Source organism: Sus scrofa, chromosome 5, assembly GCF_000003025.6.
Source record: "Sus scrofa isolate TJ Tabasco breed Duroc chromosome 5, Sscrofa11.1, whole genome shotgun sequence".
In the NCBI taxonomy this organism is placed as follows: Eukaryota; Metazoa; Chordata; class Mammalia; order Artiodactyla; family Suidae; genus Sus; species Sus scrofa.
This window is the reverse complement of record NC_010447.5, coordinates 25,561,404-25,633,492: the sequence shown is the minus strand read 5'-3', so window position 1 is coordinate 25,633,492 and position 72,089 is coordinate 25,561,404.

The following is a 72,089-nucleotide window of genomic DNA, read 5'->3' as shown; positions in this document are numbered from 1 at the left end:
GTCTGGGTTTACTGGAATCACTCCTTTGAAATGCTTTCCTGAGTTCCTTCAGGGCTCACTGGCCCACCCTTGGGAGCGGCTGTTCTCACAGATGACACCTTTTGTTTTTCCACTGACTGCAGCTCGGGGAGTAGTATTTCAGGTAGTTTCCTCCAAAGAGGAAAGGGGAAATATATATCATAAATATATATCATAAAGGTGAAAAGGAAGATGCATGCAGCCATGCACACATTTTCCAGGTTTGCTGCTGGTCTGGTGAAAGTTACTACTAGTCACAGACATCAGTCATCATTGAAGGATTTTAGAGTTTTTCTAGCTATGAGGACATGCAAGAATTGGGCTCATAAAATCTTCTCCTAAACATATCTCACTATCTGAAGACCTGCTTCCAGTCTGCCCAGAGCAAAGAGTGCCTCACTCCTGGTCTCCACCCTGAGCTCCACTGAAGGGGTATTTCAGGTCAGCAACTACAGTGGCTCACGGTTTACTCCATGTAGAGGCTGATGGCAAGAGCCAAACTTCTGTTCACAAGTATATTACATTGGTGTTTGTTTCTTACTATCCCTACTAATGTAGACATTTTTGTAAATACTGGCCTTTAGGCTTGCAGTCTGTGGCAGTAGGTAATGTGACAGTGCTTGAAATATTATATCAAAGATCTTAAAATAGAAATAATATAATTTTCTGTGTATATTCACCAAAAGTACATATATTGAATTTAGCTATAGTAGTACACACTTTGATATATCAAGTAGATATGACATTTACCTTTTTTAACATATTTGATTATTTTATAACAATATACTTTATATTGAAAGCATTTACATACATCTCTCTCAATCTATGTTTATAACACTTGAAATTAGATTTATTATTGGACTTTTTCACGTGAGACATGAAATCCTATTTGAAAATGTAATATTGAATCTCCAGCCAGCAAATTCTATAGGGAAATTGTTGTGATTAGTACTGGGCTTTTGAAGTCAACTGATTTCTTCCAGATTGGGCACTGTAAAGAAAGAAGAACATGCAGGAAAAAGTAGAGTCGTGATAGTCTGAAGGAGGAACAACACAAGTTATTAATGGTGCCAATCACATGAGTCATTACTTTAGTTCCTCCTAGCCTGCAGCCTCAAAGTACCCATATTTCATATAAGTTTAACATGCTTCAAAACAACATTATTGAGGAAATGTTTACCCCCGAAGAGAAAATATTTCCCTTTTTCTACAAAATTTTATTTATCAAATGTTACAATGGAAACAAAAATAGGTAGAATTAGCTGGTTAAAAGTCAAATTGTTAAAACATACTAAACAACATAAAAGAGCTATTTTTAAAAACTAGAGCTACATCAAGTAAATTAGGATAGTCAAACTCTGCTTATATTATTTACATGTATATACTTGTATTAAATTATTTACATTTTTTTTCATGCCTGTACTTGTAGCATATGGAAGTTCCTGGGCCAGGGATTGAATCCAAGCCAAAGGTGTGACCTATGCAGGATCCTTTAACCCACTGCGCTGGGCTGGGAGTCAAACCCACATCTCTGCAGCAACCTAAGCCACTGCAGCTGGATTCTTAACCCACTGTGCCACAGCAGAAACTCTATTTATTTACAATATTGAAATAAAATATTAGTTCTAGGCATGTTAAATCTTGGTTACATGGGCTGGGCATCATAGATGTCTAAAAACACCCTGGTGAGAGTAGGTGTAACAGTAAACTTATAGAATTATTGCAAGGATTAGGTGACAAACAGAGCTAATATTGAGACAATATTTTTATTTTAAATATCAGTTACTTTATATTATAGTCTCATGTTCTGAGACTCCTATTCTTAGTGCACAGAGCATTATAATTGTTGTCCTCTTTCTTACTTTATTTTATGCCTTTCTTTTATTTCACTTCTTTCCATGCTCTTTTATGTATGGGCCTACTTAGAGTATATGCCCTTAAAAAAGTAAATATATTTGTAATATATACATGCTGCTTATCTCTGTATTTCCCATGTAATTATTATCAAGCAATAGAGTATCTTTGACTTCAGTTTGATTCACTCAGTGCTGGCTTTATGATAACTGCCTACTTTGGTGTGCATATTAGTTTATTCTCCTCCAATTGCTTCTTAGGTACGTGCCCTCAATATCCTACCTACCTTTTCTCATGGTAGATGACTCATTTTCAACTTCCCACTACCCTCCTCTTATGTTCCATCACTCTTATAGATCCTCTTACATAAACATTACTCTGGGTTATTTACTCTGGGTTACTTACATAAAAATTACTCTGGGTTACATACTGAAGAATAGACTGCTAAATCATAGGTTATAAAAATATTAACATCGGTGAGAAAAACTGGCTTATTCTACAGGCAGATTACAGTTGTTTAAACCATCATCGGTATGAGGGTTTAATCTCTCTATATCCTCACTAGTATATGGTATTGGGTTAACTACCTCATTTTTAAGTGGTCTATTCCTCTGGTTTTTGTTTCTACCAAACCTCTTGATATCTGTTGACAAGGCAAGAAACTTGCGCATTGATTCTAGTATATTTAGTACTTGATCTAGCCATGCTAAATACTGACAATTTATTCCTTCTCTTGCAATATTTGAATCTTATTTTCATAATTATCATTTGTGTGTACCCTGAACTACACTCTATAATAGGAACACACTCACTTTATTTCCTTAAAGAAAATATATCTCAGATAAATATGACTTTGATATGGTGGCTTGTTTTTAATGGTAGAGAAACAGTCTGTCAAGTTAAGAAAGTTCTCATAGATTCTAATTAATTTGAGGTTTTATCATGAAAAGATATTCAACATTTTAACAATTCTTATTCATTTGGTTAAGCAAATTTTACCTTTTTTATTCTTTTATTTTTTTCTATGTTATGGTAAGTTATTCTGATAGACTTTTTGAAGTTAAACCATTCTTTTATTCCTGAGATGAAGTCTGCCTAAATTCACCATTGAACATGTTGTAGTGCTGCCTTATTTAAGATATTTAAAACTATCATTACGAGAAAAAGAGTTCCATAACTTTTCCTTTTTGTCCTATTCTCATTAAGTTTTGGAATCAAAACTATGTTACCCATATTAAATTGATTGGGAACCATTCTTCAGTTTCTCATTATACACACACACACACACACACATACATATACATACACACACACAGAATTGGATGATTTAGTAAAATTTACCAGAAATTCATCTAGATCTAAGATTTTTTGAATTAACATATTATCAAGTTTCTTTTTATTTTTTGTCTTTTTTTAGGATCACACCTGTGGCATATGGAAATTCCCTGACTAGAGGTCTAATTGGAGCTACAGCGTCTGACCTATGCCACAGCCACAGCAGTGCTGCAGCAATGCCAAATCTGAGTTGTGTCTATAACCTACACCATGGCTTATGACATCAGTTCCTTAACCCACTGAGGGGGCCAGGGATCAAACCTCTGTCCTCATGGATACCAGTTGGGTTCATTACTGCTGAATCACGATGGGAACTCCCTATTTGTTTTTTTATAGTGAAGGAAAGTACAGTATTTATTGCAAGGCCAAGAAAGGAGAGTGGGTACCTGCTGCTCAAAAGTCTCAATGGTGTCAGGTAAGCATTTTTTTTTTTTATTTTTTTTTATTTTCCCATTGTACAGCAAGGGGGTCAGGTTATCCTTACATGTATACATTACAATTACATTTTTTCCCCCACCCTTTCTTCTGTTGCAACATGAGTATTTAGACAAAGTTCTCAATGCTATTCAGCAGGATCTCCTTGTAAATCTATTCTAAGTTGTGTCTGATAAGCCCAAGCTCCCCATCCCTCCCACTCCCTCCCCCTCCCATCAGGCAGCCACAAGTCTCTTCTCCAAGTCCATGATTTTCTTTTCTAAGGAGATGTTCATTTGTGCTGGATATTAGATTCCAGTTATAAGTGATATCATATGGTATTTGTCTTTGTCTTTCTGGCTCATGTCACTCACTATGAGATTCTCTAGTTCCATCCATGTTGCTGCAAATGGCATTATGTCGTTCTTTTTTATGGCTGAGTAGTATTCCATTGTGTATATATACCACCTCTTCCGAATCCAATCATCTGTCGATGGACATTTGGGTTGTTTCCATGTCCTGGCTATTGTGAATAGTGCTGCAATGAACATGTGGGTGCACGTGTCTCTTTTAAGGAGAGTTTTGTCTGGATAGATGCTCAAGAGTGGGATTGCGGGGTCATATGGAAGTTCTATGTATAGATTTCTAAGGTATCTCCAAACTGTTCTCCATAGTGGCTGTACCAGTTCAGGTAAACATTTTTAAAGGCAAGATGAAAGACAGGGTTACAGGATGCCTGATCTGCTCAAGGATATCCCTGTTGTTCTTTTTTGTTTCTGTTATTGAAGTAGTTGATTTATAATGTTGCACTATTTTCTGGTATACTGCAAAGTGATTGAGTTACATCTCTATAGATATAACATATAATGTAAGTTATATATGTATATATACACACACACATGTTACTATAAGACACTGAATATACTTCCCTATGTTTATACAGTAAATCTTATTTATCTATTTTGTATATAGTAGTTTCTATCTGGTAATCCCAAAAGCCTAATTTATCCCCCCACCCATTTGCCCTTTGATAACCATAACCTAGGTCTGTGAGTCTGTTTCTGTTTTGTAGATAAGTTCATTTGTATCATATTTGAGATTCCATATATGTGATATCATATGGTGTTTGTTTTTATCTGACTTATGTCACTTAGTATGATAAACTCTAGGTCCAAAGGGCATTATTTCATTCTTTTTTAGGGGTGCATAATATACTATCGTGTATTTTATATACCACACTCTTCTTAAGCTAAGAGTCTATTGATGGACATTTTATTTTCTTCCATGACTTGGCTATTGTCAGTAGTGCTGCTGTGAACATTGGGATGCCTGTATCTTTTTGAATTAGCATTTTCTCCAGATATATGCCCATAAATGAGATTGCTGGATCATAAGGTAACTCTATTTTTAGTTTTTTAAGGAAGCTCCATACTGTTTTCCCTAATGGCTGCACCAATTTATATTCCCACCAACAGTGCAGGAGGCATCCCTTTTTTCTACACCTTCTCCAAAATTTATTGTTTGTGGTCTTTTTGATGATGGCCATTCTGACCAGTGTGAGATGATATGTGATTGTAATTTGATTTGCATTTGTCTAATAGTGATATTGAGCATATTTTCATGTTCCTATTGACCATCTGTATGTCTTCATTGGAGAAATGTCTGTTTACATGGAAACAACCCAAATGTCCATCGACAGATGATTGGATTCGGAAGAGGTGGTATATATACACAATGGAATACTACTCAGCCATAAAAAAGAACGACATAATGCCATTTGCAGCAACATGGATGGAACTAGAGAATCTCATAGTGAGTGACATGAGCCAGAAAGACAAAGACAAATACCATATGATATCACTTATAACTGGAATCTAATATCCAGCACAAATGAACATCTCCTTAGAAAAGAAAATCATGGACTTGGAGAAGAGACTTGTGGCTGCCTGATGGGAGGGGGAGGGAGTGGGAGGGATGGGGAGCTTGGGCTTATCAGACACAACTTAGAATAGATTTACAAGGAGATCCTGCTGAATAGCATTGAGAACTTTGTCTAAATACTCATGTTGCAACAGAAGAAAGGGTGGGGGAAAAAATGTAATTGTAATGTATACATGTAAGGATAACCTGACCCCCTTGCTGTACAATGGGAAAATAAAAAAAAATAAAAAAAAGAGAGAAATTCTGTTTAGCAATTCTGCCCATTTTTTATTGTTTATGTTTGATATTGAGTTGTATAAGCTGTTTACATATTTTGGAAATTAAGCCCTTTTCAGTTGCACAATTTGCAAGTATTTTCTCCCAGCCTCTAGGTTATCTTCTAGTTTTATTTATGGTTTTCTTTGCTGTACAAAAGTTTTATTAGACCCTGTTTGTTTATTTTTTCTTTTATTTCTTTTGCCTTGGGAGACTGACCTAAGAACCCATTGCTATGATTTATGTTAGAGAATGTTTTGCCTATATTTTCTCCTAGGAGTTTTATGGTACCCTGCCTTATATTTAAGTCTTTAAGCCATTTTGAGTTTATTTTTGTGTATGGTGTGAGGGAGTTTTCTAACTTCATTGATTTATATTGGGCTGTTTAGTTTTCCCAGTATCATTTGCTGAAGAGACTGTCTTCTCTCTATTGTTGAAGAGTAATTGAGCACAGGTGTTCAAGTTTTCTATTTGACTGCTTTTCTATAAGCAAGTTACATTTTCTCATCTCAACTATGATGCTTTTGATGCCTTAGATTTTTCCAGAATGTTTCATAAAGATTTCAGTGTACTTTTCCATTCTGTATTTTGTTCATTTTTGTCTTCATGTTTTATTCTTCACTCTCACAAAAATATTGCCTAGCTTCTTCGTCTTTGTAAAGTCCTAATCCCCTCCAATTTTTTCTTTATAATTATTGATTACTGATCATAATTATTCATATCTTGTTATTGACTCTATTATGGCACTGAATACTAATTCATTTGTGTCCATATAAGTTCAAACTTGGTGTTCAAATAAAATTTAAAGCTACAATGTTCTTCTAAATTCTGCTTTAGCTATGCTCCACAAATTTTAACATGTATTGACTTAATCGTTATGATTTGTCTTATGAATTTCTCTTTAAATCACTATTTTTTATCTAGACTAATAGGATTTCTTAAGATATATTTTCATTAGTGGTTTTCTAACTTTATTTTTGTGATTAGAAAATGTATTGTGTTAACACTGCAGAACTCAAAGTCATTTGAGAAATTTAATTTTGGAAAATGTATTTTACAATATACTGCTATAGGAAAATTTAAATATATACTGTCAAAAATATGCAAACTCATATATGCTCATAAAATTAATACTAAAATGTATTGCAATATATTAATGGAGAAACTACATTTCTAAATAACTTAAGGTCTTAATACCTTAAATAGTATAGCATATTTTATTAGTTGTAGAAAATTTCAATAATCCATCATAAATCTAGAAATTGTTCAGTCTGTGTATTTACTATACTAAAAAGACCATAATGCTCTTTAGTAGGCCATTTTTTTGTTTTGTTTGGCTTAAGATGATGTTGTATCTAATATGGAAAATATGAAGTAATTTATGTACAATTTTGAGACCAATTATGAGATGAAACAATTGTGTTGCTCACAAATAAGTCACCCTCTTCTCTTTCCCTAGAGAAAAGTTTCTTGATTGGATAAGTTAGTATTAATGCTATTTTTTGTTTTCCTTCTTTTCTTTTTTTGAAACATCAAAACTTTGGGTAGCCTCAGAGAGTGTTTCAATATCTGAAAATTTCAAAGACATTGTGTTCATTAAATATTTAGTTCTTCATCATTTTACTTATTATATTAATATCTATGAGTTGCCAAATAGTACTCAGAAATAAACATACAAGTGGATACTTTTAAAATTATATATAGCTTGCATTCTAGGTTCCATGTCTTTAATCATTTCACTAACAGTCCATCTTTTTAAATGCATATTTACCTAATTGTATTGTTGACAACATAGCACTGACTCACCTTTTGATTTAGATTTTTCTAAGACTATTATGATACAATAATGTTTATTTTGCATTAATATTTGAGTTCCTGTATGCCTGATAATGCATTTTATAGTGGCCATGGATCATAAAATATTGTATTGTAATACAGCAATGTATTATACTTCTATCAATCATCTGTTTTTAGTAGCCTTACTAAAGCTCTGCATCTCTTAGAATCTCACAGAAGCAATATTTCTATAATTTTTTTCAAAGTTATTTCAGAAGCATTTTGTTGGACATTTGTGTAACTGCTGCTTTCTGCAGCTATAGCACCGATACAGAGTCACCGAGTTTTTTCAACCCTGCCCTTTGTAATAATAATGCAAATGATTCAACTAGTTGTACAAATAATTGAACTATTTCACAAAAATTAATGATAATTCTTTTTTTAAACCACTTTACTGAGATATGATTAACTTATAAAAATATCTTCATATTTAATGCATACAAATTGAAGAGTTCAGAGACAAAATGATTCTTTAGGATTTTTACTTTATTCAGGTTATCTAATTTCTCCTGTAAGTAGTAAGAATTCAAATTCATTACAGTCCACAGTAGAATTTTTTTCTAGTTAATTTGCTTAAACCACTAATAAGGTTAGGACATGGGCTTTTACTTGTGTTTTCAGTGGCATTGTTCTATTTCCATTAACAACATTTCTAAGCAAACTTCTCACAAATATATGCCTGATTTACAGCACAATTTGGTGATAAAATAGATTATTCATTTTTTTCTTCAAACAATATTATACCTCTTCTATATATCTGGAAGCAATTAAGACACATGGTATATGCAAATATGAATGAGACTGAATCTGTGAGCAGCCTTCAAAAATTTCTTCAATAATAAATGGACTTTATTATACCTAACTATATTTCCATTCCATGTTCTCTATAATTAGTATAAATGTATCCCAGGGTTTAACTGAGTGACATTTTGTTATCCTGGATTTTTCATTTTTAAATAAGTATTTTTAATAAATGTTGACGTTAAGATAGCTAGGCTGACCTTGATAGACTTTTTAGTTTTTTTAAGGAACCCCCATACTATTTACTATAGCGGCTGCACCAATTTACATTCCCACCACCAGTGTAGGAGGGGTCTTTTCTCCATACCTTCTGCAGCATTTATCATTTGTAGACTTTTTGATAATGGCCATTCTGACCAGTGTGAACTGATACTTCATTGTAGTTTTTATTTTCATTTGTCTAATAGTTAGCAGTGTTGAACATCTTTTCATGTGCCTATTGGCCATCTGTATGTCTTCTCTGGAGAAATGTCTCTTTAGCTCGTCTGCCCATTTTTTATTGACTTGTTTTTGATATTGAGTTGTATAAGCTATTTGTATATTTGGAAATTAAGCCCTGTCATTCACATAATTTGCAAATATTTTCTCCCAGTCCATAGGTTATCTTCTTTGGTTTATGGTTTCCTTTGCTGTACACAATTTTTATTAGGCACCATTTATTTATTTTTGCTTTTATTTTTATTGCCTTGGGAGACTGACATAAAAAACCATTGCTATAATCTATGTTAGAGTATGTTTTGCCTACATTCTCTTCTAGGAATTTCAAGGTATCTTGTCTTATATTTAAGTCTTTAAGCCATTCTGAGTTTATTTTTGTGTTTGGTGTGAGGAAGTATTCAAACTTCATTGATTTACATGTCGTCGTGCATAATTGCTGAAGAGACTCTCTTTTCCCCATCGAATATTCTTGCTTCTTGTCCATGGTTAATAGACTAGGTCTGAGGGCTTATTTCTGGGCTGGCTATTATGTTCCATTGATCTATATACCTTTGTGTTGATACCATGATGTTTTGACTATTACAGCTTTGTAGTGTTGTCTGAAGTCTAAAAGGCTTATACCTCTGCTTTGTTCTATTTCCTTAGGATTGCTTGGCAATCTGGGTCTTTTGTGGTTATATATAACTTTTAGGATTATTTGTTCTAGTTCTATGAAAATGTCATAGGTAAATTAATAGCATTATATTTTTAATTATTTTAAAAATTTCTTTATTTATTCTTTCTTGGCTATACCCTAGGCATGTGGAAGTTCCTGGGCCAGGGATCAAACTCATGCCGCAGCAGTGATGCAAGCAGTTGCAGTGACAACACTGGATCTTTAACCTACTGCACCCCAAGAAAACTCCAAGATTGCATTAAATGTATAGATTGCTTTGTATAGTATGGTCATTTTAACTAAAAATTCATCCAATCCAAGAGCATGGGATATCTTTCCATGTCCTGAATCACCTTCAGTTTTCTTTATTAATGTTTTATAGTTCTCAATGTATAAGTCTTTCACTTTCTTGGTTAGGTTTATTCCTAGATATTTTATCTTTTGATGTGGTTTTATTTTTTTATATTTTATAATGATTTTTATTTTTTACATCATAACTGGTTTAATTTTCTGTCAATTTTCTACTGTACAGCAAGGTGACCCAGTTACACATCCATGTATACATTCTTTTTTCTCACACTATCATGCTCCCTCATAAGTGACTAGACATAGTTCCTAGTGCTATACAGCAGGCTCTTATTGCTTCACCATTCCAAAGGCAATAGTTTGCATCTGTTAACCCCAAGTTCCCAATCTATCCCACTCCCTCCCCCTCCCCCTGGGCAACCACGAGTCTGTTCTCCATGTCCATGATTTTCTTTTCTGTGGCAAGGTTCATTTGTGCCATGTATTAGATTCCAGATATAAGTGATGTGATATGGTATTTGTCTTTCTCTTTCTGACATACTTCACCTGGTATGAGAGTCTCTAGCTCCGTCCATGTTGCTGCAAATGGCATTATTTTGTTTTTTATGGCTGAGTAGTATTCCATCATGTATATATATACCACATCTTCTTAATCCACTCATCTGTCAGTGGGTGTTTCCATGTCTTAAAAATATGGAATGCTTTACGAATTTGCATGTCATCCTTGATCAGGGGCCATGCTGATCTTCTCTATATCATTCCAATTTTAGTATATGTGCTGCCAAAGTGAGCACTTGATGTGGTTTTAAACAGGATTACTTTTGGAATTCCCATCGTAGTGCAGTGGTTAACAAATCCAACTAGGAACCATGAGGTTGTGGGTTCGATCCCTGGCCTTGCTCAGTGGATTAAGGATCCGGTGTTGCCATAAGCTGTGGTGTAGGTTGCAGACGCAGCTTGGATCCCACATTGCTGTGGCTTTGGTGTAGGCCAATGGCTACAGCTCCAATTAGACCCCTAGCCTGGGAACCTCCATATGCCATGGAGCGGCCCTATAAAAGGCAAAAAAACAAAACAAGAAAACAAAACCCCCCAAAACAGGATAACTTTTTACTTTCTTTTCTGATATGTCATTGTTAGTATAAAGAAGTACAAGTTTTCTGTATATTAATCTTATATCTTGCCATCTTGCCGAATTCATCAGTTCTAATAGGTTTTGTATGGATTCATTAGAGTTTTCTGTATAGAGTATCACGTCATCTGAAGATAATGATGATATTACTTCTTCCATTCTGATTTGGATTCCTTTTATTTCTTTCTCTTGTCTGACTGCTGTGGCTAGAACTTCTACCCCTAGGTTGAATGGAAGTGGTGAGAGTGGGCATCTTGCTTGCCTCCAGATTTTAGCAAGAAAGCTTTCAGCTTTTCAATATGGAGTATTATGTTGACTGTGGTCATAATACACAGTCTTATTCTTTTATTATGATATGTTCTCTCTATATCCACTTTTACAAGAGATCTTTAGCATGAATATATATTGAATTTTATCAAATGGTTTTTCTACATCTATTGAGATGATTATGTAGTTTTTGTCTTTTCTTGGTTGGGTGTATTTCATTGATTGATTTGCATATATTGAACTGTCCTTGTGACTCTGGGATGACTCTGCCTCGATTGTGGTGTATGACACTTTTTATGTGTTGCACTGATTTGCTAATGCTTTGTTTAGGATTTTTATATCTATATTCATCAAACATATTGGCCTGCAAATTTCATTTTGGGTAGTGTCTTTACTTTTTGTTATCAGGGTGATAGTGGCTTAATAGAATGATTTTTGGAGTGATCTTTCCTTTTCAATCTTTTGGAAGAGTTTGAGACTTATCAGTATAAATTCTTCTATGTATATTTGGTAGAATTCCCCAGCGAAGTCATGTGGTCCTAGGTCTTTGTAGGGAGTTTTTGTAAGTTTCAGGTTCTATTTCACTTCTGGTGATTGGTCTTCAAGTTTTATGTTTTTCCTTGATTCAGTCTTGAATCAAGGCTCTATTTTTCTAGAAACTTGTCCATTATTTTAGACTGTCCATTTTCATGGCATATATCTTCATAATATTTTATTATTTTTGTATCTATGTGGTATTGCTTGTTACTTCTCCTCTTTATTATTTTGTCTATTTGGGTCCTCTCTTTTTTCTTGGTGATCCTAGCCAGAGGTTGGTCAATTTTGTTTATCCTTTCAAAGAACCAGCTCTTGGGTTTCTTGATTTTTTTTTTCTGATTTTTAAATCTCTTCTTTCCTTATTGATCTTTATTATTTACCTCCTTCTACTGACTGCAGGTTTTGTTTGTTCTTATTATGATTCTTTTAGGTGGTAGGTTAATTTGTTTACCTGGCATTTTTTTAGTATTTTTTTTAAGAGGCCCATATTGCTATGATCTTTGCTCTAAGGATGTTTTTCCTGCATCATATAGATTTTTATAGGATGGGTTTATAGAATGGTTGGGTTTTCATCATTGTTTGTCTCAATTTGTAAAAAATTTCTTCTTTGATTTCATTGTTAACCCCTTGGATTTTTAGTAGCATGCTATTTAATTTCCATGTAATCATTTATTTTCTCATTTCTCTATGGTTGATTTTTAGTTTCATGCCATTGTCAGAAAAGATATTTAATACTTTCTTTCCTATTAAATTTGTTAAGCCTTGTTTTGTGTCCTAGTATGTAGTCTGCTCTAGAGAAAGTTCCATGTGCATTTCAAAAGAATGTGTATTCCATTTTTTGGGCAGGATGTAGTGTCCTGTAGGTATCAGTTAATTCTACCTGTCCTATGGTGTCATGTAGAGTCTCTGCTGCCTTCTTGATTTTCTGAGAGAACTGTCCTTTGATGTCAGTGGAGTGTTTAAGTTCTCTTACTATTATAGTATTTCTGTCAGTTTCTCCCTTTATGTCTGTTAGTATTTTATTTATTTAGGTGCTCCTATATTGAGTGCTTATTTGGTAACAATTTTAATGTCCTCTTCTTGTATTGATTCTTTTATCATTATAAAGTGTCCTCTTTGTTTTTCTTTTTAGACTTTGTTTTAAAGTCTATTTTGTCTGATATGAATATTGATACCCCTACTTTGTCATTTCCATTTCCACCAAATATCATTTTCTATCCCCTCAGTTTCAATCAATATGTGTCTTCTGCCCTAAAGTGGGTCTGTTATAGGTAGAATTTTTTAGGATCTTAGTTTACTATCCAATATGTCACTCTATATCTTTTGATCTGTAAATTTAGTCCATTGATATGTAAAGTAATTCTTGATAAGTATTATTTATTGCCATTTAAACCTCATTTTGCAATTGACTTTGTATTTTTTTCTTGTTCTTTTTTGATTTTCCTTTGGTGGTTTGATGGTTTTCTTTTGTATTATGCTTGCAATTTGCTGGGGTTTTTAAAAAAATATTGTATGCTTTCAATTTGTGGTTACTCTGATTTTTAAGTATGTTAACCAATAATTATGTATACTTGCTTTAGACTGGTAGTCACATAAGCTCAAACACATTCTAAAAGATCTAAGTTTTCTTACTCCCCTCCTCCATTTTGTTAGTTTTGATGTCCTGTTATACAAGTTCATGTTCATTATTTTGTTCTTCATTGTAACTATAATTGCTTTCCTAGAGTTCCCATCGTTGCTCAGCAGTAACAAACCTGACTAGTATCCATAAGGATATGGGTTCAATCTCTGGCCTCACTCAGTGGGTTAAGGATCTGGCATTGCCATGAGCTGTGGTGTGCATCACAGGCACAGCTCAGATCCAGCATTGCTGTGGCTTTGGCATAGGCCAGCAGCTGCAGTTCTGATTTGATCTCTAGCCTGGAAACTTCCATGTGCCATGGGTGTAGCCCTGAAAAGACTAAATACATAAATAAATATATAAAGTAATTGTTTTCCCAGACTTTTTATTGTTTTTTCATCTATTTAAGTGATCTTCAATTTTTTTTTTTTTTCTTTTTGAGGCTGCAACTATGGCACATGGAAGTTCCTGGGTCAAATCGGAGCTGTAGCTACTGGCCTATGCCACAGTGACAGCAATGCCCAATCCAAGGCATATCTGCAACCAGTATTGCAGGTTGCAGCATCGCTGGATCCTTAACCCATTGATCAAGACCAAGGATCAAATCTGCATCCTCACAGAGACAACACCATGTCCTAACCCACTGAGCCACAATGGGAATGCCCAATCTTCAATACTTTTATATATTTGCCTTTGCTATTATGACTTTTCCCTTTTTTATAGATTCTTGCTTCTTTTATACTTAGAGAGGACCTTTTAGGATTCTTTTTTCTTTGTCTTTTTAGGGCCACACCCATGGCATATGGAACTTCCCAGCTAAGAGTTTAATCAGAGTTGTAGCTACCAGCCTACACCACAGCCATAGCAACACAGGATCTGAGCCATGTCTGTGACCTATACCACAGCTCATGGCAACCCTGGATCCTTTAACCCACTGAGTGAGGCCAGGGATCAATCCCCATCCTCACAGATACTAGTTGTGTTCATTAACACTGAGTCACAAAAGGAATTCCCCAGTATTTCTTTTAATATAGGTTTGCTTTATTCTTTGTTTTTACTTCTCTGAGAAACTCTTTATATCTCCTTCTATTCTAAATGATAACCTTGCTAAGTAGTGTCTTTGGTACACATCTTCCCCTTTCAGAACATTGAATATATCTTGCTACTCACTTCTGGCTTGAAAAGTTTCTGTAAATTAAAAAAAAAAACAACAAACTGCTAGCCCTAGGGCAATTCTCTTTCTGTCATTCAAATCTTTATTTTTTACTTTTACCATTTTAATATGATATGTCTTAGAGTAAGTTTTGTTTGAGTTCATCTTGTTTGGGATCTTTTGTGCTTCTTATACCTGTATATCTGTTTTCTTCTTTAGGTTTGGGAATTTTTCAACTATAATTTCTTCAAATATATTTTTTGATTCCCCCCTTTTTTCTTTCTTCTCCTTCTGGAATTTCCTATTATGTGTAGATTTATATGCTTTATATTATGCCACGTATCTTGTATGTTGCTTTAATTTTTTTTTTTTTTGGTCTTTTTGTTTGCTGTTGTCATTGGGTGGTTTCTGTTATTTTTATCTTCCAGATAACTTACTCATTCTTCTGCATTATTTATTTACTATTTATTGCCTTTAGCTCATTTTTATCTCAGCAATTGTCTAATTTTGATCTGTTCCTTTTTGTAGTTTTTTGTTCCTTGTTACAGTGATATGCATTTCCCACAGTAGACTTTTTTAATTCCTTCAGCATTTTTATTACCTCCTTTTTGAACTCGGAGTCTAGTAAACTAGATAGGTTGATGCTGTTGTTCATTCAGGAGATTTCTCTTGTTCTTTTAACTGAAAGTGGTTGTTCTTCTTTTTCATTTTATTAACACTCTTCTGACTATAAATTTAGGAGAAATAGCCACTGTAGTCTTGAAGACTGTTTTTATGTGGAAGTGACCCTGTGTAGACTGTGTGAGTCCAATATTTTTGGTGTGAGGGTTCTTTCTGCTAAGGATTCTTGCAACATCTTTCCTCAGGATGTACTGGCCCTTGTCCCATTGATAAAGGGTGTATCTGGTGTGATGACTAGAGGCTGCACTGGATGTTAGGCACAGCCTCCTCTTTGTGTTCTAGTTGTCACATCTTTGTTGAGGACAGGGTCAACAACCCAGTGGTTGGACTAGAAGCTCCTGGATCCAGTTATAAGCTACAGTGTGAGGTAAGCAGGACTGGAGTGCTCCCTCTGGAACAGAAGCCATTGCATATTCTTCCCTCAGAGGTATCCACAGGGGTATGCAAGTCTGTGATGCCAGTGGCCACCTGGTATGTGTGCTCACAAAGATCACTGTTTCTGGTGATTCCCTCAGGGGCCACATTCCTCACAAAGCCACCTGTTTGAAAGCCCACTGAAGCTTGTCCCTGTGTCTGTTGTGGGAGGGCTGGCAATTATCTCAGATTTAAGCCCCACCTCCATGTGTGCACACTCACAAAGTTGGAAAAAACCCAGGTGACCAGAGACACACCCCACTGTGAGCATACTGCCAGTGAGGCTGCTGTGGAAAACATATGCCCCTCCCTTCCCACGTTGACAATGAGGCTCCTCTGGCAAACCTGTGCTATATCTTGTGTACACCCCGAGTCACAGCCCTAGCTATACTCCAAGATTTTGGGGCTGTCTTCCAAGCAGCCAGACTGTGTCATCTCTCTGTATCTGACTGCCAAAGCCCAGTTTCAGCACCTAGTCACTAAGCACACCAGCACATGCACATCTTGGGCTGGAAAGTGCAGTGATGTGGAGAGAACTATATGTGCTGGTCATTCTCACTACCCTGAAGGTGCAGGCCAGCTCCCACATTTTCCTCTTGTGCCTCTGAAGCTCCCTATCTGTCCTGGCAGACACCCCCCCCGTCCCCCTCAGCCAATGAAGGTGGTTCTCAGGATGAGAGAACCTTTCACCCCTCACAGCTTCATCTCAAGGGCACAGGTTCCATCCTGATTCCTACTCTTCTTCCTTTTCCTTTGGTCCTACGTGGTTAAGTGGGGATCTTACAGCTTTGTTTGTATGAGCTCTTCTGCAAGCTTTCAATAGGAATTCTGTGAAAACTGTTCCACATGTAGATATGTTTTTGATGTATTTGTGGAAGGAGGTGAGCTCCATGTCCCTCTATTCTGCCATCTTGATCTCCTCTCATCATCTAACTCTGTTAGTTTCAGGTGGTGGTGAGAGAAGTTGTCAAAAAAATTAAACTGAAACCTCAGTTTAAGAGAGTTGGGAGCCCAGAAGGAGGAACTCTCATGTCCTGTGACAATAGCAGAGCTCAATAAAAAGAAAGATTACTCTTCTTTTCTGTCAAGGATTCAGTCATTGAAAACCCAGGACCCTTTGCTATAGCTGCCCAACTTCCTTTCTCCACTGTAATTGTGTTCTCTCTCCTTTGCTATGTGGGAGCTTGCTTGTGACTTGCCATAGTTGCAAACCCTAAATACAGTTCTCTGCTGGTCCCAAATAAACCCCTCTTTGTGGAGCAATGTTTGGCACTCTGCTTGCTTTAGGTCAATCACGTATTTCATAATGCTGCTGTCCTTCTGATCACATGGAGTACAGCTTATGCTATGATCTGTGAGATACATGTAGCATATTAAGCCATGTGTCAGTGGAAAAATGAGAACGTATAGGTAAGGTAAAATGTGCAACATATTTTGTATTCTGCAAAAATAAACTCAAAAAGAATCAAGCAACCAAAGCTAAAATAACAGAAAATGTAAAATAAATTAAGAAGATATAACCCACCTCCACTTAGCCAACTCAGAATTCATAAATTCACTCTGCTACTGAAAATGACCAGAAAATTTATAGCTTGTAGGCTACTTCCTTTACACCCACAAATTGAGGAGTATGCTTAACAAGAGTTGGTTTTGACTCAAATTTATGTTGGTAGTACTTATTTATGAAAATTTATTACATAAAATTACTATTAAGCAATTTGGATTTAATACTAAAGGTTTTTCAAGTCAATACTGAGTAAAATATTTACAAAGGTTAATGACATGTTATCTTAAAAAGTTAATAAATATAGCACAATGGCAAATTTTAAAACCAGAGAAAATGATTATAAAAATATAAAGTCTGCAGTGAGTCTAAATTTTCACTCCATTAAAAAATAAGAAGAACCAATATCATATGTAAGTAATTTATGTAAGAAAGAATAGAAAATTCCAGGCATCTAAAACATTTTTAAGGAAAGGCCTTAAGTCAGAAGTTTTCAAATGCAGGTACAGTGCTTACATCATTCATTCTTCCATCACTTTAAAGACAATGTTCCATAGACTACATCAAACTAAAAAGCTTCTGCACAGCAGAATAAGAAATCAACAAAAACAAAAGACAACCTGTGATCCTTAAAAAGCAACACATAAATTGATCACACATATTTGAGATGTACTTACATTTCAAAAATTATGCTATAAAACATTGGTAATTTGTATTTTTTGTTTCCATCCCCTCCTATAGTCAACCATCCTCACTGCATGCTATTTTCCATATTACTACATCAAATAAACCTAATCATCAGTCAATAGGATTTTGACTCAGTAGTTTCTTATGATGTTTTACTCAAAGAAAATAATCATTTTTAAAAGTTTGTAATAGAAGAAAAATAGAGTGTGTTGATTTACTCTAATCTATGTCTGTAGTTCCTCCGTAAGATTTCTATTACAATTTTAGAATAGTGCTTTTTATACTTCACTCTGTATATAATAGAGATCTTGCTCACATGCAGATTCTAATATACTAAATCTGAGGTGACTCTGAGAATTCTACATTTTTCACAAGTTCCCAAAGAAAGGGCTGATGCTATTGATCTGAGAACCATACCTCAAGCAGCAGGGTTCACTTCTAAAATGGCTATGTATTTTTCATTTTAATATTATGATGTTTTAAGTTATGTTTACAATTGTAAATGTCATATAGAAGCTATTAGAAGAGTAATATGCCAACATATACAATCAATAATGGGGGAACATGAGAACAATGCATAGTTAGAATATAAAAGGCCATTTCTTTATGGTCTAATAAACATATAGAGGAAATTTATATAGATCACATTATTGTCAGGTATTTTACTTTCCTAAAGTTCCTTGGCTTATGGAGTGCATCAGAGAAAAAGCACAGATGAAGCTTGAAAGACATACTTACTAACTAGGCAGTTTTCCTGGATTTTTCAGGCCACATTGGCAGAGTCTGAAAATCATAGCTATTTGAGTTATTTCATTCTTTGTTGTTACAAATCTCTTTGGACAATTACAATAAGTTGGAAATTATAATAAAGACTCTAAAAAGGCATGAGGCCAAGGGAATTATTTGTATGGTGAGAACTCATTCTAGCTGTGACATTCACCTTGTTGGTCTTGGTAGTCTGAATAATACTTCTCAAATACTGGTCACATGGTACCCTCCAAGTAGGTGATATATTATAGGAGATGATGTAAGTTCCAAAGAGCAGTGTCTTCCATAGGAATGAAAATAAAACTATCAAGGATGATAGACTGTTACATAGCACATTCAATACATAAAGTTCAATTGTCCTTTTATGTAAAGTATTTATGATTCATTGAAAGTGAAGAGTATGCTACCATTTCTTTTCATCCATATGCTCTTTCACTACACAGAGGATAAGTAGAGGACCACAGAAACTGATATTGAACTGTAATTTCCAGGGACATATTGCTGTCAACAAATTGTAACTGGTGTTTCAACTGTTTCAATTAGTCTTAAAACCAAGGATTCACTTTATACAGGTACCTTGGATATGTTAACCCTACTTATTACATTTAATGTTATGTTTCTTTTTAGTATAAGAACATAATATGCAGTAAATATATGAGAGTATTTTAAGAGAACCATAACAAGACCAGGGTTAGACAAAAGTAAATAAAATAGGAATATGTCAGGAATAATTCTACAAAGAGAATAGGGCTCCTTTATATGTATTAAGTTGCATTCAGAAAAGCGCAGTGTTGACAGTGGGTTGGAGGAGTTCCCAACATAGCAGCTATATCTTTGCAAAATCTGGGTATTACTGCTATTGTAAACAACCAGGGCTTAGGACAGTAATCGTAAAACAATTCAATTTTTGCTTCCACCGTCCCTTTAAGTTACTCATCTAATTTTCTTTGCCTCCAATGATAAGAAAAGTAGTCCTTAAGACTTTTCTAATCTTTTATTTTAAAAAAGCAAATAGGCAAACAAAACAAAAAAACTAAGTCCAGAAGTACAATCTATGTTCAGTATTTACTAAGTCCAGATCAATACTAATAATAAAAACTGCAAAATTAATTTAAGAGTAAGTTTCTCCCTTCCTTCAGCTCTAGCCATCTGTGAGCTGGTACCTACAGTAATCAGAGAAGCATTCTTCACTCTTTCCTGAGAGAAAAGTACCTTCCTGAAGGGTAAATAGCTAAAGATGTGAATCCAAGCAGTCTATGTCTAAAATCCATCAACTTAAGTGCTCTACTATACTATCTACTAAAAAGACTAAAAAGGATTTTCTTAAAGTTTTCAGTAACTGAATCAGGATTTAAACCTAAGTATCCCAAGTACTCCAACCTCATTATATCATTCTATAATATGTAGTTTTTAGTGTAGCCATAACAGGAATTCTTAATTATTTAGCTATGGTCTCACAAGAGATCAGAGACACACAAAAAAGTTCCCCAAGTTTTACAGTAAAAATGGATTTGACAAAGAATTCACAGTCCACTTGGAAAATGGCAAGTAACTGAGGTTTAGAGCTTGCCTAATTTTTATGTGGCTTAATGCATAAGAAACATTTGTTTGTACTAGAGAAGTAAAAATAACAGATTTCAAAACAATCATACAGAATGAATAAGAATTGGTATAAGAATTGCAAAAGGGACAGAGTTACTAGTTCCCCTCATCTTTCAAAATTTTCTTCTTTCTTTACTTTGATGTTTGGATGACACCAGGCTAGACTGTCACTCAATTTGAACCTTAGCATTGATCAAATTCCAATCTTGATATAATGCTTAAATATCTCTTTCAACTTCTACTCAACTTATAACCAATAACAGAAATGTCAGTTTGGCCTGGCAATCCCACAGTGCAACATTCTGAATGCATTGCTGCTTTCCATTTATTGCTGTTTACCCATTTTGGGTGGCCCAGTGCCCTAGGTGATAATTATAAGAACTGCCAATCAAAACACTTTTATCCATGGTGCAACCAATGAATACAATTTTTTTAGTGAATTCATGCTGCTTTATCACAAATTTCCTTGTATTCCTATTTGCATAATTTAGGACTGGTCCATTATGGTTTTTGTTTTCTTATTTACTTCTCAAATGAGATTCCAAAAGCTAGGGAGATCACAATAGCCTTACTAATCCAACTGGAATATGGAATACAAAATATGGGACACATTTCATACCAAAATGTTTTATACCTGGAAATGATGGAGTAGAGAAACACAGTTCTAAGTGACATGAAAATTACTAGTTATTTTGTAGCCCATTATCTTAAGAACAGATTCATAGTAAGAATTATAATTTACTTTTAATTTGATAGTTTTGTAAAAACAATATAAGGAAGATCTATAAAACAAAAAGACTTAGATTTATGGGGACAACAGTGAACAAAAGTTGAATAAATGCCAATAAGACAGAAAGGAATTTATTTACATGATAAACAAAACTTAGTTTCAAGTAAATAACAAAATGAAAACATGCTTACATTTTCTTTAAATATATTCTGAAATAGATTTTACTTAATAAACTGCATTTGTTTCTGCTAATAATGATTATATAACAGAGAAATGTAAAGTAACTCAACAATAAAAAAATAGATTTGATTAACAGAATCAAAAGAAGAGTTATACAAGGTAAGTGAATTAGAAAGAGATCACATAGCAAATAAAATTCTTAAATAATGGTATGCTTTGAAAATAAAGACCCATACATCTTTATTAAGTCATTGTTCATATTTTTGATTTGCAGCACTATCAAACTAAGACTACAAATAATAACTTGTAAAAGAATCTACAGCATTCCATTTACCTTGCTTCAGTTGCTTGAAAACACAAATATGTAAGAAATGAAAATTTAAAGATAATACAAAAGTTTGCTCTTTAAACACTAATCAAAGAGTCAAAGAGAAAAGCTATAAAGTTATCAGATTAAAAATTAAAATTAATGAAAGCAATCGCCAAGTTTTTTAAAAAGCAACACAAAATCCAAAAGGGATATAATTCAAATCAAGTCATCATAAGAAATATTTTAAAAGTTTTACGTATATATAAAAAGTAAAGTTTAGGTAGAAATAAAAATCAGATATATTTTACTGAACTTTGTCAATATATACATGTATATAACCATAGAGAATGAAATAGTGAAATTGTTCTTATTTATTTCACCTTTTTAATACCCCAAAAGATGAAACTGACCTTGCCAGAAGCCAAACATAAAAAATACTAAAAGTACTACTATTTTTTGAATAGGGAAGAAACACTACTAGAGCAATGCCATTTTTAATACTGTTTTATTATGTTTCATCACATTGTGTTTAAAAGAGAGAGTTTATACCTCAAGTAAAGACAGTTTATGGATTACTTTTAATTCTATTAGGATTTAATTTAGCATTTGTTTAGTCAATTGGTTTTGACAAGCAACTTCCTAAATTTAAAATTTGTTATTTGTTGACAAAATTTGCATATTTGAAATTTTTCCTCTTTTGCAATTTTGCTATATTTTATTGTTAATTTTCATCTCTGTGTTGGATTTATTATACAATAAAAAGTTTAGGAGATAATAAAAAAATCATCAATGTCTAAAAGGAAAAATAAAGTGCACATGTTATCACCTTGAAGAGATAATGAACTATATTCTCATAAAATAAAGAGACATACGAGGCAAAAAGATGGATTCTATACATAAGCATCTCCTATGCATCATGCATGTCAGAGTGTCTTTGTCCATTCATCTTAGTCACTAGATATAACTGCTTTAAATACAAGTTTTTTGATAACAGTATTTCAAGATATTCTATCAGAAAGAATTGCAAACCAAAGACCATAGCTTTTTTTAACTAATGTTGCCAATTCCAAATAAAATCTTCATTAGTTTATTTTCCAATGTAGTGTAACACAGAATAAATTGAAGATACAGTAAGAATCTTAAAGAGATTTAGTTTTAGGTTTTTAAAATCCATTTAAGATGCTATTTGGGGTTGGAATTGGCCATTGTAAGAATGAGGCCAAATTACTGCTGTGGTAATTCAGACTTGAAAAATTGAAAGATAACTAGAGATATGCCAAATGGAATAACTGGCTGTGGTATTTTAGGAACTTTACTCTTCCTCAAACTCCTCCCCCATTATCTGCTAAAACCTAAATAGTTTATTTCACCAGCTCCTGAAAGCTAATGCTGTTTTGCCAATCATAACTGATGCATTTTTGCTCTCATCACACCCTACACATTTTTCCATCATAACAATTATTATAATGCCATGTACTTTAGTCCATTTGGGCTGCTAAAACAAAATACCACAGACTGGTTAGATTATAAATAACAAAAAATTAATTCTCACAGTTCTGGAGATTGCAAGTCCAAGATCAGAGCACCAGCATGGTCAGGTGAGACTCTCTTCCAGATTTTAGGCTGCTGACCTCTTGCTGTGTCCTTCCATGGTGGAAGGGGTAAGGGAGCTCTGTGGGGTCTCTTTATAAATCCAATCATGAGAGTTCCACTCTCATGAACTATGCATCTGCTAAAGACCCTTAGTCCTAACTCCATCATGTTATGAAGATTTTTTAACATATGAATTTGAGCAGGACACAAACATCTGGACAACAGTACCATGTCAAGGCATGTAACTATGCCTATATGCAAATGCTTTTAATTTACCAAATAGCAACTTCATATAGTTCACCCTGATATATTTTATGGTCATGGTCAATTAACTTTTCTATATATCCACTAGACTAAATCCTACTTGAAGCCATGATCATTGTCTCATTTGTCTTTCTATATCTGCATCACAAAATATGCACAGAGATAAACTATATAATTGAAAATTTAATAAAGGAATATCTTCTACCAAAATGTTTAACTGTAATTTAGAAATTGAATACGTTTTTTTCCCTAAAAACAAACACCCTAATACTTGAACATACATATTTGTGCACAAGGATGTTGATTCAAACATTACTGTGTAATAATAGTGAAAATGAAAAGCTCTAAAGATACTGTATTATACAGTATAGTGGCTAGGTGAATCTTTACATTTTAAGAAGTTAAATATGTTATCTTGCAAATGCTATGAAGTTTCTATTGAGGGACAGAGATGCTTATGATATTAAATGAAAAAGCAGGGTAAGCGGAGTTCCCATTATGGCGCAGTGGTTAACGAATCCGACTAGGAACCATGAGGTTGCGGGTTCGGTCCCTGCCCTTGCTTAATGGGTAAACAATCCGGCGTTGCGGTGAGCTGTGGTGTAGGTTGCAGACGCGGCTCGGATCCCGCGTTGCTGTGGCTCTGGCGTAGGCTGGTGGCTACAGCTCCGATTCGACCCCTAGTCTGGGAACCTCCATATGCCATGGGAGCGGCCCAAGATATAGCTAAAAAAGACAAAAAAAAAAAAAAAAAAAAAAGAAAAAGCAGGGTGAAATTTTCTGTATATAATATCATATTCTCTTATATTATTAGCTGATGTATAATATTGTGTTAGTTTCAGGTATACAGAAAAGTGATTCATTATATATTTCAGGTTATAGTCCATTATAGGTTATTATAAGATATTGAATATAATTCTCTGTGTTATCTATTAAATCCTTGTTGCTCATCGGTTTTATGTGTAGTAGTTTGTATCTGTTAATCTCATCCTTCTAATCTGTCCCTCCTTCCTTCCCTCTCCCCTTTGGTAACTATAAATTTGTTTTCTATGTCTGTAAGTCTGTTTCTATTTTATATATAAATTCATTTGTATTTTTTTTGATTCCACATATGTGACATCATATAGTAGTTGACTTTCTCTTTTTTCATTAAGTATTCTCTTGATCCATCCATATTGCTGCAAATGGTATTTCATTCGTTATGTGTGAGTAATATATATATATATTATATATACACACACACGCATACATGCATATAGTAGAATATTAGTCAGACATAAAAAAGAATGAAATAATACCACTTATATGTCACATCTTCTTAAAACAATCATCTATTGATGGGCACTTGGGTTGTTTCCATGTCTTGGCTATTGTAAGTAGTGCTGTGACACTGGGGTGCATCTATCTTTTCATATTAGAGTTTTCTTTTTTTTTCCATATATTTACCCAGGAATGAGATTGCTGGATCATATGGTTACTCTATTTTTAGTTTTTAAAGGAAGTTTCATACTTTTTTCCATAGTGACTGCACCAGGTTACTTTCCCACCAACAGTGTAGAAGTGTTCCCTTTTCTACATGCCCTCACCAGCATTTACTATTTTTAGTTTTATTTTTCATGACAGCCATTTTGAATAATGTGAGGTGACCTCATTGTGATTTGGATTTGCGTTTCATGTACCTTTTGGCTATCTGTATGTCTATTTCTGTCTCCTACTCATTTTTTGATTGGCTTTTTTTGGTGTTATTATAAGCTTTATATATTTTGGATATTAACCCCTTGTGAGTCACATCATTTGCAGATATTTTCTCCTGTTTTGTAGCTTGTCTTTTTGTTTTGTTTATAGCTTCCTTTACTGTGTAAAATCTTTTAAGTTTTATTAGGTTCCTTTGTTTATTTTTGCTTTTATTTCTACTGCCTTGGAAGACTGACCTAAGAAAATATTGGCACAACTTATGTCAGAGAATGTTTTGCGTATGTTCTCTTCTAGAAATTTTATGGTGTCATGTCTTATCTTTAGGTCTTTAAAACATTTTGAGTTTATTTTTGTATATGGTATGAGGGAGTATTTTAATTTCATTGGTTAACATGCAGCTGCCCAGCTTTCCGAACATCTCTTGCTAAAAAGACTGTCTTTTCTCCATTGTGTATTCTTCCCTTCTTTGTCATACATTTGTCTGTAGATGTATGCGGTTTATTTCTGGACTGTCTATGCTAGTCCACTGATGCACATATCTGTTTTTAATGACCAATACCACACTATTCTGATTACTGCAGTTTTGTAGTATTGTCTGAAGTCAGAAAGGGTTATGCCTCCATCTTTTTGTCCTCAGGATTGCTTAAGCAATTCTGGGTCATTTGTGGTTACATATAAATTTTAGGATTATTTGTTCTAGTTCTGTGAAAAATGTCATAGGTATTTTTACAGATATTTCATTAAATCTACAGATTGTTTTGGGCACTATAGCCATTTTAGCTACATTAATTCTTCCAATACAAGAGCATGACATATTTCTATTTCTTTAAATTATTTTTAATTTCCCTTATCAATGTTTCACCTCCTTGATTAAGTTTATTTCTAGGTATTATTTATTTATTTTTGACATTACATGATTTTATTTTTTTAGTCTTTTTAGGGTCACACCTGTGGCATATGGAGGTTCCCAGGCTAGGGGTCCAATTGGAGCTGTAGCCACTGGCCTAGACCACAGCTACAGCAACTCCAGATCCAAGCCATGTCCGTGACCTACACCACAGCTCACGGCAATGCCAGATCCTTGACCCTCTGAGCAAGGTCAGGGATCGAACTCACAACCTCATGGTCCCCAGTTGGACTTGTTTCCGCTGTGCCACCACAGGAACTCCAACATTACATAATTTTAAATGGGATTTTTTTAAACTTTCTTTTCTGTTGTTTTGTTTTTAAAGAAATGCAACAGATTTTTAATACTAATCTTGTGCCCTTGTATCCTACTACCTTGCTGACTTCATTTATTCTAATAGTTTTTGACTGAATACTTTAAGGTTCTCTATATAGAATATAATGTCATTTGCAAATAGTGTCAGTTTTACCTATTCTCTTCCAATTTTGGTATGTTTTATTTCTTTTCCTTGTCTGATTGCTGTGGTTAGGACTTTAAACACTGTTGAATACAAGTCATGAAATAGATGAAAATAGGCATCCTTATGTTTTTCTTGGATTTAGCAGGGAGACTTTGTCAGTTTTTCACCATTGAGTATTATGCTGGCTGTGGGGTTTCTACTTCTTTTGTTTTTGGTGTGTGTATATGTGTGTACTAAAACATTTAACATGATAGCTACCTTAACAAATTTTCAAGTGCAAATACTATATGTATTTTAACTATAGGCACTATATTGAATAAAAGATTTCTAGAACTTGTTCATATAGTGTAAGTGGAACTTTACACATGTTGAAAACAGTTCCTCATTTCTCCCCTCCCCCAACTTGCAGCAGTGAAGATTACTTTCTAATTTTGAATGATATTTCATATAAATGAAATCATGCAGTAACTGTTCTTCTGTGATTAACTTTTATCAGCATAATGTCCTCCAGGTTCATCCATGTTGTTGTAAATGGCAGGGCTTCCTTCTTTTATAAGGCTGAAAAATACTTCGCTGTATATATATTATACATTCTCTTTATCCATTCATCCATTGATGAACATTTAGGTTGTTGATGTCTTAGCAATTATAAATAATGCTTCCATTAACATGAGAGTACAAATATCTCTTCACAATCCTGACTTCAGTTACTTTGGATATATACCCAGAAGTGGGATTATTGGATCATATAGTAGTACTGTTTTTAATTTTTTTCCATACTGTTTTCCATACTGGCTATACCCTTTTTACATTCCCACCAACAGTGCATAATTTCTCCATATCCTTGCCAATACTTACTACCTTAAAAAAATCACTCTAATAGGTCATATGATACATGATGTCATAATTCATTGTAATTTTGATTTTGCATTTTCCTTATAATTAATGATGTTGAGCATCTTTTCATAGACTTGTTAGAAAATTTTGTGTCTTCTTTGGAGAAATGTATTGCTCAAGTCCTTTGTTTTTCAATTAAGTTATTTGTGGGTTTTTTGTTTTGGTTTTGCTATTAAGCCGAAGGGTCAATTATATATTTTAGATGTTAACCCCTTATCATATATATAGTTTACAAATATTTTTCTCATTCTGTAGGTTGCCTATACATTTTTGCTGATTGTTTTCGTTGTTGTGCAGAAGTTTTCTAGTTTGAAGACGTCCCATTTGTCTCTTTTAGCTTCTGCTCTCTCTGATGATGGTGTCATATCCAAGAAGTCATTGCCAACACCAATCTCAAGAACCTTCCCCCCGATATTTTCTTCTAGGAGTTTTACACTTTCATTTCTTATATTTAAGTCTTTAATCCATTTTGACTTTATTTTTTTATTTTTATTTTTTTATTATTTATTTATTTATTTATTATTACTCAAATGAATTTATCACATCCGTAGTTGTATAATGATCATAACAATCTGATTTCACAGAATTTCCATCCCACAGCTCAGGCACATCCCCCCACCCCCCAAACAGTCTCCTCCAGAGACCATAAGTTTTTCAATGTCTGTGAGTCAGCATCTGTTCTGCAAAGAAGTTCAGTCTGTCCTTTTTTCAGATTCCACATGTCAGTGAAAGCATTGGATGTTGGTGTCTCATTGTACGGCTGACCTCACTTAGCATGATAGTTTCTAGGTCCATCCATGTTGCTAAAAATGCTGGTATTTCATTCCTTTTAGTGGCTGAGTAATATTCCATTGTGTATATGTACCACCTCTTCTTGATCCACTCTGTCGATGGACAATTAGGTTGTTTCCATGTCTTGGCTATTGTAAATAGTGCTGCAATGAACATTGGAGTACACATGTCTTTGTGAGTCATGGTTTTCTCTGGGTAGATGCCCAGGAGTGGGATTGCTGGATCAAATGTTAGTTCTATGTTTAGTTTTCTGAGGAATCTCCATACTGCTTTCCACAGGGTTGCACCAATTTACAATCCCACCAACAGTGTACTAGGGTTCCTTTTTCTCCACACCCTCTCTAGCACTTATTGTTTGTAGACTTTTGGATGATGGCCATTAAGGCTGGTGTAAGGTGGTACCTCAGAGTGGTTTTGATTTGCCTTTCTCTAATAATGAGTGATGTTGAACATCTTTTCATGTGTTTCTTGGCCATCTGTATGTCTTCTTTGGAGAACTGTCTGTTTAGATCTTCTGCCCATTTTTTGATAGGCTTGTTTGTTTTTTTGGTATGGAGCTGCAGAAGGTGTTTATAAATTTTGGAGATTAATCCCTTGTCAGTTGATTCATTTGCAAAGATTTTCTCGCATTGTGTGGGTTGTCTTTTTGTGTTGTTTAGGGTTTCCTTTGCTGTGCAGAAACTTTGAAGTTTGGGTAGGTCCCATTTGTTTATTTTTGTTTTTGTTGTCAATACTCTGATAAGTGGATCTGAAAAGATGTTGCTGTTGTTTATGTCAGAGAATGTTTGGCCTATGTTTTCCTCTGCGAGTTTGATAGTGTCTGGTCTTATATCTAGGTCTTTAATCCATTTTGAGTTTATTTTTGTGTCTGGTGTTAGGGAGTGTTCTAATTTCATTCTTTTCCATGTGGCTGTCCAGTTTTCCCAGCACCACTTATTGAACATACTGTCTTTTCTCCATTGTATATTCTTGCCTCCTTTGTCACAGATTAGTTGGCTGTAGGTGCGTGGGTTTAATTCTGGGCTTTCTATCCTGTTCCACTGATCTCTATTTCTGTCTTTGTGCCAGTACCATGCCATTTTGATGACTGTTGCTTTGTAGTATAGTCTGAAGTCAGGGAGCCTGATTCCTCCAGCTCCATTTTTCTTTTTCAGGATGTCTTTGGCTATTCTGGGTCTTGTGTGCTTCCAAACAAACTTTAAAATATTTTTTTCGAGTTCTGTGAAAAATGGCCTTGGTAATTTGATAGGGATTGCATGGAATCTGTTTATTTTGAATATGGTGTAAGGAGTTCAGTTTCACTTTTTGTATGTTGATATCCAATTTTCCAAGAAAGAAAAATATAAAAAGAAAGTATAGAAAGTATTTTAACATAATAAAAGCTACTTATAACAAACTTACAGCTCACATTATACTCAAAAGTGAAAAGCTATAATAAGCTTCTTCTCTAAGATCAGGAATACAGGGATAAGTACTCCTAACACTTCCATTCAACATAATACTTGATGACTCTGCCAGAACATTAAGGTAAAAAATACATAAATAAAAGGAGTTCAAATCAGAAAGGAAAAAAATAAGATTATATCTCTTTTCAAATGACATGATCTTATATTTGAAAGCCCTAAAGAATGCACATACAAACCTGTAATGCACAATGCACAACAGAAGCTAATAAACAAATTCACTAAAGTTGCAGGATAAAAAAATCAACACACAAAAATAAGGTGTGTTTCTCTATATGAAAAACAAACCACACTGAAAGAAAAATTAAGAAAACAATCCTATATACAATAGTATCAAAAAGAATGGAATACTTAAGAACAACCTTAACCAATGACATGGGACTATGTTAAACAGAAAAATTATCTACAAAACCCCACAAAAATTTGAAAAAAAAAAATGGCACTATCAGAATGACAAAGACATAGTCACAATATGAGAGCTAAAACAAAAAGGTGGAACACTGCCATGTTCAACGATAGCAGAAAGTGTGTATATAAGCGAATTCAGATTTTGTGCTGCTATGTGCATATCTGCAAATGATCATAAAAGACTTGGTAGTATTAACTTTATGATTACAGATACATTTTAGCTAGTAGGCAAATTATCAAATATAGAACCTGCAAATAATGAGTATCACACCTGTATATTCTTGGGGCTTATGCTGTAGCATAATTTGTACTTAATAAGTTTTAAAGAGATTGTCAAATACTATTTAATCTATATAGAATTTGGAGCCAAAGTCAGTTGAATGCAAAATGTTCAAAGAGCGACCTACCTCTTCTTTCCTGGGACTTCCAGTACAATCTTTCTTGGTCTCCACACATCATGATGCCATTCTATACTCTTCCCCAAAAGAAACTCTTTAAAAACTAAAATGCTTGAGAATCCTAAAAAGAGGCTTTATAGATAAGAGTATCAGGCAAATTGATCATTGGTGGAGAAACATTCAGAGGAAAGGAGAGGAGAGCAGTTGTGGCTCTGCAGGTTAAGAGCCTGGCATAGTGTCGGAGAGGATGAGGGTCTAATTCCTGACCTGGCTCAGTTGGTTAAGGATCTGGTGTTGCTGCAAGCTGTGGTGTAGTTTGCAAATGCAGTTCAGATCTGGTGTTGCCATGGCTGTAGTGGAGACCTCAGCTGCAGTTCCAACTTGACCTCTAGTCTGGGAACTTCCATATGTCACAAGTGTGGCCCTAAAACACAGGAAAGAAAGAAAGAGAGAGAGAGAGAGAGGAAGAAGAGGGCCTGATATCTCTGAAATCAGAAACATTCTAATGACTTGGAAAATCACATTTGGGAACTATAGTTCTGGAGCAATTATTTTGTTTAATTCTCTACATTTAGGCAGCAATAGATTTAGAATGCCCTTGTTTCTTTAGTTGATTCCTCTATTTTCTTTTTTTCATTCCTGACATGGCAGGCATAAAATGTATTCTCTATTGAATACATACTGAATATAATACCTCATATTTTTTTCTGTTAACAAGAATGCTAAAAATTCAGAATGAGATTTAATTACGGTTTGAGAATCTTCCTTCCTAGATTTCACATGTAAACATTGTCAGTATATTCTGTTCCTCTAGTGCTTTTGAAAGAAAATAATGAATATGTATAGTTACCTTAAAAAATAGTCCTTCAGGAATAGTAGATGGGACAGTTGTAGACTAATGTAACATGTGGAATAAAATGTCAATATTTGGTGAATATGACCCTTAATGGTTAGAGATTGTGTAATATTTTCATTGAACATGCATAGTCAGACACACAATACAAAATGCATTTCCTTGGATCTAAATAATAATACATTTTATATACATAACTAATGCAGGTAGATATTTCCCTAAGAGTGTCATTTGCAAAAATATTTTTAAAGTGAACAGTGATTACTGGCTGACAGTGTTGCAGTTTATATTTTTAACTAAAATTTTAAGTATTCCAATCCCAGCTGTGTAAAATGCAAATTCACATTCAGTCTGATGATTTGGAAGCATTTTTTTTAAACATGATGCAATTTGAAGCAAATTTAATAAAGAATTTTCTTCCAAGTGTAGAACTTTGGAAAATTGCTCACATTGCCTGTGAAACAGCTGGCAAGCCTGTCAAATGAACTTTTATTTATTTATTTTTTCAGGTAGTTCAATGTATTTTCTAAAGACAAAACAAAGGGAAGCAACAGCCACACCATAATACAAGTCACTGAATGGATTATATCAAAATATTTATTTCTACACCAAAAACATAACAATGATTCTAAGCCATGAATATTTAATATGGATTCCAAACTATGAACTGAGTTTTTACATTCATTTTGTGTGATAATTTTTACTCTTTTTTTGTGTAATTCTGATATTTTAATTAGACTGTCGTTCTGTATAACTTAATATGGACTGAATGGGCCTAGCAATCAAAAATCATGGTTTTACAATCAAAACTTTTTCTTGAAACATACTTCATGGGTAAATTCTGAAAGTTTGCTACATAAGCCTTTTTCTCATTCTTTCATTTTTGTATTAAAAAAACTATGACTTAATAGATACTCTGAATAAGTCATAAATAATTGATTTATTTAATATTAAACGTGAAAACTCCAGTACAAATTGATGTTCCATTTGACATCTCTTCTAACAAAGGTAGGCTTATGTATTCCATCTGTAAAATGTTCAGTGATTTGCTGAACCATTACATTTGTATGTTCTTTTAACTACCTAAATAGGTATTTTCTGAGCATAGTATTACCATACCAACAAATTTGAAAAAAAACTTTTTCATTCAGTAGTTATCCTTCTGAATAATTTAAAATATTTCAAAATAATTAATTTCAGAAATGCTTTTATAAAATATTTTTCTTAAATATATGTGCATATAGTAGGCAAGAATCTTTAAATGGTGCTAAGGAATGTATAGGTAACTTGCATAGCATGTCTTGGTCACTGATGTATGTGTGTACAGCAAATGCAGTATAAGTAGATGTGACATTCCATTAGTGAATAAAAGAAAGTAGAAGCATGCTGATCGCTTGTATGGGGAATAGTTTCTACTACCTAAGCAGTCTTACTAAAGTTTCTGATTGTAGAAACCTGGGGAAAATTGTATGATGCTATGATATCTGATGCACAACATGATTACTGAAATTTGAGATACAGCAAGAATATTCATTGGTTGAATAAAGTTCATTGAAAGGTATATTCTTTGGGAAGCAAAACATCTCTAAAAAGTGTAAGAATATTTCAAAATTAGTTTATTTTGGAAAGATGACCAAATTTTTCACCAGCAAAGAATATCTAAATCAATAGTTTACTAATTTTAAAGTAAGTCTCATCAACATTTAAATTCTAGAAAAAGACTTGAGGATGATAAATAAGGTATGTAAACAACAATACATTTTAAAGTATAGAAGGCCATAGGTAGGTTTTTCTTCGTATATTCAAAGGCAAACATTAATTTTAACCAACAAGGAAATATTGCAGTGCATTACTAACTTGCAGTTCTAAATTTTCCTGCAGAAAAAAATGGATGAGTTTTTTACGGCTATTGAAGAAATAGAACGTTTATTCTTTAAATTCCAAATTTAGATTAGTATTTTTAGTCAATTTATTTTGAGTTTAGTTTCGAAAATCTATTTTGGTTTTTGCAAATCAAAACCAAAATGAGATACCACCTCACACCTGTTTAAAAAAAAAAAAAGATAACAAATGTTGGAGAGGATGCAGAGAAACTGAACATGTGTACCCTGTTAGTGGGAATGTAAAATGGTGCAACGGCTATGAAAATAATATGAAAATTCCTCAAAAAATTAAAAATAGAACTATCATATGATTTAGCAATTCTAATTCTGGATATATCTGAAAGTATTAAAATCAGGATATTCGTATTTGCATTCCCACATTCATTGTGATATTATTTATAATTGAAGACATGGCAGCAATTTAAAAACAGATGAAGGGATAAAGAAGGAAAGGCATTTGCAGCAAGAGAGATAAACTTGGAGGACATCATGCTCAGTTAAAAACCAGTCACAGAAGGACAAATATTACATGATTTCACTTGTATGAAATATGTAAAATAATACACACATAGAAGCCAAGAGTAGAATGCTGGTTGTGAAGGCCTGAGGAAGGGGAATATGGGAATTTATTGATAATAAGTATAAAGTTCTCTTTATGTAAGATAGGGTCTAGTGATCTGCTGTACAGCATAGTGCATACATTTAAAATGCTGAATTTTAAACTTAAAAATCTAACAGAATATATCTCATGATTAATATTCTTACAACCACAAGAAAACACTGTATCTGGAAAACAAATTTACCATAACCAAAATTTTTCTAGATATATTTTGATTACTAAATATAATATTGTAATTTTCAAAGTTGTCACTCTTTTCAATTTCTTGATGAATTTGAAGAGGTATGAGAAGACTGTTATAAGTTATAAGAGCTAGGACATCATCAAAAACTTAACTGAACCTCGTAAATTTTATTAGGGGATCACTTTTGGAGTAAAAGCTGCCTTGGCACTTTGATTTTCACTACCATTTTCAACATCTATAAAAATTAAGAACTCTAATTTGCCATTTGAAGTGTTAAGCATGAAACAAATTTTGTCATATCTTGCACCTCTGGTTTTATATTACCTACAGTTGGAAGAAAAAATGACCTTTAAATATGCCTTTGATTTTTTATATAAAATCACTTTACATCTGCATTAAATCATGAAATACAGCATGCAGCTAATCAATGCTTTTTTTCCCTAATAACCCTTGAAAATGTTTATTTTCTGTGCAGTTGAGGAATTCACATTTTTGAAAAGTTGACTGTCATGTATGTACAATATAGACTGCCAGAGTATGTTCTAAAAACCTAATTGTTTTTTAGACAATTGTTCCATCTTTCACCTCTACATACATACAGTGTAGTTTGGAAAAGTCTGAGGAATTGGATTCTTTACTGATAGAGTATATACACACAGGTACAGTTTATCCTTTTGTCTTTTTTTTTAAGGGCTGCACCCACGGCATATGGAGGTTCCTAGGCTAGGGGTCCAATTGGAGCTATAGCCACCGGCCTACGCCACAGCCACAGCAATGCCAGATCCGAGCTGCGTCTTCAACCTACACCACAGCTCACAGCAACGCCAGATCCTTAACCCACTGAGCACGGCCAGGGATCAAACCCGCAACCTCATGGTTCCTAGTTGGATTGGTTTCTACTGTGCCACAATGGGAACTCCACACAGGTACACAGTTTAAAAGAATGTACAAAGAGATAACAATTCTCATCTGACAATTTTAAAAACCTTTGCAGTTAATAAACATAACAATAACTTCTTTTCTATTTGGAAAAGTAAATGATGCAAAAAGAATGCTTTCCTGGGGCTAGATGTGTATATGAGTCTGTGCATACCGTTTTATGTCCAGGTCTGCATCACGCAGAAAAATGTTTTTCCCTTGAAATTATATAATTTTTGCATGACACAGTAAATGAATGTTGGGAAGCTCAAAAAAGCAATAAGTTTATATAGTTTTATACTCTTAAAAAATACATTACAAACAGTGATGTAATTTTACCAATGTTAAAATTTCACTAGTAGTTCTTCCTAGTTAGTTCCTCCACCCAGTGGTCTGAGTTTTCTAGAGAATGTATAACTATTAAAGCTTCACCACCTCTGGGGTTACAGAAAATGTCTGGGTTATCCTAGTTATGCTCTTTAATTCTTCCCATTCCAATTATGATTATTATAATTTGGTATTATAATTTAGTATAGTTTGGAAATTCTAGATAGGATTTAGAATTTTCTCAATAGAAGAAACAAAAAAAGGCATTAGAGAAAAGCAAACAAAACTTGGGAATACTAATATCACTACTATAGGCCAAAAGGAAGATTAGAAATCATGCGATATTTAATATAACTACTTAAATATTAATATTTAGAGAATAGAGACTAGAACAGCTATACTACCTTGATATATGAAGATAAAGTATATTCAATTAGAGAGGGAAATGATTTATACAATCCAAATTAAAAAAAAACTTACTGACTGGAAACATTTCCCAACAAAATATCCTTGATATCAATAAATCTGGAATTCAGAAGCATCTGGTTGACATATTTTGGGCTGAAATTCTTTGGGGAAATTATTTGTTCCGTGAAGACCACCACCCCCTTCAGGGAGAAATAGGATTATGATGTTCATACAGCCATCATTATCATCATCCTCGTTTTTATACATGTACTTATGGCTACCAAATCTTTTTGCTTAGATAACATTACATTGTTTTCAAAGTGAAATTATAAATATCATGTTACACATATTAATTATACTAAAATTGAGTTTTGCATGGGATATATAAGATATATATATAGATGGATACATGCATAGATATATAGGTCATATTTATAATTAGAAAAGGCAAAAAATATGTAACCTTATTTTTTTTAAACCGAAGAATTGATCTAGTTACATCATTCATCAAAACTTCAGACCAGTCTCTTTAATTCTTGGTAAGCCACATTCAGTTAATGACTTCAGGGGAAAAAAATTGTCCAACGAATCAGAGATAGTCACTAGTTAAACTGAATTGAAATTGAGATGCCCAGGAGTTCCTGCTGTGGCACACTGGGTTAATGATTGCCTTGTCTCTGTGGTGTAGGCCTCAGATGTGGCACAGATTTGCTTCCTGGCCTGAGAACTTCTGTATACCATGGGCACAATCAAAAGAGAAGGGAAAAAAAAGAAAAAGAAACTGAGATGTTTCAAAAGGGCTTTAGAAATCAAGTGAAGACTGCATCCACCTATAGAACTGACTTTGATAAAGGTTGTCTGACACAATGAAATGTAGTTAAATAAATGGGTAGGCTGTTTTTATCTCAAAGATCAACTTTACATCAAAGAGCAATTTCTGTCTCCAGGTTACTCATATAGAAATGAAGCATATTGCTTGCCACGTGTTGAAATATTCTGAAGAGAAAATACACATATTTTTAAGAGTTATTTTATTTACTCTAGTGAATTTCTAAGCAAGTATGCATCAGAAAGAACAAGTCTTTCTTACCTCTCACTTGAATATCCCCTAACTCACATTTTTACTTCTCCAGCTTGGTTACATTAAGAAATGAACTTTCACTTTACTAACTGAAAGCTTTGTCATTCTTTCATGTATATGTATAAAAACAAAACAAAAAAATCATTATCTATCTATCTATCTATCACCTACAATGAAATTTCACTTCTCAAACATTTCCAACAGTTTCAGATCTCTGCGATATTTTTCCCCATTGGATGGGATACTTCTCCATTTCTTTAACTGTTATAAAAGTATGAATCTTTTAGAGATATCAACCCCAAATATTTCCTCCTACAAAATACTTTTCCACATTTTCCCTAGGTCAGATGACTACCCCTGGTAATGCTGGCACAACTACAACACACTTTAAAAGTATTTGGATGGACTTGGAGAAGAGACTTGTGGTTGCCTGATGGGAGGGGGAGGGAGTGGGAGGGATCGGGAGCTTGGGCTTATCAGACACAACCTAGAATAGATTTATAAGGAGATCCTGCTGAATAGCATTGAGAACTATGTCTAGATACTCATGTCGCAACAGAAGAAAGGGTGGGGGAAAAAACTGTAACTGCAATGTATACATCTAAGGATAACCTGACCCCCTTGCTGTACAGTGGGAAAATAAAAAATAAAAAAATAAAAAAATAAAAATAAAAAAAAGTATTTGGTATTTAGAACATTCCATAAGGAGTCACCCTAGACTCTGCTCCATTTCATACCTATCGTAGTCAGGCAATAGGCAAATCTTTGCTGCTCCATCTCTGAAATATGTACAGAATTTGACAACTCATGATGGTTTCCAACATCACCACTCTAACACAAGCAGCCATAATTTCACATGAATATTGTAGTAGTTTGCTTAAACCTGTGCTCTTCAACCCACACCTATCAATTTTGAAACTAGTAGCGAAGGTGACCTTTCAAAGATATAAATTGGATTATATCACTCCTCTGCTAACAACCCTCCAATAATTCTCACCTCCATATGAAACTATAGCTTGGTGTTCATTATATTTCTGAACTTGTCTATCAGTTCTCATTCCATTCCAGTCACATTGGATTCCTTGCTGTTTCTTAAATATGTCAAGAATGCTATCTTTTCAAGGTCCTTGCACCTGCTGGTCCCTTTTTCTGGAACAGTCTTCAAATAAATCAAGTATCAGCAAATAATAGACCATGGGCCATATTCAGCCTACCACCTGTTTTTGTGAACAAAGTTTGTTGGAACACAGCTACATTCATTTCCCCATGTACTATCTATGACTACTTTTGAATTACAATGGCAGAATTGAGTGGCTGTGGCAGACTTTATGGCCCACTAATCCTAAAATATTCACTGTCTGGCTTAGTATTGAAAAATATACTAAAACCTGGTGTAAATAAAGGCAGGAATCGTGAACACTTGCTACTCTGTAAATATATACACTCCTTCATGACTTTGCTTTCAGTTACTTATCCAAGAAGTTATTCCTGACCACTCTCAATCAAATTCAAGCCACCTCCACTCATGTTATCATTTACTATCTCCTTACTAAGTCCAACGTTTTAACTATTATATTTATCATCAGCCTAAATATTTGTTAGGGCTTATTTCTTTCCAGTAAGTGGCAAACTCAAAGAAATAAGGAACACTTCCTGTTTTTTTCAGCACTATATCTGCAGGGTCTAGAATAGATACTTATTATATCTGTTACATTACATTCAGAGTCACTATTGAACACAACACTTTAAGTTAGGCAGATCAGCAGAGACTACAAAGGTGAATAAACTATAGCACATATAATTCAATTATGCATTATTGCAAACTATGAAAAACATCTCACACACATATAAGTACACCATTATTTAACCAGGAATCAAATAATTATCACTGTATTTAAGAAATATTAAGTATTGTTCTGTGTACTCTGTGATTCGTTCTAAATAATACAGGTGTGGGTTGAAGAGCCCAAATATTAAGTATTGTTCTTTGTATTCTGTGATTAGTTCTGAATAATACAAACCCAAGTCCTTCTTATAGACACGAGTCCTTCTTACATGTTTATAGATCATAAATAGAGTTAGACAAAAATATCAAGTAGTCATTCAATGCAGTATGGGAAACAGATGTTGAAAACAGGGAATAAAGGGGTGGTGTTGACTATAGTGACAGTAGTTGGAGTTGGCTTCTTTTTAAAGGAGAATGTTAATAACTAAAATATTTTGAATGAAATTAGTAACTAGAGATCAAAATTATGTGAAGGATCCAGCCATGTTGGGGAAAGAGCACTTTAAACATATAGCATATATGAAGGTCTTAATGTGGCAAGGACTTGGAATATTCAAAACTCTTTATAAAGTTATTGCATGTGTAAAGTAAGAGGCAACAGAGAAAGAAAGCAGATTTGAGGAGTATATAGGTATTTGCTCATATAGGAGCCTAACATGATGTAGCAGGTGACTGATTTTATTTTACATATAGTTGAAGCCCACCAAGAGTTTATTAAAAAATAATGAAGCTATATTTTAAGAAGTTCATGTGATCAGAAATAAGATGATGGAGTAGAAGGACTCGAGCTCACCTCCTCTCATGAAAACACCAAAATTACAACTAAGTGCTGAACAACCATCAATAAAGTAGACTGGATCCTTCCAAAAAAGATATCCTTTACTCCAAGACAAAGAAGTAGCCACATCAAGATGGTATGAAGGGTGCTTTCACGATATAAACAATCTTAGACTTCCCAGGTGGGTGATCCACAGACTAGTAAATGTATCACGAGGTTTTCCCACAGGAATAAGAGTTCTGAACTCTACATCCGGTTCCCTAACTGGGGTCTGGCATTGGTAGGAGGAGCCCACAGAGCACTTGGCATTGAAGGCCAGCAAGGCATGAGCACAGGAGCTCCAGAGAAGTGGGGGAAACAGAAACTCCATTCTTGGAGGGTGCACAAAGGGTTTCATGTGCACTGGATCCCAGGGCAAAGCAGGGATTCTATAACAATCTGGGTCAGACCTACCCTCAGGTCTTGGGAGGGTCTCCTGGGAAAGCAGAGGGCAGCTGTGGTTCACTGTGGGGACAGGACACTGAGGGTGAGGTCCTGGGAAATAATCATCAGTGTGAGAAGCCCTAGAAGCTACCATTTTGGAAAAATCTGGCCCCGTGCACCAGTACTGAGAAGCCCCAGTCCAACAATAAACAGGGTGGGAACACAGCCCCACCCATCAGGAAATAGGCTGCCTAAAGTCTTCCCAGGCACACATCTTCCTTTAATCACACCCAGAGACAAAGCCACACCCACCAGAGGTTCAAGACTTAGCTCCACCCATCAGGAAGCAAGACACAAGTCCCTGTATCAACTTCACCCACAAGGGGGCAGACACCAGAAGCAAGAATGGCTATAATCCTTCTAGCCTGCAAAAAGGAGTCACACAAAGACTAGACAAAATGAAAAGACAGAGAAATATGAGCCAGATGAAGGAACAAGACGCAACCACATTAAAATAGCTAAGTGAAGTGGAGAGAAACATGAAAAAGATCTTAGAGTAATGACAGTAAGGATGATCCAAGATTTCAGGGAATAAAAAAGAAACTGCCATACAGTTTCTACCCAGTATTCTGTTGTAATTTATATGGGAAAAGAATTGAAAAAGAATGGATGAATGTATGTATATAGCTGAATCACTTTTTTTATAGCAGAAATTATCACAACATTGGAATTTAATGAAACTTTAAAAATGAAAAAAACAGCATATTTTTTTATCAACTACTACTAAAATATGGATCTCTCACATTTCTGCAAACTTTGTATTGTCTTTTGTTCTGGATTTTGTTTTTTTCAAAGATGTTTGTACAGAAAACAACTTTGAATGATGGAAATACTGTCCCACCAAAGACAGAGGGAAGATTTTGTTACAGGACAGCTACAGAGAAGAGAGAACTGGGCATTTAGAAAAATCCGGGGATCTTCAAAGAGTTCATTTTGGGTATGCAATTGAGTACCATTTGGTGCATGGATATGAAGAAAATATTACAGGTCAGGGAAATAACTCTATGAAAAAAAATTGGAGGAAACAGTATCTGGAGCTCACAGAGGAATGGGCATATTAATAGTTTCCACAGTCAGACTGGAAAAGTTCATACTTCTATAATGAGGAGAAGCAGCCATCAAGGAAACTAACCAAGAAATCAAACAGATGAGAGAATTTTGGACAGAGACACTTTACAAGAGTTTGATAACAATTCCACAGTTTAAAGAATTTAGAGATATCCCAAAGCAACAGAAATAAAAGCAAAAAAAAAAAAAAACCAAAACAATGGGACCTAATCAAACTGACAAGCTTTTGCACAGCAAAGGAAACCATAAAAAAAAAAAAAAAGACAACTTACAGAATGGGAGAAAATAGTTTCAAATGATGCAGCTTACAAGGGCTTAGTCTCTAAAATATACAAACAACTTATACAACCCAACAGCAAAAAAGCCAACAACCCAATGGAAAAATGGGCAAAAGCCCTGAAGAGACATTTTGCCAAAGAAGATATACAGATGGCCAACAACGACATGAAAAAAATGCTCAACATCACTGATTATTAGAGAAATGCAAATCAAAACTACAATGAGATACCACCTCACACCTGTCAGAATGGCCATCATTAATAAGTCCACAAATAACAAATGCTGGAGAGGGTGTGGAGAAAAGGGAACCCTTCTGTACTGTTGGTAGGAATGTAAGCTGGTAACAACGACTATGGAAAACAGTATGGAGGTACCTTACAAAACTATACATAGAACTACCATATGACCCAGCAATCCCACTCTTGGGCATATATCTGGACAAAACATTCCTTGAAAAAGACACATGCACTCGCATGTTCACTGCAACACTATTCACAATAGCCAAGACATGGAAACAACCTAAATGTCCATCAACAGATGATTGGATTAGGAAGATGTGGCATATATACACAATGGAATACTACTCAGCCATAAAAAAGAACAAAATAATGCCATCTGTAGCAACCTGGATGGAACTAGAGACTCTCATACTAAGTGAAGTAAGTCAGAAAGAGAAAAGCAAATACCATATGGTATCACTTATATCTGGAATCTAATACATGGCACAAATGAACCTTTCCACAGAAAAGAAAATCATGGACATGGAGAACTGACTTGTGGTTGCCAAGGGGGAGGGGGAGGGAGTGGGAGGGAATGGGAATTTGGGGTTAGTAGATAAACTGTTGACTTTGGAATGGATAAGCAATGAGATCCTTCTGAATAGCACTGGGAACTATATCTAGTCACTTATGATGGAGCATGATAATGTGAGAAAAAAGAACATATATATGTATGTGTAACTGGGTCACCTTGCTGTACAGTAGAAAATTGACAGGACACTGTAAACCAGCTATAATGGAAAAATAAAAATCATTATAAATGAAAACAAAAGTTAGAGTACATTTTAAACATGTGAAAACATGGAAGATACCTTTAAAAACCCAAATCTAATTTCAATCATTTAAAACTACAATGTGTAATTTGAAAAATATACTGTGTAAAATTGAGATTAGACATTACAGAATAAAAGATTAGTAGTGATACTGAAAAGAGTGATATACACTACCCAAAATGATACACAGAGAAAGAAAACTTTTTAGAAAAAAATGAAAAACTTCAAGGATGTGTGGGATAAAAGTAAGTGGCCAAATATTTATGGTTGGAGTCAATAGAATGAGGAGATGATGAAAAAAATTAAAGAAATAATGGGCATTGTTTTCCAGAATGGATGAAAACCTACAGATGCAAGAAGCTCATCAAACCAAAAAGAGGAAATCATGGAGAAAACTACAGTTACTGATAGCAACTTCCCATTTCCTCCTTTCCCCAGACCCTTGCAACCACCATTTGACTCTCTGCTTCTGTGAGTTTGGCCATTTTGAATATGTCATGCATTTCTCTTTATGTGCCTGCCTTATTTGACTTAGCATGATGTCCTCCAGGTTCATCCACGCCATTGCAAATAACAGAATTCCCTTCTTCTTTTTTTTTTTTTTTAGTTAAGTAGCATTTTATTTATTTATTTATTTATTTATTTTTTTATTTTATTTTCCCACCGTACAGCAAGGGGGTCAGGTTATCCTTACATGTATACATTACAATTACAGTTTTTCCCCCACCATTTCTTCTGTTGCAACATGAGTATCTAGACATAGTTCTCAATGCTATTCAGCGGGATCTCCTTGTAAATCTATTCTAGGTTGTGTCTGATAAGCCCAAGCTCCCGAACCCTCCCACTCCCTCCCCCTCCCATCAGGCAGCCACAAGTCTCTTCTCCAAGTCCATGATTTTCTCTTCTGAGGAGATGTTCATTTGTGCTGGATATTAGATTCCAGTTATAAGTGATATCATATGGTATTTGTCTTTGTCTTTCTGGCTCATGTCACTCACTATGAGATTCTCTAGTTCCATCCATGTTGCTGCAAATGGCATGATGTCATCCTTTTTTATGGCTGAGTAATATTCCATTGTGTATATATACCACCTCTTCCAAATCCAATCATCTGTCAATGGACATTTGGATTGTTTCCATGTCCTGGCTATTGTGAATAGTGCTGCAATGAACATGCGGGTGCATGTGTCTCTTTTAAGTAGAGCTTTGTCCGGATAGATGCCCAAGAGTGGGATTGCAGGGTCATATGGAAGTTCTATGTATAGATTTCTAAGGTATCTCCAAACTGTTCTCCATAGTGGCTGTACCAGTTTACATTCCCACCAGCAGTGCAGGAGGGTTCCCTTTTCTCCACAGCCCCTCTAGCACTTGTTATTTGTGGATTTATTAATGATGGCCATTCTGACTGGTGTGAGGTCGTATCTCATGGTAGTTTTGATTTGCATTTCTCTTATAATCAGCGATGTTGAGCATTTTTTCATGTGTTTGCTGGCCATCTGTGTATCTTCTTTGGAGAAATGTCTATTCAGGTCTTTTGCCCATTTTTCCATTGATTGATTGGTTTTTTTGCTGTTGAGTTGTATAAGTTGCTTATATATTCTAGAGATTAAGCCCTTGTCAGTTGCATCATTTGAAACTATTTTCTCCCATTCTGTAAGTTGTCTTTTTGTTTTCTTTTTGGTTTCCTTTGCTGTGCAAAAGCTTTTCAGTTTGATGAGGTCCCATGGGTTTATTTTTGCTCTAATTTCTATTGCTTTGGGAGACTGACCTGAGAAAATATTCATGATGTTGATGTCAGAGAGTGTTTTGCCTATGTTTTCTTCTAGGAGTTTGATGGTGTCCTGTTGTATATTTAAGTCTTTCAGCCATTTGGAGTTTATTTTTGTGCATGGTGTGAGGGTGTGTTCTAGTTTCATTGCTTTGCATGCAGCTGTCCAGGTTTCCCAGCAATGCTTGCTGAATAGACTTTCCTTTTCCCATTTATATCACCCTCATTCCAAAACCAGACAGAGATACCACCAAAAAAGAAAACTATCGCCCAATACCATTGAGGAATATAGATGCAAAAATTCTCAACAAAATCTTAGCCAACCGAATCCAACAACATATCAAAAAAATTATACACCATGACCAGGTTGGGTTCATCCCAGGTTCATAAGGATGGTTCAACATATGCAAATCAATCAGCATCATACAACACATTAACAAAAAAAAAGTCAAAAATCATATGATCATCTCAATAGACGCAGAAAAAGCATTTGACAAAGTTCAACATCCATTCATGATCAAGACCCTCGCCAAAGTGGGTATAGAGGGAACATTCCTGAATATAATCAAAGCCATTTATGATAAACCCACAGCAAATATAATCCTCAATGGGGAAAAACTGAAAGCCTTCTCACTCAAATCTGGAACAAGACAGGGATGCCCACTCTCACCACTGCTCTTCAACATCGTTTTGGAAGTCTTAGCCACAGCAATTAGACAAACAAAAGAAATCAAAGGCATCCATATAGGAAGAGAAGAGATCAAACTGTCACTGTATGCAGATGATATGATACTATACCTAGAAAACCCTAAGGACTCAACCCCAAAACTCCTTGAACTGATTAATAAATTCAGCAAAGTGGCAGGATATAAGATGAACATTCAGAAGTCAGTTGCATTTCTGTATACCAGCAATGAAACATTAGAAAAGGAATACAAAAACACGATACCGTTTAAAATTGTACCTCACAAAATCAAATACCTCGGAATACACCTGACCAAAGAGGTAAAGGACCTATATGCCGAGAACTATAAAACCTTAATCAAAGAAATCAAAGAAGATGTAAAGAAATGGAAAGATATTCCATGTTCCTGGATTGGAAAAATCAATATTGTGAAAATGGCCGTCCTACCCAAAGCAATCTACAGATTCAATGCAATCCCTATCAAATTACCCATGACATTTTTCACAGAACTAGAACAAACAATCCAAACATTTATATGGAACCACAAAAGACCCAGAATCGCCAAAGCAATCCTGAGAAACAAAAACCAAGCAGGAGGCATAACTCTCCCAGACTTCAAGAAATACTACAAAGCCACAGTCATCAAAACAGTGTGGTACTGGTATCAAAACAGACAGACAGACCAATGGAACAGAATAGAGAATCCGGAAATTAACCCTGACACCTATGGTCAATTAATCTTTGACAAGGGAGGCAAGAATTCCCTTCTTTTTTAAAGCCACTATCTCTTTATCCATTCATCTATCAACAGACATTTAGATCATTTTCATATCTTGGTTACTGTTAATAATGCTTCAGTGAACATCAGAATGCAGGTATCTGCATCAGAATGCAGGTATTTCAAGTTTTTGAGGAATATCCATTCTGTTTTCTATTTTATATTCCCACCAACTGTGTACAAGTGTTCCAATTCTCCACATCATCTACCAACAGTTATCTTTTTTCTTAATAGCCATCCTAATAGGTGTGTACTAATATATTATTATGGCTTTGATTTGCATTTCCCTGAATAGTGAGGTTGAGCATCTTGTCATATGCCTTTTGACTATTTGTATATTTTCTTCAGAGTAATGCCTATTCAAGTTTATTTCAATCTACTTCATTGCTCAAATACTGTAAGACTCTCATTCTAGCACTTATCATATCAGATCACAAGGATTTGATACATGCATCTTTTTTCCTTTTATGAATTTCTCAAGATCAGATGCCATATCATAGGAACCTTTATATTTCTGGTTCTTCACTAATTGCCTGACACAAAAAATTGGTTAATAAAAATGTGCTGAATGAATGAATAGAATTGATTGTGGGTATGATTTATACTTACCTAAGATAAACTTGATATTTTGTATTAGCTTAACTATCATTTCCTTAATACTCAGTAACACCTTAATAATTACCATTCAAAATTTTATTTCAGGAGTTCCTGTGGCGGCTCAGCAGTAACAAACCCAGTTTGGACCCATGAGGAGGTAGGTTTAATCCCTGGCCTCACTCAGTGGATTGGGGATCTGTGTTGCTGTAAGCTGTGGTGTAGATCACAGATGCGGCTTGGATACCACGTTGCTGTGCCTACGGTGTAGGCCAGAAGCTATAGGATAGCTGCAGCTCTGATTCGACCCCTAGCTTGGCAACTTCCATGTGCCATGGGTGCAGCCCTAAAAAGACAAAACAAAACAACAAAAAACTTTATTTCCTCTCAGCCTGCATAAAATGATTACATACTATTTGACAATTTTTGTTATTGTGTTTAAAAATCTTCATTTGGCAGCATTATTTTAAATATTCATATAAGTTGCCTTTAGGGTTAGTTTCATTTAATCAGTGGCATTAACTTTGCTGCCAGATATCCTAAATTATGTAGCAAGTTAATTTTAAACATAGGACTGTCAGTCTTTCTAAATTAAGTTTAGGATCAAGGAGTGTGGTAAGGGTCAATCCAGTAGATTTACTTTAAGGTAGAGGAACTGCCTGTGGGGAACTAATTAAAGAAAAGATTTCCAATCTTCCTCCCTATACCCCACCCCACCTCATCCTAGGCCTAGGGCATCCTCATGTGTTTTATGAATAGTGTAATAAGCAAGGCTTTCAGATATATGCCCTGTTCTATCATTCACTTCCTGTGTGACCTAAAAGTACTGAGCCCTTCCAAACTACAGTTACCTACTTTTTAAAAGGAGATAACTTTCTCATAATACTTTTGAGAGAAAGAAATGAAATAGTGTATTTAACATACATGGCATAAAATGGCATTCAAAAAATGTATTTTAATTTTTTTGACCTTATTTTAAAACAGAAGTTAAATATTCCTGAGATACATATGCTCAGTCACTGATAAAAGAGGAAAGCTGTAAAAATCTGTATCTAAAATATTAATATAAAAGGGAAATGATTCAAATCTACCATACAGAGCTAGAGAAGGTCTTCCATTTAAATTAAAAGTAACTGAAAATAATTTTTTTTTTTTTTTGTCATTTTGCTATTTCTTGGGCCGCTCCCGCGGCATATGGAGGTTCCCAGGCTAGGGGTTGAATCGGAGCTGCAGCCACCGGCCTACGCCAGAGCCACAGCAACTCGGGATCCGAGCCGCGTCTGCAACCTACACCACAGCTCACGGCAACGCCGGATCCTTAACCCACTGAGCAAGGGCAGGGACCGAACCCGCAACCTCATGGTTCCTAGTCGGATTCGTTAACCACTGCGCCACGACGGGAACTCCTGAAAATAATTTTAAAAAAATCTAAAGTGGTATATTTTGAGAATCATTCCATGAAGCATTTCTTGCAAAGGTTAAAGAAAGAACTTTCTCTGAGAACAGTTCAGATATAGAATTAAAAAAAAATCTTAACGTCAGAAAACTAAAGTTCTCACTTTTAGTTCTGACTGAAATCTATGTGTTTGCATGAAGCAATTTCCTATTTTTAACAGCTTTGTACAGGTTGGAACTAGAAAATGAAAAGCAAAAGCTTGTCTTTTTCTCAAAAAAAGTTTTAATAATCTATTCAACAATCTTTAAATAGTTGTCTGAAAGATGTACCAGATAATATGCATATATATTTCTTTCTGTATGCCTGTATATACACGAGTACATGGGTATGCCATACATACACATGTATGTAAATATGTATAATACAATTTCATATATAATATCTTATTTACTTATGTTTAGAACATGAATAGAATGAGCTGGGCATTAAAAAATATGTTTCATGGTTGATATAGAAGTAGTTGATAAAATATCATTTTTGACTTAGTTGGGGAATTGTGAATCTAAATACATCTAAGCAAATTTAAAAGCTGAGGTTTTCTTTAATGTAGCCTATCTAGTTAATAGTTTAAGAATGAGTTTTCTTAGTCAATGCTAATTGACTTCCTATCAAGTACTAATATTTGAAAAGCCTGCAAATGATTACTAGAGCTCAACCTTCTTTTCCAATGATTTTAATGTGTGGAAAATTGGTTGGTAATCAGTCTGAAAGAGCTTTCAACTTAGGGTTGGTGGTATAGGCTGCCCTGATTAGTATTCCGCTATTCTTGTTTAAAAATAGTTTATGCTCAAACATTCATTTTCAAATGAGGACTATGACAATTTAATTAAAGTTTAAACCCTAGTAGCTGTTGAAGATCATACATAATCCAATTACTTTTTATTCAATTAATTTAATAGCAAACCATTTTGTGATAATTACTGTTAATCCCCTGCTTTTTTTCTTCTCAGCTGTTTATCAATGGCCTTTGAGATATCTTAGAGGAAATCATATTGGGACATAATTATCAGCAATCTGAGCTGGAATTAATGACTAAATAATATTTAATTACCACAAATTCTTTCTCTCTCCAATAGTCTGAAAAAGAGATAGTAATAATATACTTAAGAGCATTACATTTAAAGATTAGGAACTCCTTGATTTAACACCACTAGCCCAACTTCAAAACCAGTGAAAACGGAATTAAAATCACATGTCAAGATGTTGATTCATTTCTTTCCAGTTTTTGTGTACAAGTTTATTATTATGATTCAAAATAATTGAGGTCATGCATTATTTACAGTTCTATTTTTGCTTTTGCTCTTTATCAAAAACATTTATACCATTAAATATCATCCATAACATTACTTTAGTGGCTGCATAATATTTCACTTTACAGGTAATGATTTTACTGATCTTCTACTTTTGAATATTACACAGTTTCAGAATATTTTATTCTTATTTAAAATGACTATTCCACTGTGTATATTTTGAATATTTTGTTATTTTCTTTAAAATGGGATTACTGTATCAGATTGTATCTTTAGTACTTTTAACATATATTGAAAATTACCCTTTTGAAATGTGCCAATTTACACTCCTATAGCACTGTATGAAAAGCCAGATCTCTAAATATAGTCATTAATTTTACATTCAACAGTAATTTCTTTTACTACACTACATGACATTAAAATTACACAAGATTTTTGTGTTTTCTCTATCCCTAATGCCTTTGTGCTTGTCTAACAGAAACAACTGAATTATATCTTTGTGCTATATTGAGAAACATTTCTCTATAAATGTTTCTTAGACTAAGTTATGTGACGGTGGGAAAACACTGAGCCCCAAATCCTGATGGCTTGCACAATAGTGGATGTTTACCTCTGCTAAGTTTCTGTTCAATATCCACTTTGCTCCAGAACTAAGCTGATAGAACTGCTTGTATCTGGAATATTGCCAGGCCCATAAGTGAGGAAAAGGGAGATGGTGATATCACACAATGACTTGTAAAGCTACTGCTTGGAATTTTCACATGACACTTGCCCAGAGCTAATTCATTCATGCTCAGAGCTAATAATGTATCTATGCCTGATATCCATGAGATAGTAAATGTAATTCTCCCATAGGGAGGGTTCAGAAAGGAACAGTAATATTTTGACAATACTGGAACTTAGCACATGTAGTTCACTGAATCTAATAAAAAAAATCATTTAATACTATATATTTCAAAACCTAGACCATTTATAGATAGAGTTATGATACAATGGTTGACAACTTATCAAACATTCCAACTGAATAGAACTAGTAATTAAGAGAAATCAGCTAATTAAAGAGATGTCTGATTTGTGGATCTACATTAGGAATTTTCACAACAATATACTGCAATTATATTTCAATGGAAAAAAAATGAGAATCTATATTATAGAATGCCTGCTTTTATTAAATAAATCAGTTTTTAAAAGTAATTAACAAAAGCTAATTAACACTTATCCCCCAAGCCATAGATATATGTATATAATTAAAAATTTCATACATTATGTATACAATTAAATCATATACACATATATACACACTTTAATTTCCTACTACTAATACATCTGACTTACAAAGTCAGTCATTTGAACTGAGGAATAAATACTTCTCTTCTGAAGGAAGAACCTTAGGAGAGGAAGAAATTAAAAGCAACCCTACTCCTGATGGCAGAAGTAAGTAAGGCTGTTAAAAAAAAAAAAAAAGAAAGAACTGCAAGAGGATTAAGCACTATAAATTGGGTCTAGGGTGGTTGTTTCAGTACATTCTACTTATTCATAGGATGTTCTGATGTCAAATACAACTTCCTCAGCTCTCCTGAAAACAACATTTTTTTAAAATATATATTTTGGAGTTCCTGTCACAGTACAGCAGAAATGTATCTGACTAGGATCCATGAGGACACAGGTTCAATCCCTGGCCTTGCTCAGGGGGTTAAGGATCCGGTATTGCCATGAACTCTGGTGTAGGTCTCAGACATGGCTTGCATCTGGCATTGCTGTAGCTCTGGTGTAGGCCAGTGGCTACAGCTTCAATTCGACCCCTAGCCTGGGAGCCTCCATGTGTCACAGGTGCAGGCCCTAAAAAGCAAAATTGGAATATAGTAGACTTACACTGTTGTATTATTTCTGGATATACAGCAAAGTGAATGTTATACATATATCCATTCTTTTTTCCCATACAGTATTACAGACTATTAAGTAGATTTCCCTGTGCTACAGAATAGGTCCTTGTTATCTATTTTGATATGGTAATGTATATATTTATTCCTATCCTCCTAATTAACTCACAGAATCTGTAAATAGAAGCCTTGATGGAACTTCTTCCCACCTGAATCAGGATCCATGACCATTATTGTTTCTTTTCAGCTCTCACTACCCTATACAAATCTAATAATGTTAGCACCCAGATGCAGCACTTGTTTTCCCCTACAGAGGGCTCTGAGTCACACATTTGCACATGATGGTTTTGTTCCTGATAAGAACAGCCTATATTGGATAGTGCTGACAAATTCTAACACATAATGAACCACATGAGAGAAAGAAGTCGACAACTGAGATTGAGGAGCTGTATCATGTAGAATAAAGAAATGTGTAATAGCAGTCTAGCCAGTGTATCTCTTATTCTTCTGATAAAATTTGACTGATCAGCTTAGACAGTATGCCACGGTTACCTTTTCTAAGCTTTCCAGGAAGATAAATATCATTTTTAGGCAAGGATATATGCATTTCTTTTATGTATGACCCAATACCTGGTACTAGCTGGTCAGTACCAGGCTTGGGCTAGCTAGTTCACCAATGATATAACTTAGATTCTATTTGCTACTCTGTTCTCTTATACCACTGATCCTAATATCTAGACTTCTTTCTAGACTACCAACTTTGTATCTTCAGAATTATCTATATCCACATCTTGATAACAATCTTGGACACTTCAGAGCAGGAACAAAATACACCACACCAGAATGTGTCACTTCGTCATGTGGATTATTTTGAGATTGAAGACAGCTGGGGCCCAGCAGAATTAGGAAGAGCTTTTTAACCTCCCTCTTAACTGGCTAAAAGAATTTAGATAGGGAGACTACCAGGAAGCCCTACTTCTGATGGACAGTGGTAAGGCTGTTAAAGGAATTTCAAGAGGATTAAGCACCATGTGTTGGGTCTAAGGTAGTTGTCTCACTGCATTCTACTTATTCAGAGGATAGCTATGTATTTAGAGCCATTACCACAGGTACTTAATGTATCAGAGTCTTACTTGAATGGCATGGAATACATTTATCTACCAAACATTTGCTTTTTTTTTTTTTTTTTCTTTTTTCCTTTTAGGGCCACACCTGCAGCATATGGGGAGTTCTAGGCTGGGGGTTGAGTCAGAGCTGTAGCTGCTGGTCAACAGCACAGCCACAGCCATAGCAATGCTAGATCCAAGCCGAATCTGTGACCTCCACCACAGCTTGCAGAAACACTGGATCCTTAACCCACTGAGTGAGGCCAGTGACTAAGCCAGCATCCTCATGGATACTAGTAGGGTTCTTAACCCACTGAACCACAATGGGAACTCCCACAAACATTTGCTTTTCTCACTTTCCTGTGAATTGTCTTCTGCCCTTGAAGTCCCATACTGCTCCCTGCTTCTTCTTCACTCAATGTCCTGACTGCCAGTGACTCTCATATGCAATTTGTTTTTCTCCTGCTAATCTGTTTTATGAAAATTTAATTAGACCAGCCAGAGAACCTAGAGGGGAAGAAAGGAAAAGTTTTCTGGCCCTACCCCCCAGAAACTCTGGGGGAAAATTTCTGAACTTACTATTATTCTTTGAAGGATTATTTCAGTCCATATTAATGTCACCATTATAGATAAATGAACTGATGGCCCCTCATCTACATCACTGTTTATGAAACCTACATCTTCAAATTTTATACTGAGTCTAACCAGAAACCTTTGCCTTCAATATTATTATTTATCATTATTCTTAATTTTTAACGACATGTTATTTGGAGAAATACCCATGTAACGCTAACCTTAATCACCCTCTGACTTGGCAGAATTGACATCATCACCCCTCTTCCTAGGTGGCTTCTAATGTCCAATTGGTCACATAAAGATACATATAAAATAATAGTGCTTTCAGGTTATATTCTATATTATTAAAGTTAAAGTTTTCTAGCACTGAAATTTTATGGTTTACTTATTGTCATATTGGTTCTAAAGTCTCAGGTTTGATCATGGTAGATGCCTTGGCTGTTGTAACAAAATACCATAGACTAGGTGGCTTATAAACTTCTAAAATTTTTGGCAGTTCTTGAAACTAGAAATATAAGATTAGGGTACCAGCATGATCTGATGAGGACCCTCTTCCAGTTTACAGACTTCTAGTAGTAGTCTCCCCATGTGGTGGAAGGGACAAGGAATCTCTTTTTAGTGTCTTTTTAAGGGTGCTAATCCATTCATGAGAGCTTATCCTCATGACCTAATCACTTCCCAAAGGCCCCAGGTCCTAATGCCATCACACTGAGCATTAGAATTTCAACACATGAATTTTGGGGGAAAGAGTCAGACAATAGCAGTGGATGTAGTCATTACATTGTACGGTCAGTTGAGATTGCAGAATTAGGAGGATCAAGATGGCAGAAGAGTAAGACGTCACACTCACCTTCTCTCCCACAAAAACATCAAAAAAACACATCTACATGTAAAATGATTCACACAGAATATGTACTGAACACTGGCAGAAGAACTTAAACCTCTAAAAAGGGCAAGAGACTCTGGACATAACTGGGTAGAGCAAAATAAAAGAAAAAAACAAAAGAAAAAAAGAGAGAAAATGAATCAGGACAGGACTAGTATTGCTGAGAGCTGTAAAAGGGAAAAGGAACCCACATCCTGGGAAGCCACCTAACCAACAAGATCAGCTGAGATGGAGGGACTTGAAAGTTGCTGAGAAAAGTACAGCAGCTGGACTGAGGCAGGCAAAGCAGAGTGAGAGCCACACATATCATCTGCACCATGGCTCCAGACACCATAGCCTGAGATGCTTGGGTGGGGTCTGGGCACTGAGACTCAGGATCCAGAGACTAATTCTGAGGAGAGGTCTAGGGTTGGCTGTGTGGAGACAGTCTGAGGGACTAAGGAGCAGTGTGCCACAGGTGGGGGATCAGTGTGCTGCTGGCTGAGGAATGGAACACTATGATAGAGGGAACCACAGGAGAAGCAAGGCGCCATTGCTGGGGAGGGTGAGAGGCAGAAAGGTATACTGCCATAGGAATCTCCCTGTACATGCAAGGGCTCTCAAGGTGGGGGGGGGCGCCTCTGGTGAGAAGCCACTTCCTTGGGCTATGGGTAGCCAGGCACCTCTTCTGTGGGCTAAGGGCAGTGGGGGGGCTAAGTGTGACGTGGTACCTCTTGCTTGATCTATAGACAGCAGAGTCAGACTGTGACAGTTGTCTCAAAGGACAGGGGGAAGTGTGGCCTGCCACCACTAGGGGCCTTGAGAGGGCTCCACCTGTGACCCCAGTCACCTCAGGGGTCGGCAAAATAAAAGAGGGCACTGCAACAAAGCACCACCCATTGTTGCTCTCACTCCCCTGGGAACACACCCACCCTGCTGCTGCCACTGCCAAATGCTCTGGGAAGTCCCCAGACTCTTGATCACTGTCCCTTCCCAGGAACCTACAACTAGGAGCAGCCTTTGCAGTACCTCCTGTGAGGGCTAAGCAAGACAAGGTACTTCTTACATGTTCTACAGGTGGCAGGGGCAAACCACCACAGTTATCTCTGACTCCAGAGTTAAATGTGGCCCGCCACAACAAGGGTCTGTGAACAGGCACAATTTATGGCCCCCAAAACCTCAAGGGCACCACAGATGAGGGCATTGCGGCCAAACACCACGTGCTGTTGCTCTCGCACTCCTAGAAGCACACTGGCCCTGCTGCTGCCATAGCCAAATGCTCTGGGAAGTGCCAACATGCTTGATCATTGTCATTTCCTAGGATCCTGCAACTAGGAGCAAGCTGTGCAGCACCTCCTGTGTGGGCTAAATGGGATGGGTTACTTCTTGTGTGTTCTACATGTGGCGGGGGCAAACCACCTCAGTTATCACTGACTCCAGAGGTGGGAATGGCCCGCTACCACTAGGGCCCCAGCCACCTTAGAGGAGGGCACTACCTGTTGTTGCTCTCACTCCCTTGGGAACTCACACACCCTGCAGCTGCCACTTCCGAATGCTCTGGACACCTCAAACATCTGCCTAAGGTTTATTACCACTTCCCAGGGGCCTGCAACTAGGAGTAGCCTGCACCACCTTCTTGCAGGTCCTTGCTGGTGTTAAAAGCCCAGCAACCAGGCATTGACTACTAACTCTACCTATTGCCTCCTCCCTGGAAAGACACCCAGCACCCTGGGAATAACAGACAGCTCACACTGAAGAAAGAGACAGTGAATATCCAAACTCCCACACCAAAAATAAATAATAACTCCTCACAAAATACAAAGGGGTGTTCTTGCATAGAAGCAGCCCTCCAAGACTACACTTTGTCTTCTCTAAACTCACAGAAAAAGAAAAACATAAGCAAGGTAAAAAAGCTCAGGCACCATTACCAGTTAAAAGAATAAGAGAATTCACCTGAAGCAGCAAAACAATGAAACAGATCTCTGCCCTCTGACAGACACTGAGTTCAAAAGGGAGACACTGAAAATACTGATGGAATTAAGGCTGAATATAAAGGAATTAAGAGTGGATATTAACAGTAATGCAGATTTCTTTAGAAAGGAACTAGAAAATATAAGGAGGCGAGATCCCCTTGTGGTGCAGTGGTTAACGAATCTGACTAGGAGCCAAGAGGTCGCAGGTTCGATCCTTGGCCTCACTCAGTGGGTTAAGAATCTGGCATTGCCGTGAGCTGTGGTGTTATGTTGCAGATGTGGCTCAGATCCCGTGTTGCTGTGGCTATGGTATAGGCCGGTGGCTACAGCTGTGATTAGACCCCTAGCCTGGGAACCTCCATATGCCACAGGTACAGCCCTAGAAAAGATCAAAAAAAGAAAGAAAAGAAAAAGAAAATACAAGGAGGAACATAGAAAAATTATAAAATTCATTTGCAGAGATGCAAACTGAGCAAAAGGCACTAAAGAGTAGAATGAATAATGCAGAGGAACGAAATAGAGACTTGGAAGATGTGATAATGGAAATCACCCAATCAGGACAGCAGACAGAAAACCAAATGAAAAAGACATGAAAGCAATACAAGAGATCTATGGGATAATATAAAGCAGGCCAATCTACACATAATAGGAATTCCAGAAGGAGAAGAAAAAAGAAAAGGGGATTAAAAATATATTTGAAGAAATTATGCCTGAAAACGTTTCAAATAGAAAGGAAACAGATATCAAGAACAGGAAGCACAGAGGTCCCCAAACAAGTTGAACCCAAATAGGCCCACACCAAGACATATTGTAATACAAGTGGCAAAAGATAAAGATAGAGGATTTTAAAGGCAGCAAGAGAAAAACAAAACATTAATTATAAGGGAATCCCCATAAGGCTCTACAGAAACATTACAGGCCAGAAGGAAGTGGCAAGATATATTTAAAGTTCTGAAAGGAAAAAAATGCAGCCTAGAATACTCCATCCAGCAAGGATATCATTTAAAATTGAAAGGGAAATAAAGAATTTCTCCAACAAACAAAACTAAAAGAGTACAGCAATACTAAACCCATTCTAAAAGAAATAATGAAAGGGCTTCTCTAAATAAAAAAAGTAAGAAGAAATAGGATGGAGGAAACCACACTTGGAAAGCAATCGCTTAAATAAGCCAGCATACAGGTCTAAAAGTTGAAAAAAAAAAAAAAAAACTACTGTAAAATCAATGATAAATACAAGGAAAAGCAAAAGGACAAACATGAAGATGTTAAAAAAGGACTTCAAAATCACAGAATGTAGGGAAGGAAAGTAAGAAAATATAGACTACTTTTTAAATAGTGCGTTTGAGCCTATATGACCATCAGGCTAAAGCAAGCAGATACAGGGAGGGGTTAAGATACTTAAAAAACAGGGCAACCACAAATCAAAACCAAACATTACATAAAAACTAAAAAGAAAAGTACACAAGCATAAAATAAATGGAAATCATCCAACCAAAAAAAGAAAGGAACAAAGGAGAAACATAGAATAAATTGGAAAACAAGGTTTAAAATGGCAATAAACACATATCTATCAATAATTCCCTTAAATGTCAATGGACTGAATTCTCCAATCAAAAGGCACAGAGTGGCAGATTGGATAAAAAAACAAAAACCTATAATCTGCTGTCTAAAAGAGACTCGCCTTAGGGCAAAGGACACATATATATTGAAAGTGAGGGGATGGGAAAAGATATTTCATACCCACGGACAAGACAGGAAAGCAGGGGTTGCAATACTCATATGAGACAAAACAGACTTTAAAATGAAGACCATAAAGAAAGACAAAGAAGGACACTATTTAATGGTAAAGGGATCCATGCAAAAAAGAGGATATTACAATTGTCAATATATATGCACCCAGATAATAACAGACATTAAAGGAGAAATTGATGGGAATACAATCATAGTAGGAAAATGGACAGATCTTCTAGAAGAAAATCAATACAGCAACAGAGATCCTAAATGACACAATAGAAAAATTAGATGTAATTAACATTTTCAGGACATTACATCCCCAAAAATCAGAATATACATTTTTCTCAAGTGCACATGGAACATTCTCAATGATCAATCACATACTGGGGCATAAAGCTAATCTCAAAAAATTTAAGAGTATAGAAATTATTTCAAGTATCTTCTATAACCACAATGATATAAAACTAGAAATCAACCACAGGAAAAGAAATGAGGAAAAAACTTACTACATGGAGACTAAACAACATGCTACTAAAAAACCAGTGGGTCAGGAGTTCCCATTGTGGCACACAGAAATGAATCCGACTAGGAACCATGAGGTTGTGGGTTTGATCCCTGGCCTCACTCAGTGGGTTAAGGATCTGTCATTGCTGTGAGCTGTGGTGTAGGTCGCAGACATGGCTCAGATCCTGCGTTGCTGTGGCTGTGGTGTAGGCCAGCACCTGTAGCTCTGATTGGACCCTAGCCTGGGAACCTCCATAAGTCATGGGTGTGGCCCTAAATAAAAAGCAAGCAAAACAAAACAAAACAAACCCCAATGGGTCAATGAGGAAATCAAGAAGGAAATTAAAAAATACCTCAAGACATAACAACCCTTCAAAATCTATGTGATGCTGCAAAAGCAGTTCTTAGAGGGAAATTCATAGCGATATAGGCCTTCCTCAAAGAAGAAAAATCTCAGATTGACAACTTAACCCCTCACCTAAATGAATTAGAAAAAGAAGAAAAAATGGACCCCAAAGTCAGCAGAAGGAGGGAAATCATAAAGATCAGAGAGGAAATCAATAAAATAGAGATTCAGGAGTTCCCATCGTGGCGCAGTGGTTAACGAATCCGACTAGGAACCATGAGGTTGCGGGTTCGGTTCCTGCGCTTGCTCAGTGGGTTAACAATCTGGCGTTGCCGTGACCTGTGGTGTAGGTTGCAGACGCGGCTTGGATCCCGCATTGCTGTGGCTCTGGCGTAGGCCAGAGACTACAGCTCGGATTCGACCCCTAGCCTGGGAACCTCCATATGCCGCAGGAGCGGCCCAAGAAATAGCAAAAAAGTTAAAAAAAAATTAAAAAAATAAAATAAAATAGAGATTCAAAAAACAATAGAAAAAATAAATAAAACCAAGAGCTGTTTCTTTGAAAAGGTAAGCAAAATTGACACACCTGGCCAGACTCACCAAGAAGAGGAGAGAAAAAAACCCAAATAAAATAAGAAATGAAAAAGGAGAAATCACAATGGATACTGCAGAAATACAGAAAACCATAAGAGAATATTATGAACAATTAGATGCCTACAAATTCGACAACCCAGAAGAAATGGACAAATTTCTAGAGACTTACAGCCCGCCAAAAATGAATCAAGAAGAAATAGAATGGAATACCACTCAGCCATAAAAAAGAACAAAATAATGCCATCTACAGCAACCTGGATGGAACTAGAGACTCTCATACTAAGTGAAGTAAGTCAGAAAGAGAAAGGCAAATACCATATAGTATCACTTATATCTGGAACCTAATACATGGCACAAATGAACCTTTCTACAGAAAAGAAAATCATGGACATGGAGAACTGACTTGTGGTTGCCAAGGGGGAGGGGGAGGGAGTGGGAGGGAATGGGAATTTGGGGTTAGTAGATGTAAACTGTTGACTCTGGAATGGATAAGCAATGAGATCCTGCTGAATAGCACTGGGAACTATATCTAGTCACTTATGATGGAGCATGATAATGTGAGAAAAAGCATGTATATATGTATGTGTAACTGGGTCACCTTACTGTACAGTAGAAAATTGATAAACACTGTAAACCAGCTATAATGGAAAAAAATAAAAACCAGTATAAAAAAAAGAAAATAGAAAAAAAAATTTCAGAATTATTTTAGAAAGAATGGTGATGGACACTCTTAAAGGAGAAAATCAAACTGCTAATCTCAGAGAATTAAAACAAACCTAACAACTACAGAGTGATCATGCAAGGGAAATGAGTTCGCACCATGTCATAAATGTATTATTGCTGCCTACATTTATTGCCACTTCCCCAGAGAAAATTATTTGTAAATAATTTTATGGAAGTCCCAATCACTTCAGACTTCATAAAGTGACGTGCTTTATGCACTGATATAGCAAGTGGCATGTATTTTGAGTAGTTTTAAAATCCAGCACATGTTTTATAATTTTTAGATTTCCTCTTCTGTGACAACCAATACAGTTCCAGAAAGAGGGTATTCATTTAGTCTAGGTCCCACAGTGAAGATGAAGTGGAACATAGCCTAAGCCAACCGACGGCAGATGTGCATTTAGAAATAAGTATTTGTTGTTGCTCATCTTTGATATTTTAGCTTGCTATCCAATATAGAGCAATCTAGCCTCTTCTGATACAGAGGTGTGACAGCAATTAGTATAAAATATGAAATGTAAATATAGTTTTAAAAATTATATACTTATCAGAGATGTCTACTAAAATAGATCAAGTTCCATAAAAGAAAATGAGGGTGTCTTTTCAAATAATAATAACATTTATGTTGCAAATTTTTAGTAAGTATTGCTAAAGTACTTGAGGCTGGCTGAAACCTATTATTCTAAGAACTATCAATGCAACTCTTACAAGCATGCACTACTTAATTAATGAACCATTTACTGTGGCACAATTCAATGATTGGTTCACCACTGTTTGGTATGGATTACCAAAACTGTGAATAAATCAAGGCTAGAAATACCACAGATAAAACATACATTTTTGTTGATTTCCATCAAATATCTGATCTTTACAAACAGGAACACCTGAATAAGAGTCCTAGTTCTGCACTTGGTTATCAGTTGTATAATATTGTGGAACTTATTTCATTATATACCTCATTTTCCTCAACAAACCCAATTTATCCCATAGTAGCTGTGGTAATTGTAAGCTTTTGGCATTGTGCTAGGTTCTGAATAATCAATAGTAAATAAATCAAACTCTTGTCTTGACCTCACAGGGCTTAGTTTGTAGTAGAATGGACAGAAAACAAGTAAATAAATAAATAATTTAAAAACTGTATAAAGTCATAGCAAGTGATAAACAGAGAGTGACAGAGAGATCCTGTTTAGATGAGTTGTCAGAGTAGGTGTTTTTGAGATGCCTTTTAAGTTAAGACCTGAAGAGAGAGGAGCATGGAAAGAAAGTGGAGGACTATTCTTTCAGGAAGACACAACTTTTAAGAGGCTCCAAGAAAGAAGAGTTCTTAGGAAAAGGAAAAAGGCCCAGATGGCCTATGTATAGAAAAATATAGTATGATATCTTAGAGGTAGTTAAAATCCTCGTAATCTACGACAAGGAACTTAATTTTAGTCTAATGGTGATAGATGCCTTTGAAAGGTGCTTTGCAGGGGAAATGATATTACTAGACTCATGTTTTTTTAAAAAATCTACTTTAAATAACCTCTGGAAGAGTTTGAAGAGGGGAAGAGGTGCATTGGCTAGTCTTTACCACATTTTAAGTCACACAATCTCAGTGGCAAACCATTTATTTTTTTACTAATTAATAGATGTGTGCCTTATGTTGAGTCATATTTACTCCACATATCATTCTTGTGTCCTGTGTGTGGAGGCATCAGGTATGTCAGAGGGACATGTATTTTGCAAGGTGGAGAACAGGAGCTCCCAGAGAAATAAATATGAACAAGTGATTTTGCTTAAGGTGGAGGCTTGTAGTTTATACCAGATCATTTCAAGTTTTTTAAAAACTACTTTGAGTAACCTCTGGAAGAGTTTGAAGAGGGGAAGAGGTGCACTGGCTAGTCTTTATCACATTTTAAGGCACGCACACAATCTCAGTGGCAAACCATGCATTTTTTTTTTTTTTTTGTCTTTTTGCTATTTCTTAGGCCGCTCCCGCGGCATATGGAGGTTCCCAGGCTAGGGGTCAAATTGGAGCTGTAGCTACCAGCCTATGCCAGAGCCACAGCAACGCGGGATCCGAGCCGTGTCTGCAAACTACACCACAGCTCACAGCAATGCTAGATTCTCAACCTACTGAGCGAGGCCAGGGATAGAACCCACAACCTCATGGTTCCTAGTCAGATTCATCAACCACTGAGCTACAACGAGAACTCCCTGGTTTTGTTTTTAAAGGATGTATGACAGATGATAATAGAGCAAACTACACCACAGGTCACGGCAACGCCGGATCGTTAACCCACCGAGCAAGGGCAGGGACCGAACCCGCAACCTCATGGTTCCTAGTCGGATTCGTTAACCACTGCGCCATGATGGGAACTCCCAAACCATGCATTTTTAACTCACTAATAGATCTGTGTCAGCTGGACAGCTGGAATGGCTCTGGCACTTCCTACTATATTCCATTATCCAAATAACATCACATGGACAAGGCCATGTGTGTGGAAATTCACATGTGGTGTGGGAAAATACATTCTCTCCATAGAGAAAATGGATAGGAGAGGAGGCTGGGCTTATCTAGATGAGGTTAACGTTTGTTCCTTAAGAGTATTTATTGGATAAAAAGTCGAACTCCACAAAAGAGCAAAAAATGGACAGTAACAAACGTACCATAATAGTTCAAGTTAGAGGTGATAACGGTAAAAATAAGTATATTTACAAACAAAGCTATCTTATATTTAGTAACTTACTATACTCCAGGCAATATTTATGTACTTTACTTTTATTAATTCATCTAAGTCTCAAAACTACCTCTGATTAGATTTGAAAATTGATACTCAGAGAGGCTAAGTGGTTTTTCCAATATTATAGCTTGTAAGTAGAAGAGCTAAAATTTAAAGGCAGGCAGTCTCTGCAGAACTTGAAATCTTAACAACTGACTAGGGATATTGCAAAAATTAAATAAGTGAAGTATATAAAGTGGTTAATAGAGTGCCTACCATAGAGTAAACGCTAAATAAATGTTATCATTACCAGTATTTAGGAAAGGAGAACGATGATTTGAAAAGTATAATCTCTGATCTCAGTGGATATTCAGATTTAAATGAAACAAGATCATATCCTATGGAGCATAGTTAAAACAAAAGACTCCTATAATCTTTTTTTTTTTTTTTCTTTGTCTTTTTAGGGCTGTACCCACAGCACATGGAGAATCCCAGGCTTGGGGTCAAATCAGAGCTGGAGCCAGTAGCCTATGCCACAGCCACAGAAATGCAGGATCTGAGCCATGTCTGTGGCCTATATCACAGCTCATGGCAATGCTAGATCCCCAACCCATTGAACGAGACCTGGGATGGAACCTGCATCCTCATGGATAATAGTCAGGTTCGTTAACTGCTGACACAGAATGTGAACTCCCAAGACTCCTCTAATCTTGATCAAACAAGTGTATTAATTCTATGTTAGAAATGAAAACTTGAAGTTTATATAGCTTATTTAATGTGCTAGAGTCATATAGCTAAGCGTCAGACCTCGGATTTAACTACTTTAACCTGAATTCAAGTCCAGGATTCTTTCTCTAACTCCATGCTGGGCAATGTTGTTTCAACATTGGCAGATAGTCACAAAAGATGACAGAATAAAAAGCACAGACCCACACAAACTTAATTATTCACACTTATCTCTCTATCATACTAAGAAACTCTGAAGATTCAATATACTGTAAAAGTGTATATATGGGATATAATAGTGTTGGATTTTTTTTTTTTTTGATTACTTAGTATGTCATCAAGCAAGGAGGCTGCACTAGAAAACGGATATGTAGTGATGAGAACGATCCCAACAGTATACTGGGATATGGAAGATACCTTTTCCTGTCCCCGCACTTGCCTTTCTTTCCTTAAATGATGGCTCTCGGGTTTCTTGGAATTTTCCAGGTAGAAAGTCCTGGTGTGTTACCAAGGTAGATGATTTATGACTTTTACTTCTTGAGGATAGATCTTCTCAGTTGATATGGTAGTGACTATCATGGCACTAGAAGTCTGACAGATTTTAAGCTATTTAAAAGTAGCACCTATATTTGGTCTTGTTCCATTTCTAGAAGAATGCCAGGCCCAGAAATGTTCTCAATAAATAATTCTTAAATGAATAAACTCAGGAATGAATGAAACCATAGGTTCTCCATCTATAGAGGTAAGATCTGTTGATATGAAAGGAGGCTATGGGTGAATGCTTTGGATACAAAGATGTGGTGTGCATGGATAGAAAGCAGAGTGGTGTAGCTGAAGGTGCCCAGCTTTGATACATCAAAGGGTCTCAAGAAGGTGCTTTCCTGCTTGTAACCCAGGTAAGAAATTTCTAATTTTTTAACTGACCTGCATACTGCAGATCAGTTCTTACCTTGATGCATCCTTGGGATACCCAGAGCATACAGTAGAAATCATTCTGTTCACGATTTAGCTCTTACAAATAATGATCAACTGGGGGAGTTTTGATATCACTGTGTTCATGGAAGTTGTGAGAAATAGTGGAGTGAAAGCTATGGTTGCTAGAAATAATGACGTCCTCCTTTCAAAGGTAGAGAAAGTTATTAAAGTAAAATTCGCATATGGTGAATTTAAAATACCTGTTGTTCTTAATGTAAGACCTAACACAGAAATACATGGTTTTCATATATTGCTGATCCTTTTAAGTTGGCACTTGGTCACTTGGGGCTGACACACCTAGAATGACAGGACACACTGACCACGGGCACACTGTTGGTATTACAGTCAGATATCAGGCACTTCCCCATTCACACACTCAACCTGGGTAATTTTATGGGTCTTGGCAATAGCAGGAGCAGACCCTGAATTTACAAGACCCTGGGATAATATGCTTTTGGACTCCTCTTTGAGAAAAATAAAACTAAATCATGAATATAATAGAAAGAAAAGCAATTGTGGAAAATTATTATAAATATCTTACCATTTTATAGACACATCTGAGTATATATACACATTGTCAGAGTCCTTTCCAGGGCCACACTAAAGTTCCTTCCCAGGAGAACATGAGGTTTAAGTTTCATTTGCTCATAGTAAACCCATTTCTCTCAGTAAAGGATGTACATCAACAGTGTTCAACCAAACTCTTCTATTCCTGGGATGAGATAAGAAGTTCCACTAATTAGAACAGAATTTGAATCCTACAAATCTGACCAATTTTCCTGAGGTTGAAAAGAATTTTCAAGTGGATATATATTGACTACATAGGCTGTCTAATTAAGAGAAGAGCTTGGGAGGATGTAAGAAAAGGTGAAAATTTAAGCCTTTCTCAAAATATGTTTTATAAACCATGTACTTGAACAAACAAGAGTCATGACATTTGAGCAGTTTTGTAAAGCTATATTCCTGCTACTAATACAAGATTCCTTCTTTAAAAACACTCTGAGTAATTTTAGAAGTTATTGATTTGTCTATTGTCAATAAACCATACAACTCCAGAATTCAGAGTCATGCAGAGTCATTTGCATTGAGAGTTAGTAAAGATGTAATTGCTTTTACTTCTTGTGTCACATTATCAAATATTGCTCTTCATATTTGGCATCCTCTCTCTTCTCTCCTCTATACCCTAGATGTCTCAGGAGGATAAATGTATATTTTACATTGATTTTGATCAAATGGCTTTTGCTCTGGGTAGTATTAGATGGCTAGGTCATTGCAGCAATTATACAGCAGTATTCCCTGAGCGGACCTTTCATCTACTTGTAATATAAAATCAATAATGCCTAAACAAGGACTGAGATGGCATTTTAATGTTTTCCAGAGAGCATTTAGACATATGAGCTGCCTCAGAAGTGGTTTCAAGATCCATTTTGAAAATGGGGGCAAAAAAAAATGTTCTCTATGCCTTGTTTGTATACTGAAATTATACCTTTCCAGGTAAAGAAACAAATTTATCTAATTGTATGGTTTACAGCCTATGCTAATAAACTTCTAGCAAACTACTGTTTGTATTTGCTATTATAAATGGAAGACATGGCACAAATTTTGCAAAACAATATTCTTTACACAGAGAAATACATAATTAAAAATGCAAATTGTTCCACCACTAATTTTGAAATCTATTTCACTGAGATACAGTAAACTAATAGCATATTTATTAGTTTTGCATCACACAAAGTTCAAAATGTGGATTTTATTCAGTGACAACTTTTATACCATCCTAGCTACAAGGATATTTATAAACCTGAATTATTCTCTGCTATGTATTATAAAGAATCAGGTTATATATGAGATAAAAGGTTTTAATTTATTATTTCGTACAACAACAAAAAAAACCTGAGGAAATCATTTCCTTTGCTGTTTTCCTAATTACTTAAAGATAAATATTTTTAACAGAAAGCTCTTGAGACAACTTTCATTTCATCAGAACTATAGACCATTAGACATTAGTGATGAACGTATGCACCAGTTTCATCACAGGTTAGCAAATGTCCTGTACTATACACAGGAACCTGGAATGACGCCTAGGAAGTAAACTCGAAATAAGCTCAGAAGATATTTCAAGCTAGTGACCTTTCACTGAGTAGGGTTAAACTGACAAATGCTGTAAAAGGTACAGAATTCCTCTGAGAAGCCCATCATTTCAGTCTGTGCAATCAAATGACCCAATTAATTCTTTGACTCATGCAATATTTACAGATGCTATGTAAGCAGGTCAGCTTGTTAAACTAACTTACCTCTGTCAAGCACATCATTACATCACAGGCCAGTGAATAGATATAAATCAGCCACCTATTGCTCTAAGGAATTACTGAATCAACTAAACCCCTGGCATATCCCAAAGAAGTCGTTTATCTCTTTTCATAAAGAAATACTGTATGAAGTTTACTGCAATCCTCTACCATTGCCATACCACTCTATTTATGAAACTTAGAATGAATTACCTAAGTCCCTAATTACTTAAATTCCTAAAGCTGCTCAAAATCACCATTATTGATTCTTTCATACTATAAGGAGCCATCATATTATTAATGTTTGTTCACATTTGAATTTTCTGTCTATGTAGAGTAGAGATCAATGATTAAGACCTTCCAGACCTATAAGTTAGAAAATCTTGAACATGATATGGTAAAACTAAAAATGTCATTTTTAAGCTTTTAGTATTTCCAAAATACCTTATTATAATCTCAGCCAATAATTTAGGTAGTGAGAATATTTGTATCTGCATTATACATAATGGGTAACCTGAATTAATATTTTCATTATAAACCATCAAGTTAATTAGCATCTATCTACTATAAATCTTATTTTATAACCATCAAACTCTGATAAGTAATCTGGCTAAGGTTATACAATGAAGTTGATTTTTAGGCCTTTATTTCCCTGCCCAATCAGAAACATGACAACTTTGTAACTGAAAGTTTTTAGAACTGTCTTTTTAAAATTACCTTAGAAAACAGTTATTAAGATATCCCTTCATCCATCCATCCATCAACATTTATCCATTTACCATGTATTGATCATGCATTATAACTGATATGCTGGAATAAATTAATATATGTGTTCTTCCTTCTCCTTATTGCCTCTTTGTATGTATCTGTCTTACGGTCTTTGCAGGGTACTCTTAGTTAATCAGAAATGTAGATGTAATACTGTGCTTGATACAGGTACCCTAATTTTTGATAGACTTCAAAAAATATTCTAGAGCATAATAAAGTTCACATGTTGGAATTCATCTAATAAGCATGTAAAGAAATATTTCTAGGAAAACTAAGGGTAAGAGGAGACAAAAGCTAATTTAAAGATAGTAATTGAAGGGTCGTCATGTTAGAATGAACTTCAGCAGGGCTCAAAAACTTAATCAGAAGCTCTCAGTGTTACATAAGGGAAAAATGTGACTCAGTAAAAGATTAAAGGTTCAAAACTTTAATTATATAGAAATTTTTAAAATTTTATAAATGTTTGACTCAAGTTATTTCAAATTAAATTCAAATTTAATAATATTTAGAAGTGAGCCCAAACTCCCCAAATTTGAAAGAGACTGATGAAACTCTGCCTAGAAACCTACAGATAGTAAACATTCCCTACTTATGGAACTTATTCTATACACACTAATGTTTCTACACTATTAAATGGTGTTATGCCATAAGTAGTTGCAATGTATGTAAAGGATATGTAGTTTTCAAGAAATACATTTTTCATTCTCTGTGCTCTTTTGAGTATGGCAAACTTCGAAAATGTTAGCAATGAACTTGCTGACTTGCAGGTGTATGACACACTACTTTCAACTTCAGAGTAATATTATATGTCATCAATTACTACACTATACATGGCACTTTGAAAGCTAGAAGCAGCAATGCATGGAGTACATATCAAAATACATTGGAATAAAAAGAATCCTGGAGTAACACTGCAAAAGGCATAGAATTTAATCTAGATATTAATGCATTCTTATCATCATTCAATTTGTCCTTCTAAAGACCAGTTCTAGCCATAAGGGATTTGAAGTAATAAGGTAACACAAAACTACTGGGAGAAGAGAGCTGGATCACATAAATCAGACAAAATCTAGTCAGTTTTCTCATGTAAAGATGAAGATGCTGGATAACATACTTGAAAAAGAGGGTAACCACAAATCAAAAACAAACAATGCATTCAGAAAAACCAAGAGGACATAAGCATAAAACAAAAGAAAGTCATCAAACCATAAAAATAAAAAGAAAGTAACAAAGGAGAAACTGGAAAACAAAGTTTAAAATAGCAATAAATACATATCTATCAATAATTACCTTAAATGTCAATGGACTGAATGCTCAAAGAGACCTAGAGGGACAGACTGGATTGAAAAAAAAAAAAAAGAGCCTACAATTTGATGCCTACAAGTGACTCACCATAGGGGAGAGGACACATATAAACTGGAAGTGAAGAGGTGGATAAAGATATTTCTTGTGAATGGAAATGACAGGAAAGCAGGAGTCACAATACTCATATTAGACAAAAAAGACTTAAAAGCAAAGGCCATAAAGAAAGATAAGGACACTAATGATAAAAGGATTAATTCAACAAGAGGATTCTACACATGTCAACATATGTGTCCCTAATATAGGGGTACCTAAATACATAAAATGAATACTAACAGATATAAAAGGAGAAATGGAGGGGAATACAATAATGGTAGGAAATTTAATATCCCACTCACATCAATAGAGAGATTCTCTAGGTAGAAAAACAATAAGGCAACAGAGATCCTAAATGACACAATAGAACACTTAGACTTAGTTGATACTTTCAGGACATTGCGTCCCCCCAAAAAGAATATACACTATTTTCAGGTACACATGGAATGTTCTTTAGGATTGACCAGACTGGGGTACAAAACTAACTTCAACAAATTTAAGAGTACAGAACCTTACAAATCTCTGGGATGCAGCAAAAGCATTTCTTAGAGGAAGGTTCACAGTGATACAGGCCTTCCTAAAAAAATAAAATAAAATAAAATAAAAAACAAGAAAAATCTCAAACAACCTAAACTACCACCTAAAAGAATTATAAAAAAGAGTAACAAACAGAACCTAAAGTCAGCAGAATGAAGGAAATCATAAAGCCCAGAGAGGAAATCAATTAAATAGAGATTTTAAAAAAATAGGAAAAAATCAATAAAACCAAGAGCGGTACTTTGAAACAGTAAACAAAACTGAGAAACCTGTGGCCAGAGTCACCAACAAGAAGAGAAAGAGAACCCAAATATAGAAAATAAAAATGAAAAAGGAGAAATCTCAACTGATACTGCAGAAATATGGAAAACCATAAGAGAATACTATGAACAATTATATACCAACAATTTGAAACCTAGAAGAAACAGACGACGTTCTAGAAACATACAGCCCACCAAAACTGAATCAAGAAAAGTAGATAATTTAAACAGACTGATCATTAGAAATGAAATTGAATATATAATTTTTTTAAAAAAACTCACTACAAATAAAACTCCAGGAATAGATGGCTTCATAGGCAAATTCTACCAAACATACAAAGAAGAACTTATACCATCCTTCTTAAACATTTTTGAAAGACTGAAGAAGGAACACTGCCAAAGACATTCTATGAAGCCAACATCATCCTAATACCAAAACCAGACAAAGATACTACCAAAAAATAAAATTATAGACCAATATCTTTGATGAATATAAATGCCAAAATTCTCAACATAATTTTAGCAAATGAAATCCAACAACACACAAAAAAGGTCATACACCTCAACCAAGTGAAATTCATCAGAAGTTCACAAAGATGGTTCAACATACACAAATCAGTGTCATTTACCATTAATAAGAGAAAAGTAAAAAAAAAAAAAAAAAAATGACCATCTCAACAGATGCAGAAAAAGCATTTGACAAAATCCAACATCCATTCGTGCGAAAAACCCTTACCAAAGTGGGTATAGAGGGAACATATCTCAACATAATAAAAGCCATTATGAAAAACCCATAGCCATTATAATACTCAACAAAGAAAAGCTAAAAGCCTTCCCACTAAAATTGAGAACAAGACAAGGATGGCCACTCTCACCACTTCTATTCAACATGGTATTGGAAGTCCTAAACACAGCAGTCAGACAAACAAAAGAAAGAAAAAATCCACACTGGAAGAGAAGAGGTAAAATTGTGACCATATGCAAATGACATGATACAATGTATAGAAAACCTTAAGGACTCTACCAAAAAACTACTTGATCTGATCAATGAATTCAGCAAAGTAGCAGGATACATTAATATTCAGAAATTGGTTACATATCTTTTAAATAAATACCTTTTAAAATCACACCCCAAATAATTAAATACCTAGGAATAAAACTGACCAAGGAAATGAAAGACTTACATAGTGAGAACTATAAAACATTAATCAATGAAATTAAAGAGGATTCAAAGAAATGGAAAGATATTCCATGCTCCTGGATTGGAAGAATTAATATCGTTAAAGTGTCTTTTTAAAATATTAAAAAGCATTAATATCATACTACCAAAAATAATCTACACATTTAATGTGATCCCCATGAAATTACCCATGACATTTTTCAGAGAACTAAACAATCCAAAAATTTATATTGAACCATAAAAAACCCAAAATTGTCACCATGCTGTATAGTAGAAAATTGATAGAACACTGTAAACCAGGTACAATGGAAAAAAATAAAAATCATTACATATATATATATATAAAGGCCCCAAATTGCCAAAGCAATCCTGACAGGAAAAAAAAAAAAAAAGCAAGAGGCATAACTCTCCCAGACTTCAGTCAATATTACAAAGTTACAGTAATCAAGATAGTGGGATACTGGTACAAAGACAGATATACAGATCAAGGTAACAGAACACAGAGCCCAGAAATAAACACAGACAACTACAGTCAATGAATCTTCAACAAAGGAGGCAAGAAGGTAAAATGGTAAAAAGAAAGTTTCTTCAGCAAGTGATGTTGGGACAACTGAATGGCTAAAAGTAAATCAGTGAATCTAGAACATACCCTCATACTATGCATAAATTCCAAATGGCTTTAAGACTTAAGCATAAGATAGGGCCCCGTAAAACTCCTAGAAGAGGGCTAGGAACAATATCTGACATGAACTCTACAAGTATTTTATTAGATGAGTCTCCAAAGGCAATAGAAATAAAAACAAAAATAGGAATTTACACTGTGCCACAATGGAATCAGCAGTGTCTCTGGAGCACTGAGATGCAGGTTTAATCCCTGGCCCAGCAGTGTGTTAAGGATCTGGCATTGCTGCAGCTGTGACACAGGTTGCAACTATAGCTGATCTCTGGCCTGGGAATTCCATATGCCATGGGGAAGTCAAAAAGGAAAGGAAAGGAAAGATAAGAAAAAAGAAAAGAAAAAAAAAGAAAAGAAAAGGGAATATAATAAAACTTACACGTTTTTGCACAGTAACAGAAACCATAAAAAAAAGAAAAAAAAAAAAACACAACCTATGGAATAGGAGAAAATAGTTGCGAATGATGCAACCAACAAGGGCTTAATCTCCAAAATACACAAACAACTCATATAATTCAAAAGCAAAAAAACAACCCAATCAAAAAATAGGCAGAATATCTAAACATACATTTCTTCAAACACACACAGATGGCCAGTGGACACATGAAAAGATGCTCAAGATCACTAATTATTAGAGAAATGCAAATCAAAACCATAATGAGGTACCATCTCACACCAGTAAGAATGGTCATCATTAATAAGTCTGCAAATAACAAATGCTGCAGAGGGTGTGGAGACAAGGGAACCCTCCTGCACTGTTGGTAGGACTGTAGATTGGTACAACCACTACGGAATACAGTATGGAGGTACTGCAGAAAACTAAATATAGAACTACTGTATGATCCAGCAATCCCATTCCTGGGCATATATCTGGACAAAACTATAATTCAAAGAGATACATGCACCCCTATTGTTTCATTATAGCACTATTTACTATAGCTAAGACATGGAAACAACCAAAACATCCACTGATTGATGAATGGCTTAAGATGTGGTATGTATGTGTGAGTGTTTATATATATGTAATGGAATACTATCCTGCCATAAGAAAGAATGAAATAATGTCATTTGCAACAACATAGATGCAACTAGAGATTATCATACTAAGTGATGTAAGGCAGAAAGAGAAAGTGATAACTAGGGAACATTTGTCCCTAGTTATCACTTAAATGTGGAATCTAAAATAAGGCACAAATGAACCTAACTACAACACAGAAATAGACTCACAGACATAGAAAACACATCTGTGGTTTCCAAGGGGGAGGATGTGGGAAGGACTGGGAGTTTGGGGTAAGTAGATGCAAACTGTTATGTTTAGAATGGACAGACAATAAGGTCTGACTGTATAGCAGAGGGAGGTATATCTAGTTTCTTAGGATAGACCATGACAGAAGATAAGAAAAATTATATCTATATGACTGGGTTACTTTTCTGTATGGCAGAATTTGGCACAACATTGTAAATCAAGTAAACTTCTACATAAAAAAGATGAGGATTCTCATAAAGTCATCCTTATATGCGGCATCACACAAAGGGGATGGAGTCCACATGTCCTTCGAAGGTAGGATGCACATAACTGGTACAAAATAATTTTTTTTCCTGATGAAATGCATGGATGAGTTGAACCAAAGACCAGATCTGGTTGATCACTGAACTGTAGGGTTTCCTAAGCAATTCCTTTCTGATCCGGAAACTGCAATTCTTGGCCAGATT